At 38.4% G+C, this 72089-nt stretch overlaps 2 protein-coding genes, 1 non-coding gene and 1 pseudogene across 3 annotated transcripts; 2 read left to right on the forward strand and 2 right to left on the reverse strand.

Annotated features, from left to right (window-relative positions):
- Nucleotides 1-21543: 21543 nt before the first annotated feature.
- Nucleotides 21544-23881, reverse strand: LOC143532800 (putative pectinesterase/pectinesterase inhibitor 59). Its single transcript, XM_077027743.1, has 2 exons — nt 22794-23881; nt 21544-22273 (listed from the first exon to the last, which is right to left on the reverse strand). Exons 1-2 carry the CDS (start codon nt 23695-23697, stop codon nt 21579-21581), a joined length of 1599 nt encoding a protein of 532 aa, XP_076883858.1. The 5' UTR covers nt 23698-23881; the 3' UTR covers nt 21544-21578.
- A 10442-nt stretch (nt 23882-34323) lies between these two features.
- Nucleotides 34324-34396, reverse strand: TRNAK-UUU (transfer RNA lysine (anticodon UUU)). Its single transcript has one exon. It is a non-coding gene; the product is annotated as a tRNA-Lys (tRNA).
- Nucleotides 34397-47950: 13554 nt separating this feature from the next.
- LOC143532824 (pectinesterase inhibitor 7 pseudogene) lies at nt 47951-48737 on the forward strand (annotated as a pseudogene).
- An 8822-nt stretch (nt 48738-57559) lies between these two features.
- LOC143532825 (pectinesterase inhibitor 4-like) lies at nt 57560-58258 on the forward strand. Its single transcript, XM_077027762.1, has one exon. The coding sequence runs from the start codon at nt 57646-57648 to the stop codon at nt 58228-58230; it is 585 nt and encodes a 194-aa protein (XP_076883877.1). The 5' UTR covers nt 57560-57645; the 3' UTR covers nt 58231-58258.
- The last annotated feature ends 13831 nt before the right edge of the window (nt 58259-72089 follow it).

The following is a 72089-nucleotide window of genomic DNA, read 5'->3' on the forward strand; positions in this document are numbered from 1 at the left end:
ACTACATTTTGCTCAAATTTGTTACGGGTAAAAAAGGGGTAATCTGAATATTTTTAAAAATTTAATAATGCAAATAGATTTATTGTCAAACTTGTTACGGTTTCAAAGTTTTGACTTGAAAATTGAATGTTAGAATTTTAAATGTGATTGGGTTTAGAATTTTATTTTTAAGGACATTTTTGGAAATAGTCAAAAGATTCGGGATTTTGCACATTGAGTATTTTTCCAAGACTATTAAAATTTAAGAGAAAATAGCAAGCACTTCCGACATACCACATTCAGGTCTATCAATGCTTCTAACTTTTATCAAATTTGAAACATTTGTCTTAGCATTGACTTTTCCTTGAATTGTGATCAGAATGTTTTATGTGAAGCATGCCATACAAAATTATGCTCAAGTGATGCAAAACATTCACAAAATTGAACGGGTTAACATGTTATTTTTCTGCTGTTGTAATTATGGCAAAGTCGAGAAGCCCCCTCAAACTTATCAAATCTTTTTCATGGTTAGTCAAAACTATTATTATATGAGAAGTATTATTCAAAATTGTTTCATAATCAAAATTCTTTCAATTATACATATATGATACTGAGAATGAAATTTACAATTCTTGGATATGATTTTGCGCGTGCATTATTTTTTTGGAAAAAATCATTTTGTTATATAAAGAAAATTAATGATATAAACATAAATGCAATACATTTTCTCATAGATATTATGCATTGTTTTATTTGTAACTTTATTATTTAGATCATCCCGTGTGTTATACGGGCTCTAAAACTAGTCATTCTATATAAATAAATAAGATTTATTTACATAGGTTTTGTAAGACAAATATAAATAAGATTTCCCTTCATTCTTATTTCAACAGGGTGAAAAGTTGGTTAAAGTATAAAATAGGAGATAAAGGTAAACATGTAACTCAACAATTTTGCTGTTAAGAAAAATAAAAAATTAAAAGTAGGATGCCACGTGGAAATTGATGGCCTAAAGGTGGACCTGTAACTCAACCAATAATACTGCGGATGGCTGAATCGTAACTCAACCAATAATATTGCGGCAGCTACAATACTTGTTGGGTCCCATCTTTGTGACGCCGCAATTGCCCCTTCGCACATTCTAAAACCGTTACATTACCAATTTATAAAAGTCAAAACTAAACAATCAATATAATATTCTAAATGTTTATGACTTTATGCTACTTTAATCATAATTTCCAACAACTTTTGATTTACTTACCACGGTATGATTTTTTAACATTAAGCAATAAAAAGAAGTTTAAAACTAATTTATTCAAATAACGCTGAAAATGAAATATTTCCAGTTAATGTCAATATAAACCACCTTAGATGCAAAACGGGACACCTCTAAATGCGGAGCCACAGTCAAGATCGGGTTAGGGGACACCAATAAATTTTGTTTTTCTTTTTCTTTTTCTGAAGAGCTTACGTTACGAATTTTGGTTGCCACCATAATTTTCTAACCAATGACCCCAAAAAACAATTGGTTACAAAAAGATCTCTATTCGAAATCCAAAGGACTGTTTATTTTAATTTTAGTTAAGTGTCATTTTAGTACCTGTGGTTTGTCCAATTACGCAACTTTAGTACCGATTTTGAATTTATTGCATGTGACTACCTCACTTTTTTAAAACTTGCAATTTTAGTACTTTTTTCTAACCCAGTTTATTTTCTAAGTTAAGTCAGGGGCAAATTAGTAATTTCAATTATCCTATTTATTTTCTCTTTTGAGTTAAGTGCTATTTTCATATATGTGGTTAATTCAACTATGCAACTTTAGTACCTTTTTTTTTGAATTTATTACAACTAGATACTTTTATTAGTTTTGGATAGATAAACAAATCAAAAGAGACATTACATATTAAAGGGAATTACTAATTTGCCCCTGACTCAACGGAGAAAATAGATGGGGTTAGAAAAAAAAATACTAAAAATGAAAGTTTTAGAAAAGTGAAGTAGTCATTTGCAATAAATTCAAAACCGGTACTAAAGTTGCGTAATTGGACAAACCACAGGTACTAAAATGGCACTTAACTCTTTTAATTTTCTTAATCTGGCTTAAGAAATATGAAATGCTTAAAGGATCATGACCATCTAGTTTGGAAGGTCTAACCGGTTATGTTAAAGCTAATGATAATATCATAATCAACTCCAAATTAAAATATTTTATTAACATTATCGGCTCATCAAGTGAAGGAACAAAAAAGGCTGATTTTACGTCATTACTTTGGACTCATCAAGTGAAGGAACAAAAAAAAGGCTTATTTTACGCCATTACTTTGGATTAGCCCACTAAAGTAACTTGGGCTTATATACTCAGAAAATTTGAAGCTTAATTATTATAAGTTTATATAACTAATAAGGATGAGAAAAAACCCAATAAACCGAACCAAATCAATTGATAAATGTGTACCAAAATAAGTTAAATAACCAATCTGCCTATATAATAAAAGAGTGGGGATTTTAAGCAACCTATTCCTTTACAATTCACCATATTCTTTCTTTTTGCCACATGGCATTCAAATCACATACTTCGTCCACATAGCACTATCTCATTCTATGAAGGCAGAAAAAAAAACATGCTTTTGAAAAAAAATATTACGCTCTCCTTTTCAGTTTCATTGTAACCCTGAATCTTCTGCCGACGATTAACATTCGCCACCACCAAAATCTTCCACCGTCATTCTTATCATGTAATGATTATCAAGTGCGGGTCGTAAGAAATGATCAATCAAAGAATGCTTTCCTCATGCTTCTTTGGAAGGTTAGTTTTGTTTTGTATCAATTCGTATGGTTGCGTAATCATTTAGGTTTTCCTTTCGGATAATTTATCTTATTTGCGTTTTTATGATATATTGTTGATTAGTTTATTTCCTAATCGATTTAGATTGAAACTTTTAGAATATACGTGTACGATATATATCTAATCGTGCATGTGCATGTTTTGTAAATAATTGCTTGAAATTGAAATCCATACTCCAGCTAATAGCTGCTCAAAATCAACATTCCTTGCAATCTCTCTTTACTGAAGCATGCTTTTCTCTAATTATTTTACAAGCAAGAGATAGTTTGATGGAGATATACAATAGAATTAATGCATCAAGAAAGAGAGATTCCCATGAAGGTATGCATCAATTTTGACGTTATTTACAGTTACTTATGTTCTATATTGACTATGAAATTGGTTAAAGATATAGGAATCAAGGAACCCTTCATCAAGAATTTACCTCTGAAGACGGAAATCAAATCAAAAAGAAAAAAAAGGTAATGTAGCCGGAATGGATTTTTATTGAATTTGTTTAATTAAATACATTTATTTAATCTATGTTGACGGCTTCGGTTGGCCTGTGAAATGGGTCAGTTCAGACCAGGTTAAACAGTTTTCTAAATTATTTCATTTTTAAAATTAGATGGATTTTTGAAAATTTTGGTGGTTATGTTTATCTATTTGATATTCCAATCATATGCGGGTTGAGTCATCCAGGTACGAATCCAGAAAGAGTTATCTTAAATACAGTAGGAGCTATGATTCGGGACGTAACATGTTTTGGTAGGATTGAGTACATGTCAAAATGGGTCATTTTAAAAATATTCTATTTGTTTTGGGTGTTTACTTTTATACTGATTGCTCTGGAATGTCGTTAGACATTCATTAGGTCGGTTGGGTTGTGTAATGTAAAAGCTTTGGGTAGAAACACCTTTTTTTAGTTTTAATTCTTTTTAAAAACTATCAATTCTTTCAATTAGTTGTTTGTATTCTATTAAAGTTAAATGAACAAGCATATACTTACATATTGTAAATTTGTTGTTTTTAGGATCCAATGGTTCCAAATATGATCATAGCATCAATATCAGGTTGGATGTTCTGAAGATGTTATTACGGTGGCTGCTATCCTCTTGATTCAGGTGCTTTATATTGTACCATCATTCTTATTATTTTAGATTTTGATATAATTTTGCAGCCAATATGAATATCCGTTAAGGGGCATATAGGGAACTGGATGAAGCCAAATTGAGATTTGTGGCAACCGAGGTGTCTTATATATTTACTTTCATCTTCATAAAATATAAATTTGAAATAATATGTATATGTTCTATATGGTGTCACAAATGCGCAATCATATTGTACATCCTAATCTAATGATTAATGTTGTTTTATTGGAACCTGTAGATTCACTATTAGTTTAATTTCATGGCAAGCTCTTTTGTTTCTCTACAATCAAAGATAATGATAACTCTAAATTAAATTTGTCTGTATTGTTACAAGGGTCTCCATATTTAAGAGACGATGAACTACATAAACAAGTAAATTCGGTCTTCGCTTTTTTTTGGTTTCGATACATGCAAAACCGAAACCGAAATATATCAGAAAATCGGTTTCATGTGCACCTGCCAAAATCGGCCATTCATCGGAAATTGGATTAAAATTTAAAATAATTGTTTTTCACTCTTTTTTGCAGCATGTTTTACATGGCTTTGCCTTTTAACGAACAAATGACCTTATTAGGTGGTCATAATCAGCAGAGTAACAAGTTCTTTCTAAGTGGTCATAATAAGTAGAGTTGGACATTTGGTAATATTTGACATTTTTTAGTCAAACATGATTTTTTTTAGTATGGTTGACTTTGTGTGGTAAACAACTGGTTCATACGGTGTCTAGGCAGTATAAGTATAATCTTGGGGTTGGATTTGTCTGGAATGGTAATTTTTGATACTCAAAATTTGGAAATTTATATGGTTAGCTTGTAGTCGTTTAGCATATTTCACTTTTGTTTGTAATTAGTTACTTATGTTATTATATTTGTTATTTTTTCTGTTTGTTTTATTACCAATTCATGTATTACACGGGTTCTATAGCAGTTATAGGATCGTTAATAGGATCAATTCTCGGTGTAGGTAATTTATAATTGTCAATGATCATCATTCATCATATCTTTGATTGCATATGTTATCTATTTACCTTGTGTTTCAGTTTCTTATGCGGAGTAATTGAGTAAGAAATTAAAGGACTTAGTCAGGAATTACTACATGTGACGTAAGTTTTGATCTCCAATAATAATAATTGTATTTTGTATGTTTTGATATACAAATATACCATGTAATCAACTATGCAAGGTGTTGAAAATATAAATTAACTAGCATGAGGCCCGTGTATTACATAGGTAATTGATGAATATTATATATTGGGAATATCCCATAGAATAGTAACAAAGTTTCAAAAGTGTTCCAATTAGGTCACTCATGAAATTTTTCCTTAAATCGGGTCACTAAATCTTCAAATCGAGTCTCACCGATTTTTTGTGCGTCAAGAAAGAAATTGAGGATAAGATATGGAGTCGGAATTTGCAATATATGTAGTTAAATTTAAACAATTTAAAAAAACGTTAATTATATTAAAATTAAAAAAAAAATCACGTCGCCACTCAACGTCAACATAAAAAAAAGATAAAAAGATTACTATGTTAAACAAAAATAAAAAAGGCTAAAAAAACATGTTAAAACCTTTAATTTAATAAAATATGAAAATTGAGTGACCTAATTAGAACACTTTTGAAACTTTGTTACTTTTCTATGAAATTACCCCTTATTTATTTTGAATAGTTGAAAGTATAAGGAATGTGAAGGTAGTGATTATAATTAGAAGATTTAAAATTGCATAAAGTGAAGGTCCGCGTAATAATTAATAGATTTAAAACTGCAAAAGTGAAGGTAGTGATTATTATTTATAATAATTGAAAGAATAAGGAATGTTTAAATTTTGAATACTAATAACGTGTTATTAGTTAATATTATTGGAAGTTGTTGAAATATTTATTAATCGATATATATATATATACACACACACATATGGAGAAAGTGAATATGGGGCTGTTAGTCATCTAAGCTTAGATACGAAACCAATCAAAACTATGTCGTTTTGATTAAATCTGCCAAAAAAATTAGTTTTATTAAACCCATTTATTATTTATGGATTCTGATTTCCTTATATATCTCCAATTTACCTTAAAGTAACTTCTACACAATTCACAAAATGTTTCTCCTTCTCAAATTAAACACAAGTTTCATCCATTTACATTTTACTTTGTACAACAAAGAATCATGAAGAGACGTGGATCGACTCACTGGTAGACGATCTACTTTCCTCGGGTGTGATTATACTTTTTCACCGATGGTTTTCTTGGATCTGGGTTCTTCCACCTACAAAATGAACAGCACCGTCAACTTACCCCTCAGAAAGGGACAGAGGGGTCCTCTTTGGGGTAACCCTCCGGTGTGAGAATAAGTATCTGTAGGAGAAGATAATAATGTGTGAGTAAAGAAATCTGGAGAGTATTGCTTAATAGCTGAATACTCTGTAGATTTCTGTGATTGAGAATGTTACTGACTGTAACTGTCTGTGAGTGAATGTAATTGAATATGCTTGAATGTGAATGAATGAGTATGTTACTGGCTGTAACTGTCAGTTGTTGGATGATCTTTCCTTGTGGAGTTGATGCTGTATTTATAGTGCTAGGGTTTCCACTGATTGGGCTCAGCCTTGTTGGCCTCCTCCAATTGCTCGGCGCCACGTGTCCTCTGGGACACCTGGTGCTTTCTCATTGGTTGCAATCACGTGGTAGCACATGTGTCATGCTGAGTTGTCCACCTTTCATTTGGCAGTTGTCAACATCAGTATATTCTTATTCCTTAAAAAGATACCTTCTGGAAGTTTGTCTGACGTGCACAATCAAGGTTGCCCTAATCCTGATTTGGATAAGGACGAGGTCGATTATGTGCATGTGTGATATGCGCCTATCCTGAGGATGCGCGAGGTCTTCTCTTTATTCTCACGCGCAGATGTTTCCTGCGCAGATGTGATATGCACGAGCATGTGATATGCGCCACGCGCGGATGCGCCACGCGCATATGTGATATGCGTGAGCATATGTGATGCGTGAGCATCTGTGGTGCCTGGGCATATGATGCCTGAGCATGTGTGATATGCGTGAGCATATGTGATGCGTGAGCATCTGTGGTGCCTGGGCATATGATGCCTGAGCATATGTGATATGCGCCATGCGCATAGGTTTTGGCTTTGTGCCTTCATAATGTCTTGATTTCAAGACTCTTGTCTATATCTTGTGGGTTGACCCGCCTCGCTCGTTGTTAAGGCGGGTACATACCTCTTCAAGCCCCCCTAGTCTAATGTGTGTCTTGTCTCGCGCGAGCGAGGCAAGATAGATGTTAGACTTAACAATTTGCTCTGTAGCAGGGGTTTTGTCTTTTTCTTCTTATTACTCGTCATTGCGCGAAGATCTATCCTTTTGGTTGAAAACGAAACGTCCCTGAACGTGGTTGGTTGTTGCTGACATGGGTCAGTGATGGAGACGTGTCAGACCTTTCGTGTGCTCGAGGTGCTACAGTTGCCTTTCGTGTCCCCTCACAGTGTCAGGAACACGTGTCGCGCTCGCATTGGTCATTCCTGCGAGTGGTGGCGCGTGAACTCTGGCAACAGCTGTATTTTTCTTTTCGTGTCCCCTCACCCAGTTGTCAGGGACACGTGTCGCGCTCGCGTTGGCTTAGACCTGCGAGTGGGGGCGCGTGAAGTCCGATCAGCACCCAACTTTCTCTCTCCTGGGCCTATAAAAGCCAGCCCTTAGAGTTCTTTTATCCTTCATCTTGTGTATTTTTCAGAGCTTTTTTCTTTCTGTCTTTGTCTTCCGATTATCTTTGTTCTGCTTCCAAATATCTGTGATTCAGAAACAACCCTCGTTCGTTGTCAAAGTTGTATGTCTGATAGCTCAGACAACATAATCTCCCTCATCCATTGCCGTAGAAAATCAATAGTAATGTCTACTTTGAAGAAGACCGGCAAGGGGAAGAAGGCTGCTGAGGTCTCATCGGAGGAGGTAGGGAGGACCAAAGCCGTGAAGAGGTGGAATGAAATCCCCTGCAAATTGAGGCAGGCTGATCTTGACAGCCTTATCGCCTCTCAGGGTTTCCTCCCTGTGTTTGGCTGCATGTTGCCTGCAGCCGGGCAAACGGCGGCGGACCCGCCTGCCGGCTATATATCCCTATATAGCCATTTTTTCACCCACTGCAACCTTCGTCTCTCGATGACAAGGTTTGTGGGTGCACTGCTGAAGTTCTATGGGATTCATATATCCCAAGTCCATCCGTTTGGACTTGTGCGCATGACTCACTTTGAGTTCATGTGCAAATCCCAGCGCGAGGAGCCCACCCCTCGGCGCTTTCAGTATTTTTACAAGCCCAAGATCCAAGATTCTTGGTTCTCCTTCATTCCTCGCAGTCAGAAGGTGAAGTGCTCCACTGTTTCATTCAAGAGCCTTCATGACTGGTCTGAGAGGTTCTTCTATATAAGGGCTGGTGTGATCCCCATCCGCATGACCATGCGCGCGATTTCTTCTGCGCCTGCGGATGTGGGTGTCCTCAAGAACCCAACTGGCGCCTGGGTTAATAAGCTGACCACTGAACCATCCCCCGCCAAGAGCATTTGTGAGGAGGCGCTGGTGGGGGTTGGCATGAGCAAGAGGTGGGCGGACAGCGCGCTTGAGCCCGTTATCCAAGTCGACGGGTTGTGTAAGTTTATCTCATTGCTTTTTTTTTTTTTTTTTTTTTTTTTCTGCGCGAATATAATTCTTTTTGCTGATATCACTTGACTTGTTTTGTGCAGTCACCAAGGAGTATATCCACGCCGCTTATGATGATCAAGTGGAGGGTGGCTCCGTCGCGCTTGGCGCTGGGGAGGTTGGTTTCCCAGATCGCTTTGATGACATGTTCATCCCTGTTGATCTGGGATTTTTGTTTGACAGCGATACGCCTGGTAAGCCTTTGTACTTATGCATTTTCCTTTGTAATACCAAATTTTGCTAACACTTCTGTTGCATGTGTTGTAGATGCGCTCGAAAATTACGAGCTGGAGCTCGCGGAAGAGGAGGAGGAGGAGGAGCCGCCCCAACTAAAGCGTAAAGCTAAGGGGAAAACTGGCGCAGGGGCCAGTAAGAAACAGAAGAAGGATGATGCCCCTGTTATTCAGGATCCTCCTACCCAGGCGGGGGGATTTGGGAAAACCCAGGGGTTTACCACCAAGGTTTCCTTGGCTTCCCTGCCTCAAAAAGTGGGCAGACCTCCTGTCCACTTGAGGTATGGTGGCGCTACCTCCTCCCTTCGCGCTACGGAAAAGGGAAGTGGCATTGCGCCCTCGACATGTATACTTTGCTTGTCCTTTGGTTATCTTTTATGTTTCTATGAGCGCGATTCTTATATAATTACTAATGAATCTTGTCTTGCTCAAATGTCTGTAGAGCCGGCGACAGCGCAACAAGATGCCGAGGCTGCGCCGGAGGTCGCTTCGGAGTCCCCTGTTTTACCCTCAAAGAAGGGTAGAATGGACTTCATGGCGATGTTTGCTTCGCGAACGGAGTTGCGCCAAGGTACGTATTGCGCTCTTATTTTCTGACTTTCTTTTAGATCAAGTCAGTAACCATTTGTTGTTGATTTTTTCATAGAAGCCGTAGCTGGCGTACAAGCTTCTGGCAGCACTCCTGGCGCCGGCGCCGGCGCCGTTGGCTCTGCTCCTGCTCCTGCAAGCGATGAATCTCCCCTCATCGGGATTACTAAGGAGCAGGAGGCCGTTTTGCGCGCCGACCTGGCGGCGCCGAGACCTCCCTCACCTCCTCCTGCGCACAGCCCTCCTCGCGAGACCGATTTTGATTCTAGGTCGCAGGAGAAGAGGCCTATTTCAGAGGAGGATGAGGAGGTTCATGCTGAAGACTCCGATGGCGCCCGCGCCAGCCCTGCAGCGCCACGAGGTTTCGCGGCGGAGCCTTCTCGTGGGGCTGGCGCTGACTTTTCTGCTTCATCCCCGCAGGTATAGGTTCTTTTTTGCTCCGCTGCGCGGACTTCTATCTTAATGTTTTCATGACTTAGACAATTTCTTTGTTTTTGCAGGAAGCCGATCACACTTATCGCCCGAGATGGAATATAACTGAAGACAGCACCTTTCAATCCATGGGTGTGTGTGCGGAATTCTGGGCTCATGCTGTGCCTCCATCTGAAAGGAGGTTCCAGGAGGACCGCGCTCGCGACGACCTACTCAATGATCACATGTTTGCTGGGTCGGCCTTCATTGCTGCCTCCCAAGAGCTTCGCTCTGATTACGTTAAAGTACGTGATGCTCTTGCGGAAGCCAAGCAAGAGGCTAAGGTGTCTGCTTGGCATCTTTCTGATGCTCGCGAGAGAGCTGAAAAGCTCCAAGCCGAGCTCAGTGAGAACAGAGCCAGTGCCAACAGCGCCTTCGTGAAGCGCGGGCATGAGCTTCAGGCGGCGCGGGAGAAGCTGCAGGCGGCGGAGGCGGACGCGGCCAAGTTCGCGCGCAGGGCGCGCGACTTGGAGTTAGAGGCTGAGGCGCGTGACCAAGCTCTTGTCCAGTCTATCACTGAAAAATCATCACTGGAGAGTGAGGTTGCGCGCCTGAAGAGGGAGCAGGCGGCCGCGCAGGCCGATAAATATGAAGCCCAGGCGACGGCAGCGTCTAGCCAGGAAGCACTTGATGCTGCGCGGGCGGAGAAAGAAGAAATCTTGGCGGCAGCAGCGTCTGACAAAGAGGAGCTGAAAAAGACTAAGGAAACTGTTGAGTTATTAAACTCTCAGGTTCCTTCCCTCGAGACGTCTGTTGCTGGCCTCGCGCAGGATCGCCACTGGCTCATCTCACAGGGCATGACTCGTTGCGCTTTCTCGATGAAATATTCAGACGAGTTTCAGGCCCTTGTGATGGACTGCAACGCTGCCGCGCGCTTGGTGGGGCGAGCTGAAGGGTTTACGGATGGCTATGAATATGGCATGCTGAAGAAGAACCCATCCGAGTACCCTTATCAGAGCTCCGTTGCCTGCGCGGACATGGCCGCGATGGGGGAGAAGTACATGAATACTCCCATTCCCATCCTTGCGCAGGTATTTTAACTTTAATGAGATTATCCTGACTTGTTTTCTAAGTCTTTTTGTACTCATATTTTTGCTTATTATTTGCAGATATCCGCGCTTGCTGACCAGCCCGATCTCGTCGCGCTAAAGAAATTACTTGACGAGTGCGAGGGGGCTGGCGGCGGCGATGATGGCGCGGCGAATGCTGGCGCTGCTAGCGGCTCTGGCGTGGCCAAAGGATCCGCTCCTGACACTGTCGTGGTAGAAGACTCCATTCAAGATGAAGAACTTGACTATGGTCAGTTTGGAGACGACGAGGAGCAGGCTGCGCCAGATGCCGAGGGCGATGATGAGGATGATGAAGAGGCTGATGTCAACGTGGAGACTTGAGAAGCCCTTCATGTTTTTTTTTTTTTTGTAGTTCGTATCTCAGCTTGTAAACTTGTAAATTTCAATGGAATGAAGAGACGTGGATCGACTCACTGGTAGACGATCTACTTTCCTCGGGTGTGATTATACTTTTTCACCGATGGTTTTCTTGGATCTGGGTTCTTCCACCTACAAAATGAACAGCACCGTCAACTTACCCCTCAGAAAGGGACAGAGGGGTCCTCTTTGGGGTAACCCTCCGGTGTGAGAATAAGTATCTGTAGGAGAAGATAATAATGTGTGAGTAAAGAAATCTGGAGAGTATTGCTTAATAGCTGAATACTCTGTAGATTTCTGTGATTGAGAGTGTTACCGACTGTAACTGTCTGTGAGTGAATGTAATTGAATATGCTTAAATGTGAATGAATGAGTATTTTACTGGCTGTAACTGTCAGTTGTTGGATGATCTTTCCTTGTGGAGTTGATGCTGTATTTATAGTGCTAGGGTTTCCACTGATTGGGCTCAGCCTTGTTGGCCTCCTCCAATTGCTCGGCGCCACGTGTCCTCTGGGACACCTGGTGCTTTCTCATTGGTTGCAATCACGTGGTAGCACATGTGTCATGCTGAGTTGTCCACCTTTCATTTGGCAGCTGTCAACATCAGCATATTCTTATTCCTTAAAAAGATACCTTCTGGAAGGTTGTCTGACGTGCACAATCAAGGTTGCCCTAATCCTGATTTGGATAAGGACGAGGTCGATTATGTGCATGTGTGATATGCGCCTATCCTGAGGATGCGCGAGGTCTTCTCTTTATTCTCACGCGCAGATGTTTCCTGCGCAGATGTGATATGCACGAGCATGTGATATGCGCCACGCGCGGATGCCCCACGCGCATATGTGATATGCGTGAGCATCTGTGGTGCCTGGGCATATGATGCCTGAGCATGTGTGATATGCGTGAGCATATGTGATGCGTGAGCATCTGTGGTGCCTGGGCATATGATGCCTGAGCATATGTGATATGCGCCATGCGCATAGGTTTTGGCTTTGTGCCTTCATAATGTCTTGATTTCAAGACTCTTGTCTATATCTTGTGGGTTGACCCGCCTCGCTCGTTGTTAAGGCGGGTACATACCTCTTCAAATCACAATCTCATTTTATGTTTATAGAATTTTGAAATTCTCATTTTTCAGGTGGTGGTTATCATTAATAAATAATGGTAGAGAGTACATTTAGAAATAAAATAGACTCTTCTAACAGTTTCTTTGATCACAATTTTTAATATAATACGGAGAATGTTTACGTTTTCTATTCGTATTCAAAGAAAAGAAGTAAAAAATAATTCCAATCGAGACAACTATTTTGGATAAATTAAAGATGATTATTAATTCAGTGTAGCTACAGGACAAGAAAACACATTGTATTTTACATATTACATTGTGTTCATTGGGTTTCTTTAGACTTCTCTTACATGATGAAATTGAAGATGATTTGGAGCAGAGATTAGATAATTATTGCATATATAATGAAGTGAAAAAAGGAAGGGGAGTAATAAAATTAAAATTTTTTTTTGGCAGATTTAATCAAAACGACGTAGTTTTGATTGGTTTCGCATCTAAGCTTATATGCTTAACAGCCCCATATTCACTTTCCCCTACATATATATATATATATATATATACATGTAGGGTATGGTTAAAATAAAAACCCACTTGAGTTATGAAAACCCATGAAAACCCTATGTAACATCGTTTTTTTTGTTACATGTAATATATATTGTAATATTTAATACAAAACATCGAAACATAAAAAAAAGTTTTGCTATTTTTTAACATTTTTTTACTAATTTTTATATATGTTTTCAGGAGAGAGAAAAAATTATATTTATATTTATTTTTTTTATTCACTTTAATTGTGTACCACAAGATTTAAACATTAATTAAAAACATGTGGTTGAGAATGAGTTTCTAAAATTTTCACAACTTAAGTGTGTTTTCATTTTATACTTAGCCTATATATATATATATATATATATATATATAAGGTTTTATTGGATATATGTTATTATCACATCAACACATCTTTTTATTTTCACATTGTATTATTCTGACAAGTCATACCTCTCCTTCAAGTATTTACTTGACAGTTACTTTCTATTTACAGTTACTAGATCGGAACCATCATTGAAAATCAAACCCAAATCCACTTAATCTTCATCCCCGCTCTCCACAACCGTTATTCGACAGCCACAGCACGGACTGCAATCGCCAGAAGTAAAGTAGTGTCTGACAATTTGATAAAATCAACCTCAATGATTAAGAGGTTGTTACAATCTGTTATATAAAGAATAGTTACAAAATTTACTCCTATAATTGAGGAGATAACAAACGTAATTTTAGTTACATATAAATACAATAATGACAAATATTTATTCTCTAATAGTTTCAGGTAACAACAAAAACCTCCTAACAAAACATTCTATAGGTTTACATATATAACATCCCTTACACACAAAAACTGGAGAAGGCAGTCGAGAGAAAGAGAGTTCTGTAAGGGTAGTGTTGGAAACTTTCAATAATTTATCGTCTAAGTTTTGGTGCAAGGGTAGTGTTGGAAACTTTCAATAATTCACACCTCTACTGCAAATTGAAAGTTCAAAGATTTGTGAAAAAATATATTAACTGAAAATCGAACCAAGTTCAGGTAGTTCCAAACTGAATCAGAAATAAGTTTGAATTCGGTTCGGTTAGATTTTCGGTTTAGACCCAATAACTTTTATATATATATATATACATATATATATATATTTACCATTAATTGGTTTTTGATTGGCTTTGTGAAATAAGATTGTGTCGAATGACAAATCTTAAATAATTATTATTGCTATTTGCTTTGTATCAAATTTGGATTTTTAAAACCGAATAACCAGTTTGGTTTTGGTTTAAAATCAAACCAAAAAACAAACATCTAATTTTGGTTTGGTTTTAAAAATGCATTGTCAATGATAGTTTAACAACAAATGTTTTGTTGTTTATTAATGCCAATTTGCAATACTCATACACCTTCACAGTTGTTAGGAACGTGTTACACTTAGATAAACTGTTTAATCGTTTTGTGTATAAGATGCATTATGTTTGTAACATATGAGGTTGTTTACTAATATGTTGATTAAAGTATACTTAGAGTCTCCTATATGTGTTTAAAGGATTACTTGCAGGGTGACAAAGGCCTTTGTAATGTGGTATTGTTAATAACGAGTACGACCCGGACCGACCCGGACCGGAATTGGTTCAAACCTGGAACTGTTTAGAAGGTATTTTCAAACACAAAATCAGACCATTTACATATGGGTCGGTCTAGGTTTTAAACGGGTTCTGGAACGGGTTTTTAAACGGGTTACCCATGAACCCGGTCTGCATGCTTTTTCTGCCCATATCTTGACTTCATGCACCTACACAAGTAAAAAAAACGGTATGTTCTACACAAACATGCGATGTTTTGCTTTAGCAAACAAGTTCTCTAATATCACAATGAATATATGAACTTACGAAATTTGCATATAAAAAATTGAAAACCTCAAACATGTGATGTAAACGTACACCATTCATCCAAACAAAACAGGAGGCTGCAAGTTGAATTTAAACAACTATTATGCCATATGAAGCGGTAGATATTGAACCTAAATATATAATATTATGCCACATAACAAAATGTTAGTCAACATAAACTTTAGGTGGAGAAGTGAGACGAGAAGAACTGAAGTATTACTTCTATCTATTAGGATATAACTGGAGAAGGATTACTTCGTAGGTTCCATCGGTGATCTGCCGGGTATGACCCGGACCGGACTGTTTCCCGTTTAGATGGAATTTTCAAACCTGGAACCTGGACCGTATATGGAACACGGTACGGGTTCACGGGTTTGGCAGGACGGGTTCATGGGTTTGACAGGTGTGACCCGTGAACTGCTCACCCTAGCTCTCATGATGTTTTTAAATTTTAAAGTGTGGGGGGCAAAACTGGAAACCTGTCAAATAGAAATATTCTCGGTCGCATACTTTATTAAATGTTTGAAAACTATGAAATGAAAATTAGAACAATGCGATTTCTATACACATAAAAAGAATGATTTTAGTGAAAACCTAACACTAACTTTTGTTGAATTCTAATCAACTCAGATACTGCAAAGTTCACCATTGTAGAAAGGCATGTTGGTTATTTGCACGGTTTCTTGTAATGAATGTTTGATACACGTTTATGCACAAAATTTATCACGTTTTAAGTATTATTTAACTGAAATAGGGGTAAATATGGGGAATGAGATCTAAAAGGTTTATGAAAATGGTGATACATTTGAAAATGCTGATTTTTAGTTAAATTTAGGATATGGGGATGAATAGCTTGTTGTGAATGTTATATGATATGTAAACCCTATGTTAATATCAAGTTACAGTTTAAGTTCTTTTTCGTTAAATATGTGGCCATTTTTAGTGGTTAAGTAGCGTTAAAATAAAGATAAAATAGTAATCGTATATCATAAATATGCATACATATGACTGTTGCTATCAATTGGCAATGCGACTTTATGAATTGGAATACCTGAGTTTTACATGAACCTTTGGTAGAGATATATGTAATTCAGTTGGTCAAAGTCAAGATGACCCTTCTCTTTTTAACCTTGTAGATGATTGTTGGATTACAACTTGAGAAAAATACGAAGTTCTTTGGAGTAAAATGCTAGCTTATGTGTTTTACAAAAATACTTTTCTCAAAGCCTTAAGGATGTTGCTAAAGCCGACGGAGATACATTTTTGTAGTGGTATAAGTTATGAAAACCAAATTCGAATATTATAAATTTTTGAAGAATTTATTTGAAATCCTAATGAATACCATGCAAGTTTGGTGTATTTAAAATCCTAATGTGACATGGTTCATGTTTTCTATTGCATATTACTTGTATCGTATAATGAATAAATGTAAAATATTCAAATATAATATGTATTTAACTAGCTTTGTTATTTTTGTTTGGTCGCAAATATCATTTTTATATTGTGGTAGTTAGTTACATCAATTTTAGCATAAATGACATTTACAATTATTATAGTTTTGGCACTTAAAACGGTTCAAATTGTATAATAAAATCAACATTTTAGTGGTAATCAAAAGTTAAAAGTATAGGTGTACATTGTGTCGATTTTCATTAATTTAGCTCTTGTCGGTTTTAGAAAATCAAAAAATTGGTTCGGGCCAAACAACTATATAAGTAGAATACGGTCATAACATGCATATTTTAAGCTATGTAGTGTGAATAAATGTAAATTTGAAAATAAGATGGTGTAAAATATTATCTTTAACCAGTTTACGCTATTATTTGAGAGGAACCAAATTAGCAACAAAACTTTTTATGCAAAGGACATGATTGAGCGTTCAAACATAGGGGAGTAATAATGTAATCTGCCAACTGCCGTGTAGTAACCGTTTGGCGGTTGAAGACGGAAAAGGAGAAGACGTGTCCCTATCATCATTTCTAATATTTCTAATATAATAATTATTACTAAATATATGTTTAGAGAAAAATGTTGAAAAATAGGTTTGCAAGAAATTCTAATTGTAGTAGATAGAATTATTATTAAATTTTCTTAACTTTAGAATTTTTTGTATTCAAACCCGTGTAACATACGGGTTTATATATTTTAATATGTTTTATATTAATTGGTTCACTCGTCTCGAAACGTAATATTCTTTTTCACATATAATTTAGTCTGAAAACATCAAATATATAAATTCTCATATATAATAATAAATAAAAGCCTTATAGATGGTCGAACACATTAGATCTCTTTTAAACTTTTATCCATTAAGAGTACTTGATGCTGGAGGGTAATTATCACTTGCACACTGATCATTTATACAACCACAATATCCACAATCTCCGCACCATGGTACACACCTATATTTATCTTTACATGGTCTTCGTAGACCATTTGATTGAAACGCCATTGTTCCTAACCACATACCTTTTTACATAGATTGAATAAAGAAATACTAGATCAAACATGAGCGAAAACCGTAAATAGATAGACTTGCATAGAAATTTAAGAAAAATATATGTGGTTGTAATTACCATATGAAACGAGGACAAACACCATGAGTAAAATCAAAGCTTGTTGTGTATTCTTCATCGTTTTTCTTCTATATCTCTTTCTTATGCATTCATGGTATATGCATATATATATACACACAAAAATATTAAATAAAGCTTATATGATATATATCAGTTATTTTGAATATTTAATGTGCACTTATTTTACGAATTAAATTTTCTAAAGGTTTAGAATGATACTTATTTGCATTCATTAAGAGCATTCTCATCCAACCCCTCATGTGAGGGGTGTTTTTATAATTTAGAGAGTGATTCAGGGTGTTGTGAGTGAAGAGTTTTTATATTTTAGAAAAAGTAGTGATTTTTCTGTATATTTGAAAAGTTACTGTTCATCTCATATAATTTTTTAATATATTTTAAAAGTGGTTGTGTGTGAAGAAATGAGAAAAGGTAATGATAAAAGTTATAAAAAGTATTATTTAATTGAAATGAAGAGAGAAAATAAAGTGAGTTTTAGTGTAATTTTTTGGTTTGAAGATAGAGAGTGGGATAAGAATACTCTTATTCCCTGAAGTGCTTCTTAATATAATTATAAAATGAAATATATGTTACGTGACCAATATTTAATAAATTACTTCTTCACATATTTTCTAGTGGGCTAACATAGATAATTAGTCACCATACTTTTCATTTATACAACTCAATAGCTATTCATAAATTTTTAGTTGTAACTTTTGTTAAATTAAAATGATGAATATGAGCATATGAAATATCCATGCGATTTATAGACATTTAAACTCCAAACTTCATTTTTGTGACGACACTTCATCTCTTAAGTTTTGTATACATCTTTTAATATACATTTTTCTATCAGAATGATAAGTTTTTTAATATGAATAATAATAATAATAAATATGTTTTTTTTATTAAAATGGGTGTAACGACCCAAATTTCGGACAAGTAATAAAATAAGATTTATTATATTATAGAATTAAGTGCTAAGAGTATTCTTATTTAACCCATCACCTAATGTGTGTGAGGTTTTATAATTTAGTGAATGGTTTAGGGTGTTATAAGTGAAGGGGAGAGAAAATGCTATGATTTTTCGGTATATTTGAAAAGCTTATGTAGCACCCTATAATTTTTTTAATATTTATTAAAAGTGGTTGTTAGTGAAAGAGAGAGAAAAAATATTGATAGAGATATAAAAAAATATTATTTATTTGAAAAAAGGAAAGAAAATGCAGCGATCTTTATTGTAATTTTGGATTTGAAGATAGAGGATTGGATGTGAATGCTCTAAAACTGGTTAGTTAAAAGAGTGAACTTTAGATGGATATGGGCTTATCTTACAAAATAATTTTTTTACCATTTTAGAATGAAACTTGTTTAACATACGTTTTTAGAGTTTTGAATATTTAATGCGTACTTATCTTAATAGTTAATTTTTTTTAGAGTTTTAGAATTGTATTTGTTTGCATTCATTGCTCCCCTATTACACGAGATTTGTTAAATAAAAAAAATTAATAAAGTCCATTATTTGAAATAAAAACACAAAATTAAAGGTAAAAAGAAATTATATGTATAATACAATAAATAAGAAGTCTAAAATCTTACATTACATTCATATTGGAAACAAAAAAACTAATTAAATATTGCTATTATTTCAATACTGCTATGAGTTTGAAGAAGCAATAAAATCAAATTCAAACAAATTCAAAACCATAATAAAACCAAAAAATTAGAAGCACATAGAATGATACGGTACATGTTGAAATTGATGTTATTTCTTTTGTTGAAATTTACTATGTGAAAAATGTTAATGAAATCAAAAAAACCGAAATTGATGGTTACCAAAAAACAAAACAACTCGAATTTATAACTTTTCAGGAAAAAAACCATTAATTATAGGATTCCAAATTTTAAAGATATACTAATTGCGAAGTTACGGTTGTCTTGGTACTGTGGATAGGTTTTAATATATTTGTAATACTTGATTGACATCATCTTATTGGTCCAACTCATTCACATGTGCTAGTTACATAGATCATCTCATTTCCTTCTTCCGATTTTGATGAGATAGAGATCGTAACTACATCGTTGCTTTTGCTTCTGCCACCTTTGCACGCGACCGCCGCAGACCCAACATCCACATAAAGCGTGGTCGGAGTTTCAAGATGCCACAATCAACTTCGCGACCGCCATCATCTAAAGGTGGAGGGCCGACATGGTTTCTCAATACACATGTGCAGATTCGTTCTATCTCTTTCAAAACCCCTAATCGAAGTGAATATTTAAGAATTAGGGTTTCATAATCACGATGTTGAATTTCGTCTGAAACAATGGCTTTTGGTGAATATATAATTGCAACAAATTAGATCATTCTAAAGTTTGAGTAGTTTATGTTTGAAAAATTGAGAAACAGGGCAATATTTGCCTTCTGTCATTCTAATGTTGGGATGACGAACTGTAATTGGGAACATTGTCTAACATAACAATTAGGGACGTCTGTTGTCATCCTAGAAAGAGAATATAAGATGTAGGTTCGCAAGGCTCCTTGAGTTCTAAAACTTCCATTGACATTAGTAGTTTGTGACTTATATAGCCCTATACTTTATGTTGGCTACAGAATATTATTTCACCTTATGTTGTTAATGTTTAGGGTCTTCTGAGGATACAATTGTTTCTCTTACACAAGTATGAATCTGCATGTTAAGTTCATTTACTTTTGATTTTCGTTATAATAATATTGTTTTTGAGGAGAAGTCAATGTTTGCACTTCATTTAAATTGCACTTGTTACGTACTGAAATAACCTTTGGTTTGAATGTGCAGGTCATGATGGGTGATGACAGTTTGACTTACACTATGTCGGGTCTATTAATCAGGTTTATGTTACCACAATAATAGTGAATTATTCACAGGTCTTGAAAGAATGTGTTTTTTAGTAGTGTCTAACTTGGTCCTTCCGAGCCATTTTTGAGAGGCCGGGACCATCCTAAACCGTTGGTCCAGTCAATGGAGCTTCCAGGCATGTTAGCTATGTTAATTTTCTTAAAAAGCACATACTCAACTCAAACATCTCATTTATAATACGTGTATATACGTTTTCGTTCGTATTTAGAAGACGGCAAAACCACAGATTTACTTAGAAAGAAAAAAACCAATCAGTTGCAGAGGCGATCTGTTATCAGTTGACTGAATTTGTTTGTGATGCTATCCGTGAACGAGTGTCACTGTTATCTATTGTTGTTTTATGTTATTATTTATATCTATTTAGATGATTGCTGAAATTAGTTTAGGTTTATTGAAGATCGTTGTACTAAATTGTCTGAGATATGCAAAGCGCATAGCATAATATAACATTTATTGGGGGTTCTAGATATCACGTGCCATCAATCTTCCCAATTGGTTTCAATGGAGTTGGATGCTTCCTTTTGTGTGCACTAAATTGCACCTAACGAAATAGTTGCGTTATGTATGTAGAGATTAGAGAAAAGGATGTTGGGAGCATAAGTCGGATGCTGCTTTTGTGTATTAAACTGTAGGAAATGAAATAGGATATTAACTTTTAGCCCGCTGCAACATTCCTTTTTTCTTCTTGCAACTGATCACGTCATCTAAATCTTTCTTTAATGTATTTTCCGTATGTTAACTGAGTCATGCTTCGGCCGCAACGCGTGAACTGCAGGTTGTATTTCATAGGAAAACTTATACAAGTTAAGCGACCCCTGATTCTGTGTTGATAATTTAACCGTTTTCTTAAAAGTGAATTAAATTGTTTACTCTACATTGTAATCTCCCAAAAGCTTTGTGGCCATTTGTGGGGAGCTTCGAGGTTGGATACACAGTATGCACTGTGCAGATTACCAAATAGATGGGCATTCTACCTTCGCCGAGTTCCTCGCGCAAAGCGCGAGGTAGGTCACTGGTTTGAACTAATAAGTAATAACCATAATTAAACCAAAACACACCATTTTTGCATGTCCAAACATTTCAAGCCAAAATGTGAAATCATGACTAGTATTCTAAGTTATACATAAAACTGAAAACCCTGCACGTTCATTGAATAAATATGTGTTGTATCAATTTTCAATATCAAATCAAAAAAAATGTACACAAATAATTAATAAATAAGAACACGTAACAATTAAATATATCTCATAGTCCTGGAGTGAACGGTATGCCGGTGGCCGGCAGCCATGACCTGCTGGCAATAAGCCTTTCCACCGTATACTGAGAGGCTACACTTGCGCTTCGTATAACTTGATATCCTGGCCATTTCACACGGTTTCTTGTAGATGAACCAGGACCAAAATTTGCGTATTCCCCATAAACCAATGTCTTTTGTGCAAAGTTTGTACTATCCCATGGCGACCATCCTTTCGGATTGATATGACTATCAATAAACGATTTCATATAAACCGTCCATGAATATTCTTGCCATGGTCGACCCAGGAATGTCTGGACCGACCCCACCGCTGGCTTAAGGTCTGGTGCAGGCATAACACGGGAATTATGAATTGAAATTCCCGTGTTCTGAAAAGGGTCACCACGACCTTGAGCCGTGATAACATTTGCTTGCCCTTTTAATGGTCTTCGCGCCATGATCATACAATTTTGGAACACCACAGCCGCATTACCAAATATGAAATCGATAGTGCCATAAATGTAGCATGTTCTATAGAATTGTCTTTGAGCTAGTACAAAAAGAGTGTCTTGATAACCTTCGAAGCTACATGCGTAGTACACCGAGAGATCGGATGATGATCGGAAGGCTACCGCTTGACTTTTCGCAGGCCCGGCCGTGTTCCTGAATGTTATACCTCGGGCAATAAATCCAATACCATCAACTCCTATATTTTACGGATTTAGTTAGAAAAATGGTCTCATGAATAACAACACATAATAATTGATAAGTGTAGAATTTTATTATTGTATTTTTTGGAATGTTTAGGTGGCTAAGGAAAATAAGAAATGTTTCTATAAATGGTCTTGGAGATTCTAATGTTTCTGGATCCACTATATACTCAACTAGTAGGTTTTGTTTTTCTATTTTTTAATTTAATATTTTATTAATTATATTATTTGATTTTTTTTCTAATAACTTGTAATATTTATTTTTGTGAAAGAAGTCTAAATATAAAAGTTTGTTAGAGTTTTTCATCCCGATATAGATTTTATTAAAAAAAGTTTTATCAAAAAGGATTCGTAAACTGCATGGTGAAGAAATAACATGCAACTTAACGTAGTTATACCATGCATTTTTTTCTTTTCTTCAAATATTAATCGTCTGCTTTACTTCACTTTAATCATAGTATTACGTACGAATGTAACCAATAATAAATCTATTAACTAAATAATAATTAATCTTACCGACGGTCGCAGAGCTATAAGTTGTGTAGCCTCCGGCGACGCTCCGGGAGCCAGTAATAATTGTGTATCTTGCTCCATCACCAAGGAACATGATATTATTTAGATTGTTTCCAATTTCAAGATTCTCCCTATAAGTTCTTCTTATGTAGATAATATATCTCTTATTCCCACGTTCAAGACCTGCTGCAAAATTAAGAGCTGATTGAATGGTTCGAAACCGACTCCCCCGAGCTTGTGACACAATAATATCTGCCTTCATGTGAATTGAATTCGATTGCAACAGTTTTCGGTCACCCCGTGTTACCCAACTCGGATAATCACCATCAAGATCTTGGTTAATATTCTCTAACTTTTGCTTAACAAAGAACTGATTTATAGCCAAACTATTGCTTATCATCTCGGTAAGGTTATGCGATTTGAGTGGTGAGACTAAGTTTGTCATGTTGAAATCCTGAGAACCCGAAAAGCAAGTTTCAAGATTGGTGAGGGCCGCGCTGAGCCAAGTTTGTGCATCAAAATCGGAGCTACGGTTGTGTTTGAGACCGTTGAGGGTTTGGGTAAGTTGAAGAATGGTGTCGTTGACGAGCTTGTTGCAATCGAGCCATACCCTTTTCTTTCGTTTGCTTCTGCATTTGTTGCGGAGGTTGGTGCTGCAGGTCTGTGCGTCTTGTGCCCTTTCTAAGGCGACCTGCAGTACCAACATCCGGAAGTCTTTCCTATGTCGTGGAGTATGATAACCCCCACGACTCAAGAAATACTTGCACTGTTGTGGGTGAGGAGTCGTATCACACCAATAGTCTAGACCGCCACCGGTCTCTTCTTCTTCTTGTAAAGACAAAGAAACCAAAGAGAAAACAATAAGCACATACAACAATAATGGCAAAAAGAAGTTGAATTTTGCCATTTGATGACTAGGATTTTGTGTTCTTTATGTTGTTTAATAAGTTTGGAGTTTGAAATGAGAAATGGGTATTTGAGGGGGATTCAAAATGACATGTGGTGGGGTTTATATTTATAGTATGATGGTGATAATAAAATATATATAATGTAAAGTGTAATGAAAGTTTAGTGAAAGTTGACATTGAGAAACCCTAGAAATGATGTGCTTAATTAGTAAATGATGAGATCCTTGTTATACGGATCGATCGAGCTGCCATTTTTTCCATTGAGAGAGAATCGTGGGTTTATAATATTGCATGGTGTCTTGGGTATTTATTATGTCATCATTGTAACATGTAAACTCCAATGCGTGGTCGTGGCTAGTCTTCGACTTCGTCGGTGACCATAAAACACTTGATTACCTAGTAATTTTATTTACTATTCTAGATTGAACATAATTAAAGTGTTTGATGATGTTTATTATGAACTTTAGCCAAGATAATTGTACTACTTATAAACCTGATTGCCAGGATATATATATATATATATAAGATGATAAATAGCTAGCTCAAGAGTTAAGCTCTAGCTGGATATATATAATCTATAATCAAACAAGCTAAAAAATGAGACATTAACTAAAAAGTGCATAACGCATGACACAACTAGAGACCTTGTGCAAACAGTTTCATAGACGGTTATCCCAAATGCTAGACCTGAATTTCATCTAGCGCTTCTATTTGATTAATTTATTTTCCCTTCTATATAAAACAATGCCTAAATATTTGATTTTACGTTTATTTAAAAATTCAAATTCATAATTAACGGTCAATTTCTTTTTCTACGATTTAACTCAAGCTAACGTATTTAAATTACCCTATAAAATTCTTATGTAATAAATAGTTTTATTATTATCAACATTATATCACGTTAATGTGAGGCTAGCCAACTTGATTGAGACAAATTACCTTTTAGAGAAGAGGTTCCAGGTTCAAACCTGGGCAATGGTATTATTATATAATGGTGTAATAACAGTGTAAAAGTAATATTTGTCGTTAAAAAAATCAGTACGTGTTATTTAACTTTTTCACTCAGTATCATAACATTAATGATTACTTGAATTATAAGACAAGAAAAACATAGGGTAAGGCTCATTGATGTACATCTGGATGAGCATATAAAGAAGTGGAAATTATCCGGCGGCCGTTGATGTAAAATGAAGCAACAATGGTGGTCGATGCATTGGAGCTTCCGTACAGAAGATGGTTTCTTTTAATTCTGGATAAAAATTCTTTAATTCTGGTTTTCTTAAAACCTTAGGTCATCATTAATTATGTAAACTCGAAGTTACTTAATTAGTTAACTATTTAAACCCCTTTAAGAGTTCAAACACCGTATTCTCAGGAACAAAAACCTCTTCTCACCATGTGAGTTTTTCACCTTTTTCTTTATTAGTTCTTTATAAAAAGGCTTTTTTGTGCTCAAGTTGACATGACATGAATCATATGATAACTATATTAGTAAAAAATATATTGTAAGAAAAATAATAATTTGATACTATATTATATAATACATGTATTTACAAATTTTACAAGATAAACAACTAGAAAAAAAAGTATCACCGACGACGACCCGGCTAACTGGTTCTATTTAAAAATAAAAGAAAAATTGACGGTGCAGAAAAATTACGAGCTAATAACTTTGTTAAACTATTTTTACAACTTACAATAATAAACACAAATAAGTAAAAAGTTAAGGGCTAGAGATGACACAACCGGATTTATAGAGGTTCAAGTAAATATTAACTAATTCACTATGTATCTTCAATAAACGTCTCCCTAAATGGTAGGGGTCACCATACAAAAGTCTCACTCTTCAAAGAAAGTGATCACTTTATTCATCAAGCACACTAAGTGCTTAGTATTGCAATTTCTTCTAATCTCACTATATCAAGATAGTGAGTCCTTACCTAAAAACTAATTAACTCTACATTATGATAGAGTTCCTAACCCAATACAAAACAACTTTATATAGAGATAATGTGGTGCTCTTTCAAATCACCGGCTAATGATGATTCCTCACTTGTCAAAACAATAGATCAACCTCTAGTGTTGACCCCTTAAATTAAAATTAAGATTGATGAATGATAGCTTAGAAAAGCTCTTTCTTTTGCTCTACACTTTTAATCTCCTCTCTATATAATTGAAACTTTAGTAGACTTGAATAATGTAAGAGATTAACCTTAAAGTATGTGGGTAATTGTGGTAAAGCAATGGGGTGAAGAGTTAGCTTAAATAAGTCTTCTATTTATAGCCAAGTATGTAAGAGATCGACAAGGCTAAGGGACTCGTGGCCCGACGACGTCCAGTCCACTTCACATTGGTTTTACCAATATGAACGTTATGTGTGGTCATTATCTTGATATTTTGGCTTCTAATGTTGACCAACACATGTTAGAGCATGTCTCAATCATTTCTCACTTCTTCATACAACACAACCCAAGTATTTCACCAAACTGGTTAAACATACTTTGTAAACTTCAACCAAACCTTCAACCTATTCACATATGAGTTTGATTTGCCCTTTAATAGATTTGATTGTCTAATGAATGAAGGAGATGGAAGACTTACAAAGAGTGGAATAAGTCTTTTATATAATTGAAATTCAAATATTTGATATTTTTAAACATTTGTGTTTAAATATATTATTTTATAAGCTTATCCTAAATTTATAAAAAATAACAACCTATCTTAACTAAGTTATTAATTAGTCTTCAATGAATTAGCCTTGTGATTTTTTTCATCTTCATGTTGGTGTAGAAATCTTAATTTAACCCTTGGTATACATGACTTGATAATCTTGATCATGACTGTGTATAGACTTGATTAAGTTTGACGTTGCTTAATTGTGACTAATGATGTTCAATCAAGTGTTAAGGGACATGTACATGACATATAGTTATCAATGATGAACTAGAACTATTTTATGTCAAATTATTTTAATTAAGTCATTATCAAAAGGTATATTGGTTTTTAATGGTCCCAATTATTGCCTTTTTGTGACATTCGTCAAATTTTGACTTGTATTTGTATTTGTAAACCCGACCCGTTAGGTCATGTTGATGTACTATCACTATTATTATTTTTTTCATTCATTAATAAAGTTTCCCCGAAGTTTATGTTCAACGTTCGTCCATTTAATTCTATTTCAATTATGGAATCCCGAACTTAATCGTTAATCAAGCTTACTGGTTAACGCGTAAATAGGAGTCTTATATTAAGTCAGAAATTATAGCATCCTAAAAGTTCAGGGTAGAAACGAAATTGTTAAATATTATATCAAATATTAAAACCAACTTTGATATTAGTCAATACTCCAGGGACTAAAATGAATATTTTCAATTCAAATTATATATTTTAATTATACCTAGCCCCAACCCCCCTGGATTCCCGTTTTTCCGGCGACGGAGGTCCGGCGGCTCCGACCACCCAATTCAAGCCATAATTCACGCAAATTAACTTAAATAATCATTCTAACGGCCTTAAGGCATCGTTATTATATTATAATTAACTGACTAATTACGTTATAACGTCCTGTAGCCGCAATTTATTCCCCTTGACATTCACCGGAATATATGATAATCAAATTAAAACAATTAAGACTCATACGCTCCACTAATCATTATAAATACGACCCTTGTGTTCATCTAAACTCGCTCATACCATTCTTTTTCTCTCTATCACACTCTGTTGGCCGTAATCAATCTCTTGGTGTTCGTTTTCCGGCGAGACCTACTCCGGCGAATTAGAGATAATTACAGGTAAGTAAAATATGTATATTAACGGCGTTTAACCGCTGATCAAAACCCCTAACATAATTTGATCGATTATTGAACCAGATCAGAGAATCAAAATATAGGGTTTTTTAACCTTGAAGATGAATCTGTAGTAACATATATATGTAATTGTTTTCATAATGTAAACGAATTAAGCTTCTGGTTCACTGGTTAGACTATGTTGGTGCTATACGCGGGACCCGGGTTCGAAACCTGGGTTAGACGGTTTTTAAACATATTTTTTTTGTTATATATAATTAATCAATATATCATGATCTGTTATTATATTTAAGTAATAAAAACCATAACTTTAATGAATATAAGCTCCAGAACATTTGGTTAACACTTGGAACTTGCAACCTAGAGACCCGGGTTTCAGACACTATTTTTTATTAGATACTATAAATCAATAATTTAATATTTATATTTAATCAATTACAAATAATGATAAAACTATAAAATTATTTATAAACTAAATAAAAATTATATAAATTAAATGTAAAATATATCTCACCTTTTTACACTTAAAAACCAAAATTTCCGTCATCGTAAACCGTAATTAAAAATCATTTCTTAATGATAAAAGTAAACTTTAATTCTTTAAAAATTCATTTTGCTTAAACAATAATTTTAATACCAACTTATAATCTGTAGTTTAAGTAATTCGAACATGCAAACCTCGTACTTTTGTCGTTTAAATATATATACCATAATATTAATCAAGTTGTCGTTAAAACATAAACATTAATATAATAATCAAAAGCTATAATATTAATTAATTCTTGATATGAGTTTACACAATAAATAACCCCGTAAGATTAGCGATTAAGTCTTGTATTTCTTTATCATGGTTAGTGCGGATCGCTCATCTCGAAGGTCGTGACGTGTTCGGTTCTTTGGTTGTTATTAATCTTATCAACGTTTTCGGATTTCCGTTTTTACCTCAATTACTAAGGTGAGTTCCTCACCCCCCCCCCCTTTAACGCTTTTACTTCTAGGGGGTAGCATATATATCATAATAAACGCAAATCGATTTTATATTCAGCTATTAAACTGCAATTCATATCGTGGACTTTTGTATTAAATGTGCTTACTTGATTATGTGCTCAGCAAGTGGTTGCCTCAATAAGTATGATCATACGCCCCCCGCCTCCTTTGCACTCAGGACCATTTTGTTACGAGTGGAAAAGGGACCCCCGATCCAATTACGTTGGCTGTTGCCAACTGGAAAGGACATTACATGCGAAGTAGGTTAATTATTACAAGTTTCATGGAATTGCAAGGTTTTCATGTATTTATTCAAACTTGTGGGAAACTCACCAGCTATTAAGTTAGTTACCGTATTTTATATATATGTTACAGGTACTATTGTTAGAGGCTGAAGACGAAAAGACACTTAGAATGTTTAAGTTATTTAATAAACAAAATTATCATTTTGATTGTAATATGGATTTGTATGGTTACTTTTAAACATTGTGTTACATGATTCTTTAAATGAATTAATGTTATTATTGTCACCAAATAGTGTCACGTGTGTTAGAAGAATCTGTACGACACTCGGGCGTTTCCACTTTAAGCCGGGGTATTACAGATTAGTAACAAAGCCGTGGCTATAAGATAGGGCATTAGACTTAATGTTTTAGTTTAGCTATAGCTTAATTGTTTAAATTGTTTAGGTTGCATGATTAGAAAATTATGTGGGCCTGTATTTGATTGTTTGAATGCACTTACTATTGTTGCTGTACCATTTAAATTCGTTTACGCCTCATTAACACAAGCACACACACAAGTCCAAGGCTTAGGCCTAAAAATCTAAATTTTCAAAGGATTTACAAACAAGTTTCGTTTGGGTGTTCCGATAATTCTTCTGTATAAAGATGATTCGTCATGGCAGGTATGTAGTAACTGGAAGGGGGACGTTCTTGTTTCCCGAACTCTTGACACCAAGGTTCATGATACCTAAGGATAAGCAATGCGCATATATCCAATCAGACGCTGGACCTGGTTGCTTACCTGGAGAGTTCGGGAAGGGCATGAAACTTATTAGGCCAAAATGTACTACCCAAACGCCGTACGAGTCACCACTTTATGTCTTCAACCTTGATCATGTCCTCTTTGTGATAAGGATATGGTTGAATCCCTTAGGATGTCACACAAGTCATGGTGGTTCATGCAACGTGTGACTCCGACCCTCCATGTTTTACAATGTATTTTAACCGAAAGTCTGTCAAGTTGTGGTGATACACGAATACCCAGCTTTTGGTTCGATTTATTTTCGAAATTTCAATTTTTGTGTTGGAACATAAGAGTCCACGGTGGTTCATGAAAACTCTAAGTTCCTCACAACACTTATTATATTTATGGTTTTCATATTTTAACAAACTTTACAAAAGATCAATTTTCTTTATATATATCATGCACTATTCCGAGTCTCACAATTTTCGAAATCTTTGTTCGTAGAATGGCCTCCCGCAATCTTAAGCGTCGATCATCTGGAACCTCTAGCCGCAAGATAACTTCCCAGATCACTAAGCACCTGATAGCGGTCCTCCCCAATATCATGACCCAGATGCACCAGAACATCATGGCTAACGTTAACCTTCCTCCTCCCCCTCCTTCAGCTCCCGTTGTAACCTTTAAGAATTTTACCGATGCCAAACCTACCTATTTCGATGGAACTCAAGGTGCCACTACCCTACTCCAGTGGTACGAAAAGGTGGAAAGTGTGTTTTACCAAATTGAATGCCCTGATGATAAGCGAATCCGATTCGCTACAGGTATGTTCGAGAAAGACGCTCTTACATGGTGGGTCAAGGAAAAGTCAACCCGCGGTGCTGAAGCTGCCATGGCCTTGCCATGGAACGAATTGAAAGATCTCATGACCCGACAGTTTTGTCCTCCCAATGAGCTTATGAATTTGGAGTATGAGTTTTGGAACCTTAAGCAAGAGGGTGGTGAGCACTCCGCTTACACCACCCGTTTCAACGAACTAAGTGTGTTGGTGCCGCACCTCGTCACCCCCGATTCGCGTGCCATCGATAAGAATATTCGGGGACTACCAAGACAAATTCAAGATAGTGTCTTTAGTAGTTCTCCCAAGGAACTTGGTGACGCGATCAACCTTGCTGCAACGTTGACCGATAATCAAGTCAAAGCCGGGACTTTGACATTGAAGGGGTCCAAGAAACCCGTTGAAAAACCCTTTCCCTCACCCAAAGAAAACAAAGCCGAACCCTCCAAACCTGATTATTCCTCGAGCCACCGAAACAACAAGCGCAATTAAAAGTTAGGATCATTAGTAGCCAATTCATTAGTTGGGACCAGCAGTGACTAAAATGCAAAGTTGGGATCATTAAAAACCAATATACCTTATCAAAACATTAAGATTGATTAAAGTTTAAACAATTGTTTTCCCAACAGATGGTAATATCTTTATCATGAGCAATGAATCACCAGCAAATACAATATGCTGAGAAATTGAGATTGTCATCATTGGATTACCAACGACCACCGCAAGCCAAAACATTGGCCGTAAAGATGGGACCGAATCTCTTTCAAGCTATCCTTTAACAATCTATCGGTGAAAGTGAAGACGGCATTTCATCTAAGAGTTCCACTCATCTTTTTCACCCATTCTTCAGGTGCGAATTTATTACGGACTATCCTTTGGTAATTTATCGATGATAGTTAAATATAATATCCCAACTAGATATTTCAATTGTTTGTCGTGGGTCCCACTGAGGGAGGTCATCAATTTGGAGAGTTTTTTCTACATGTAAACTAAGATATTCGAGAACTAATATTGGACTGGGAATCAAAGTCTAAGCGCATATGACAGGAAAATGAAATCCAATTTTGGTAAGACTTGATCGGAATTGTAGTTTAGATTCTAGTTAGTTCATTAAGATCAACCAATTCTTGAAATACCCTATCTTATCACTAAAGCGCTATTTGTAGGCATTAATCATTAGTGCTTTAGTCTGATTGCAGCTAGTGTGCCCCTTTTCTTTCCACTTTCTTTTAGAGCATTCTTATCCAACCCCTTATATTATTTGAGAGATGTTTTTATAATTTAGAGAGTAATTCAGGGTGTTGTGAGTGAAGAGTTTTTATATTTTAGAAAAAGTAATGATTTTTCTGTATATTTGAAAAGTTACTGTTCATCCCCTAAAATTTTTTAATATATTTTGAAAGTGGTTGTGATTGAAGGAAAGAGAAAATGTAACAATAAAAGATATAAAAAGTATTATTTAATTGAAATAGAGAAATAAAATAAAGTGAGTTTTAGTGTAATTTTTTGTTTGAAGATAGAGGATGGGATGAGAATGATCTCAGTCAAGCTTTGAAGCCCCTACTAGGATGGACATTTAAAGTATGTTTGGAATCCTATACATAAGGAGTTGGTCTCGATCCCTCTTGGTGGTGCCTTTATGGATTATTGTTGACTCAACATTAATTTTGTGCTTGAGTTAGAGGGATCTACTTCCATTCAGAGTAAAGGAAGGGTTTGCTACAGTGATTCGGGTGGTTGGTGGCCCCTTTGAAAGTTTGCATGTCCTTGTCGCTGCATGAGTGGTAGACTGGTAGCTGATGCTCAAAATTCTTTTGACACAAGTCCTAGTCGTTAATGTGTTTTATATGTAGCTAACCCACCATAAACGGCAACGCAACATAAACAATTTGCAACCTATAAATGGTAACAAAAAAAATGCTCATTTCGTTATCGTTTAATACCTATAATTACAATTGGTTTCCTCTATGCCCAGGCTAAACCTCTCCATTTTCACATGTCTTTATTAATTTTGTGTAATTGGTATGTGTCTTTGAATTAAGTGTGCCTGAAATTGGAGCGTCGATGGATGGATCTATATCACATGGTGTCTGAGGCGGTGTAATAGGATTAACATCTGATAGAATTAATCCAAAAAAATAGTTGAATTAGTACATATAATTGCATCTTCTCTCTCTCTTAGTTTCTTTTCAAAATCAAGATTTAGAAGAGATACAATAGCTTGGGATATGTAAATTATCGCAAACTTGGTATTCATTTGTAAAATCTGGATATGTGATGTAGTACAAAATTATTTTTAAGTCTATCTATAATGTCTTAAATTGACTTCTTATAACCTAACGTGGCCTTATATAATCTAAAGTACCCACTAATACATGCCAAGACCCGTTAAGCTCAAAAGAGTCCAACTATGTATACACATGTATTAATACAACAAGATGACTTGTTATAAACTAATGAGGTTGTGTAACCTAAAGTAAACCAACAACACATGGTAAGGCCGATTAAGGCCAAAAAGTATAAGTAGCCATACACGTGTCTTAATACCTCAAAATGACTTGTTACAATCTAATAAAACTTTTCGTGTGCTAAAATAACTTGCTAACGCATAGGAACACCCATTTAGGCCCGAAAGTGTCCTAGTAATCATACGTATATCTTAACACACCAAAATAACTTGTTATAATATGATGTGACATGTGTAACATAACCAAACTAACACATAACAAGACCCATTAAGGCTATAGATACTTGTATATATAGGCCACACTGATGAACCTCAAAATTTCCTGAGTCAAGTTTCGCAAAAGTATGGCTCCTCAAGTGAAAGTATGGAAGGTTGCATGCGAATGGAAGGTTGTGCCTGTAGAGTCAGATGGAAGTTTGGAACTTTCTTCTTACCAAAGTTTCACATGTTAAATTTTTGTGTGTGCTTGTATTCTACGTTCATTTGTTAATGTTATTAGAAGCTTGTTGAGTATTTTGAGGGTCTTTTGCTTTTAAAACTCCCTATATATGAAATTTTGTGTTTAACTATTAATATTATTATTATGATAATGTTAAAACAAAATCTTAGATATAAACAATTTGATTCATTGATCAGCATGTGCATGAAGTTTATTTAATTCCCATAATCATAAACATGATCGTACCATAAGGTTAGACTATATGTACCTTTTTAATTATTAACCCAAAAATATAACTTTAATGCAATTGCTTTTAAATTCTGATCAGTGTTTATATATTACAACTCTGAGGGGCGAAAAATATATTGTTTAACATGTAAATCGTACGTAATTGAATGTGTCATTGTTTGGTCAAACCAGTTTAATGATGTTAGTGTTCGTATATATTTTAATAAAATTGAAGAAAATTAATGACCCCTTAATTTATTTATAAAATCAGCAGATCAACAATTTGTTATAAAATTATAACATTGATTAATGTCAGCCGCTTACTCGGATTAATTTTTATCATATTCATTGTTAGAAGATTTATTATAACAAATTGTATGAAAGTACAGGTCTATACCAAAGTATGGACGATGTGGGCAACCTAGAATTCTTAAGGATTTTCAGGGATGATCCTAGATATCTCTATTAACATGTGGATGTATCTTCCTTTTGGCAACATCTAGTCGCCTAGCTCTAGACCATAGCGTGTTGGGCTCATCGTGCATTGTCTCAACATAAACCCTAAATTAACTCCGCCTTTTATAAAGAGTTGTAAATTGTCTTCAAAATATATACAATGGCAAACACCTCATGTGCATTGTGCAACACCTTCTCCCTTCTGTCCCACATTGACAAGATTATACACAATGCATACATTACACGTACTTGAGATTCTATACTTTGAAGATTTTAGTGTGTTTATGAGAACAAAGGATATTCAAACACAAATGTATTTAACGTAAATATAACGTAGATGGTATGAAATTTTGGCATTGGACTTGGGACACTGGCCCATTTTGAACTTTTGATATATAAGAAGCACTCTTTATAAATTAAAAATATTCTATGCTAAAACGCCATCCGTGGGACTCGAACCCACGACCACGTGGTTAAAAGCCACGCGCTCTACCAACTGAGCTAGAACGGCTGGACTAGTCTAGTATTTTCATAAATCTTATATAAAGTTTCAATAAACATAAAGATAACACTCTTTCCGTCCTCCACTCTTCCATGTAGAAAAGTGTACTGGGTCACTCTAGATCCAAATGTTGGACCGGATTGGATAGAAGCCCAAATTTCATACCCAAAACTAGGTTACCTCATTAAGTACACTCAGACTCACAAAATTTGAAAATGTGACCACAATTGTGGCAACTTGCATAGTTGCATGCGATGGTCCACGATTTTGGGGAAGTGACATGTTCACATGTACGTTTTAAGTGTGAACTAAGAACTTAAAATTGAAGATTTCATGTATAAAATGGGGTGGGACTTTTGCTCCCCTTCGTTTTCTTTTTACTTTTTCTTTTTCTTTTAAAAAAAAACGCCCCACACCACTAAAGGGTGAGGTGTTTTGGTCTAATATGAGCTCAATGGGGAAATGGCGTTGGGTTATTTGTTTGTTTATTTGAGCCACTAAAATCATGTCAAATCATCTAAGTTATGTTTTAATTATTTCTCTTTTAATTTTATTTTCAAGTAAAACCATTAAACATCATATTGGAAAAGGCTCCCATGCTTAGACTATGTGTTATGAGTCACTTCCTATCATTCTCTATCATTTATTACGTCAGTGTCATGTCAACTTTTTCTTCATCAGTCAACACCAACACTTAACTCATTCTATACTTCATTCTTTATCATTTCATTTATTATATTATTTAAAAACAAAAAAGAAATAAAAAAGAACTACAAGAAATAAAATAAACCTGATTGGAGGGTTTGGAGATACCATAGTCATTTGCACCCCATCACCAATGACCAAGGAGGAGGGCAGCACAGTGTTTCAGTGGTGCCACGCACGCCACCTCAACGCTCAAAGTGACTTTTTGTGAGCCACACTCCATGGCCTTTGTGACAATGACTTGATAAAATATTTTTTACTTTCACTGCAAATGTGCTCATTTGGAAATATGGTTGCCAGCCTGGCATCCATAAAGTTCCATAGGTGAAGAGGTAGGTCCCAGCAGGGCTCAGTTGGTCCCGCATGACTCACCTTGAACAGGGATGTCTGCGCAAAGACCATCTACTCCCGCAGGACCCACCATGCTCAGAGAAGCCTACGCGCAGTATGCAGGCTGCATACGCAGGGAAAAGCCTCCCAATGGTAAAGTAACCCGCCTGTTCCCGCAGTTGCGGATACAAGCCATCAGGGAAGGCTACCCGCACAGCATAGCTACACGCATAAGGCTTAACACTTACAAATATTCAGTGTCACCTGAAAGAATGAGCAAAGGCGGGAGGGGGAAAACTCCCGCCAAAATGGGCCAGTCCGTATGATGGAGGATCTTTTGCGTGATACCTGACGAGGTAAAGACAAAAGATCTGACCAAGAATGCGACAGCTCACTGACTAATAGCTACACGCTACTGACAGCAGCGTGGCAGACAGCACGCCACAGCACTGTGACCAATAGCCGCCGCCTGCCCACCAACTCCTGCCAGACCACGTGCCTAGCCTGCAGTTGGTAGAAGACGAAGAGTGCACGGCACGCCTGCTCTGTGTCAGCCGCTACCTATCCACCACTCACAGGTAGGGCACGTGCATAGGTTACAGTTGGTAGCGTGTTGGGCCGGCTAAACCCCTTGGAAACCCACCTTCGGCTATAAAAGACAGCAAATGGTATTATCATTTCATCATCTACTATCTCGTATAACTTACTTGATAACTGCTCTAATAGTATTCATATACTTTTATATTCAAAGAGCAATATAGACTGATTCTCACGCCGGAGGGTGGTCACAAGGAGGAACCCCCCCCTTCTCAGTGACGAGCTTACGGTGTCTGTTTTGCAGGTTCCCTGAAGTACAACTTACTCTGCTGGACCTAACCTTCGTGGGAAACATTACTTAGCCCCCAGATTACCTATAATCTGCCCGGGGTCACTTAGTGTTTCTTCATTGGCGCCATCCGTGCATAAAGCTAGAACTACATCTTTCTCCAGTTTTTCAAAACTTCCAAGATGACTAGAGAAATTCCGGTAACCACAACCCCAGCCACTGGGGTAAACACCGGCAACACAATGTTTACAAACACTACCCCAGCCACCCAAGCTGGGGCAAGTGAAGTACATTTTACGAACACTACCCCAGTCACTCATGTAGGGGCAAGTGGAGTAAATATTCCACTGGGATTCACTGATGCCCAGCTGGAAAAACGAACTCGAGCCCCTCGCCAAACACTTGATCAAGTGAAGGCATGGGCCGAGGCACGTCAAAGAGAATTTCAGGCTGAATTGGACGAACGCTTGCGTTCAGTCCAACAAGCTGAGGAATTCGGTAGTACTCGCCAGCACCTCAACATGAGTAGTGAGTACGAGTACTCAGACGCCGAGATGGAAGATTCCGACACCGACGCGAACCCTCGCCATAGGGCGAAAGGGAAGCGTAAGGAAACGGATCCCCAGCCAAAAAGGAATTTTGGGGAAGCATTCCAACCAGTCACGGAAAAAAGCTCGCGTGACTTCTCCAAGGCCTTTAGACCTACTGCCACAAACGCAGGAAGGTCAAAATTTGCAAGGGACATTGCAGAAGCAATCGCCCCGAGGAGTGCCAAACAAATGTCCAATATTGGCACATACGATGGTATATCCGACCCAGATGACCATCTGAACAGGTTCATTGCGGGGGCAACCGTCAGTAACTGGACGGAACCCACGTGGTGCTACATGTTCCAGATGACTCTGGTAGGAGCAGCCAGAGCATGGTTCGACCGTTTACCGGTCCACCACATCTATGACTGGGCAGACTTCCAGAACAAGTTCAGTCAACAGTTTAGTCAACAGAGGAAGCACACTGAGGAGCAGTGGACGATCCTCAACTGTGTGAGAGAAGAGGATGAATCCTTACTGGACTTCATCACCCGCTTCAACTCCAAGAAGCTGAGTCTGGGCAACATCAGCGAAGACCTCGTTCGCGCCGCTTTCATTCAGGGCGCTGAGTACCCAGAACTTATCCGCACCCTGACGGGTAAAGACGGCATGCCATCCACATGGGATGCCATAATGACGGCAGCCAAGCGCTTCGCCGAAACGGAGAAACAGCTGGGAAGAGATCTCCCCCAGAATACAAACCTCTACACACAGAGGACAAGGGAGAACAATGTGAGAACCGCCCGGCTAAACAAAAAGAGGCGGCAAGGTATTTGGCAGTCAAGGATAAACTTTGACACCCCCTCAAGCTCTCGCCCTCTGGTTGGCGGAAGGGACAACACGCACCCTTTGAACCGGAAAAAACCGTTGGACGCCACTCACCAAGAGCGTCACGGAGATATTCGCCACGGAAAAACTGCCATGGCCAAAAGCCCCAGCGATCCGACAGAAACCCAATGCGGATCAAAGCAAGTCTTGTGACTTCCATGGGACAAAGGGCCATAGCACTGAGGAGTGCACATCCTTGAGGGACATCGTCGAGACATTTGTCAAGGATGGGAGGCTCGCACACCTCGTGGCATCTATCAAGAAGGGGGGAAGGAACGACAACAGGTACAGGGGTAACGGACGAAAGCCCGTCGACATTAGCATCAACATGGTCCAGGGTAAGGTCAGAGGAAGAAAGAGACCGATAACCGAACCATGCGCATGGAAGGAAGCAGAAGTGCGCTTCCCGCGAGTGCCGGGAGGCCCAAACAAAGAAGGCCCCATTGTCATTAAAAGCCAGCTGGGGCACTACATCACCTCCCGCACCCTCGTTGACAATGGTGCATCGTCGACAGTGATGTACAGGCAGTTCTTCGACAAGCTCGACGATGAAGACAAGGAACGCCTGGAGACGGTCTACGCTTCAATGGAAGGGTTTGACGGCAGCATGAACACACCCTTGGGCATCCTATCTTTCCCCGTCACTCTCACCGATGGGAATTATTCACGAACGGAGGATGTGGATTTTGTTGTAATGAAAAAACCACATCATACGTATGACATCCTATTCGGGAGAGACGGAATGGCAAGATTCAACGCCGTGGTATCCTCAGTCCACGGCATGATGGGATGGCCAACAACTGAAGGCGTAGCGATGATCACGGGCATTCCCCAGGTATGCATCGCATCTGTCTCCTCTAAACCCAAACCGAAGATGGCCAAACAAACCATCACTGAACCTGAACAGTGGGCATTCAATGGGAAATATCCCGATCAGGCCGTTACCATTGGCCCGACAATTGTCGATCCAACACGCACCTTACTCAAGCGCTTACTGCAGCGAAACGCAGACATCTTCGCGTGGACACCAGCCGATATGACTGGTGTACCCCGGAGTAAGGCAGAGCATAAGCTCAAATGCGATCCGGCCGTTACGCCGATCGTACAAAAGCGCAGAGTAATGGGGCCCGAGCAAACCAACGCGTGCAGAACCCAAGTCAAGGAACTCCTTGATGCGGGCATCGTGCGCGTTAGCAAATATCAAACATGGGTTGCAAATCCCGTAATGGTACCGAAGAATAACAAACAATGGCGCATGTGCATAGATTTCAAAGATTTGAATAAAGCATGCCCCAAAGATTGTTATCCGTTGCCAGAAATTGATCTCAAGGTGGATTCGGTGGCACCATTTCGCCTTAAATGCTTCTTGGATGCGTATAAGGGGTACCATCAAATCCACATGGCTGTAGATGACCAGGACAAAACCGCCTTTCGGACGCCCGATGGCACATTTTGTTATAAAATGATGCCGTTCGGACTTAAGAACGCGGGGTCCACGTACCAACGACTAATGGACAAAGAGTTTCACGCCCAAATTGGGAGAAACTTGGAAGTCTATATGGATGATTTGGTCATCAAAAGCCCCGAGCCGGAGGCGATGTTGAAAGACATTGAGGAAACTTTCAACACACTTAGAAAGATAAACATGAAGCTCAACCCGAGCAAGTGTTCATTTGGGGTGGAAGAAGGGAAGTTCTTGGGAGTCATTATTACCAAAGATGGCTTCAGAGCGAACCCTGAAAAGGTCGAAGCCATTGTCAAAATGGAATCACCTACCACCATAAAACAGGCTCAAACACTGAATGGACGACTAGTCGCGCTTAACCGCTTTTTGGCAAACCATGCGGATAGATCGTTCCCATTTGTGTCAACGCTAAGAAATTGTTTAAAGAAAACGCACTTCCGCTGGACACCAGAAGCGGAAGCAGCTTTTCAGGAGATTCGATCACGCCTGATCGAACTCCCAACACTCACAGCACCACAAGCGGGGGAGGAGTTAATCCTATACCTCTCCGCAACAGATAGAGCAACCGGGGCAGTCCTGCTTGTAGAACGAAAAGGCATCCAGATGCCAATCTATTATGTTAGCCGCGTGCTGGCAGACGCGGAAACCCGGTACTCTACCCTGGAAAAACTGGTCTTGGCACTTATTCACGCTTCACGCAGGTTGAGACGATATTTCCAGGGTCACCCAATCACTATTCTCACCAACTTCAAACTCTCAAATGTTCTAGGCAAACCCGAGTTATCGGGACGTCTAGCCAAATGGGCAATTGAATTGGGAGAATATGCGATCCAATACAAGCCGAGACCAGCCATTAAAGGTCAGGTCCTGGCTGATTTTATTGCAGAAGTCCCCGCTTCACGGGAGAAAGAGTGCCAGGAGGAGGTTCAACCCTCCCCAGCACACGAAATCGATGAAGTCTGGCGACTCTACACTGATGGAGCAGCTAGTAACGAGGGTTCAGGCGCAGGGTTAAAATTAACAAATCCAGCAGGCCAGGAATATACTTATGCTATTCGGCTGGATTTTCCAAGTACGAATAACGAAGCTGAATATGAAGCATTCCTGGCCGGATTGAGGATTGCGCGGAAGATGGGTGTAAAAAATTTGGAAGCCCACGTAGATTCCATGCTAGTGGCAAACCAAATAAACGGGACGTACACGGCTGTGAACGACACAATGGCCCTGTACCTTGCCCAAGCCAAAGCCATCATGCGCGATTTTAATGATTGTAAAGTGATACACGTCAAGCGCAGCGAAAACAAATCTGCGGATGCGTTAAGCAAGCTTGCATCACTGGCCTTCACCCACTTGGGAAAGGACATCCGCGTGGAACTCCTCGAAACACCATCAGTCCCGCACAAGGAAATTTGTGTCATCCAAACCAGTACAGAAACATGGATGACCCCAATAATAAAATACCTTGAAGCAGGAACGTTACCAGAGTCGAAGTCACAGGCAAGAAAACTACGCTGTAAAGCACTGAATTATCAGCTGGTCAATGACACCCTTTACAGACGTAACTTTCTTGGCCCATTGTTAAGATGCGTGGACAACCAAGATGCTGACTACCTCCTAAGGGAGGTTCACGAAGGCATCTGTGGAGTACACGCAGGCCCCCGCGCTGTGGTAGCCAAGCTAAACAACGCGGGATACTTCTGGCCGGGGATGCATATGGACGCGTTGGCATACATCAGAAAATGCAAATCTTGCCAGCTTTACGCACCCAACACGCATCGCCCGAAAAATGAACTTGTTCCTGTCACTTCCTCGTGGCCATTTCAGAAGTGGGCCATTGACGTGACAGGCCCATTTCCAACAGCAGCTGGGAATGTTCAGTTCCTAGTGGTAGCCATTGACTACTTCACCAAATGGATAGAAGCGAAACCTTTAGCCCAAACAACCGCAAAGCATATCAAAAAATTTATTTGGGAATTTATTATTTGTCGTTTTGGACTTCCACAGAATTTGGTAAGCGACAATGGCACCAACTTTGCTGACAAGAAGCTACAGCAGTGGCTGAAAGAACTTCAAATCACCCACACCTTTACCTCAGTGGCACACCCGCAAGGTAACGGTGAGGTGGAAAGAGCAAATAAGAGCATCGTCGAAGGCATAAAGAGAAGACTCTTGGAACATAGATCCGGTTGGGTGGACGAGCTTCCACACGTCCTTTGGGCAAACAGAACGCTGAAGAAGACCAGTACGGGAGAAACCCCGTTCAGTCTCACTTATGGCACTGAAGCCATGATCCCAGTAGAAATCGGTTTACCCTCACCAAGGGTCTTAATCCAACCAGAAGACAATGATGCGGAAAGACGGTTAGACCTTATGCTAACCGAAGAGCGCAGAGACTTAGCCGCCGTGCGTGAAGAAAACTACAAACGACAAATGCAAAAATACTACAACACGCGGGTAAAACTCTGCAACTTCAAGGAAGGAGACTACATACTGCGTAACAACGAGGCTTCGAACCAACAACGCCCAGGAAAGTTGGCCCCGATTTGGGAAGGGCCATACATTATCAAAGAAGTTCTGGGAAAGGGCGCGTACCGGCTCGAAAGGCTCGATGGCACTCCCATCCCTAGAACATGGAATGGAGCTCAATTACGCAAATGTTATATGTAGATCAATTCCAACTTGTAAAGAAAAGGCCTAGAGCCACTTCTAATGGAAATGATTCTCCTTTCATGATGTATTAATAGCTTGTAACCTATGAACTTCCCTTACGGGAAGAAGTAGTTGCGTGTGGAAGGCGGCAATACCCGCATAAACACAACGCCAAAATGTTAAAAAGTTCTAAGGAAAACCTACACGCAGGTCAGATGTAGGTAAAGTTTAGCCATCCTTGTAAGTGCAAGTGACGGTCTTACCCGCACAATCACGAACAAGGAAGCCAAACTTAACTTACCGTCTACCACGTTAAAAGGTTAACTTATGAACACTTAAAAGGATAAGAAAAACCTACACGCAGGTCAGATATAGGTCTAAAGTTAAAGCCATCCTACTAAGTGCAAGTGACGGTTACACCCGCACAATCACGAAAGAGGAAGCGAAAACTTTAGTCCATTATCAACCACGTTCAAAGGTTTAACTTAATGCCTTAGAAATTTCGAAAAGGAAAACCTACACGCAGGTCAGATAGAGGGTAAAAATTAGCCATCCTACCAAGTGCAAGTGACGGTTTTACCCGCACAATCACGAAGGAGGAGGCGAAACTTTAACCCATCATCAACCACGTTCAAAGGTTCTTATTCTAAACACTTGGGAAATTGCTAATTTAAACTAAGTATACAAGTCATAAGTTTATAAAGCAAAGAACCCAAGGAAATAACAATCTTATACGCAAAGAGATTAATATTTCACAATCAATTACAAGAATGGCTGGGTAACTACCCGCCTAAAAGAAATCTATACAAGGCTATCCTAGCAGGGGGAAGGGATCTTCAAGATCAGGCTTCAGGGCCACCTCCGCTTGGACCAGCACCGTCAGAGCGCGGCTGCCCAAGGAAAGCCTTAAGGATGCTTAGCCCATCATCAGCAGCAGCAGCTTCATTCACCTTCTCCACCACTGGATGCGGGAAGGCAGCGTACTGATTCACAGCTTGGTCATAAGCAGCTTCAGTATTAACATTGAATAAAGGGAAGTTGGAGGGCGGAAAGCCTCTCTCAGCAAACCCTAGACCAAGCAGGAAGCCAGTCTTCTGCCCATCCTCATGAGAAGCGTTGAGGGCTGCGCTCATTGCATCGTCGTAAGAGGTCTCTGAAAGGACCCGACGCACAACCTACAAAAGAATTACAAGTTAGAACATTTTCTAATTACGAGCGGAAAGCGTGAAGAAAAAGATGAAGATACCTCAGGCAACGCTTCTCGAAGCAGCCATTGGAGGGTAGCTTGACTTTCTTTGTAAGCACGTTCGGCTCCGCTTTTATCAAGGTTGGCAAGTTGAACTTCCTTGGCGGCAGCTTCTTCGACGCTTTTGAGTTTCCTTTCAGTACGGTCAAGCATCCCCCTCTGGTCAAGGATCTCCTGCAGCTTCTTGGCATCTTCCATTGCCAAGGCGTCATGAGCATGCTGAAGAGCCTTTAATTTGCATTTAAGCTGCTCATTCTCTTCGCGAAGTGGCTCAGCAACAGCTTCAGCCTTGGCAGCCCTCTCAGTTGAGTTTCGCGCAGTCTCCTTGGCCAGCCGAAGCTGTTCATTCACAGCTTGGGCAGCCTTGGAGCGGGCCTCGAGTCGCGCCTGGACTTCAACCTCGAGGGCCTTGAATGCCTTCTCCTTCTCGGCTGCGGCAGCGGCCAACTGCCGGTTCTCCTCCCGAAGAGCCCGCGCTTCAGATACATCTTTGGCGCGAGCTGCTTTTAACTTGTCGTTTTCACGACAAAGCAGCTCGACGCGGGGCTGCGTTCGGGCCTGGAGAACCCGAAGCTCATTGGTTAGCCTACCCTCTTGGTTGCTAGCCATGGCTTCCCCCAACGCACCATGAGGAGCAGCGTGGCGAGCCCAATCCACGCACTCCACAGGGGTGCGAAGGGTTGTTCCTCGGCGTATGTTCCATCTTGGAACATACACTTCATTGGAATCCGACACTGCAAAAGAAACAAAGGCAGTTAGGAAAAGATGACAAAAATATACAAAGAAAAAAGAACCCTACGTACCTGTAGGGTCAATAACAGGCCGATAGCCGCCAAACCCATCACCTGAACCTAAAGGAAATCCATCCAACAGGTCAGGCAGACGGGAAGGTGGCGTAGATCGGCGGGAAGCCCGGCGCGTACCTGATGGTCCGGCCGCCGGTGCCGGTGGCGCAGGTATAGTGGCAGCCGCCGTGGTAGCCATTGTTGGCGCCGTCTCCTCAGCAACAGTAACCGCCGGCTCCGTGAAAGATGCTGTAAAAATTGCACTCACGGCCGGCGGAGACACCTTCTCAGCTGGAACAGCCTCAGGAAGGCTGGAACCAGCGGAAGCAAGCGTAGACGCCTGGGTCGACGCCTCGGGAAGGCTGACCGAGCCTACCGTCATTGGCGGGGGAATACTTACTCCAACTCCACCCTGGAATGCGTCAACATCCACACCTGCACAAGCAAAAGTGTTAGAAAAATTTATTTGAAACAACAAATCTAGACAAGAATTATGGGGGTACTTACGGGGTTTCTTGAGCTTGAACGCACGGACGAGCGGGGGCGAACCCGATGGAGCCGGCCTCTTGACACCGGTAACCGTCGTCGTCGCTGCCTCCCCGGAGGTAACACCTGCAGCCTCCGGAGCGGTGGTCTCCTCACCACCGGGCTTCCCCGCCACCTCTGCATTATCTGACTCCGAGTCAGATAGGACTACCGGGTCGGCCGTAGAGGCCACCTTCTCCTTGCCTCTCCCGACGGCAGCCTTTTTCTTCCGCACCAGTGGAGGACCTTCTGCGGATTCCTCAGAAGAAGAAATGTCATGAACTCCAGCAGCAGGCACAGCATTGAGAGGTTCAGGGTAGAAGATAGGCTTACCTGGCCGTCGGTGGCTCAGGATCTCTTGGCCTGGCGGGTAAACCTCCACGAACCGACCCGCAGTCTGCTCTAAGATGGGCAACTCGTTCTCGTCCAGAGCACGAGTACCCATCCGCGCAGGACCATCTTCCTCCCGCGGATTCAGGAGCGACTGAAGATCGTTACCCTCTGAAATCAACAAGAAAGTTAGAAAAAATCGTAGTCAGCAAAAAAGAAACAAGACATACCATAAGGGGTAGAGTTCGAACCATATTCAAGGACGATCGGAACCTTATCCGCATTCGCCGCCTTCCACACCCGGCTCATCCCCAGCATCACCATCGCCGACTCCGGAAAACGGAAAACCGGGGACTGGACCCGGGATATCTTCGCGAACCATTCCGCCTCCTCGTAGTTGATGGCGGGAAGGTTCGGAAGCGGCTGGCCATTCTTGAACTTCATGGCAATGGGGATGGCTCGAGCGGATATAAAGAAGAACTCTCTTCTCCATGAGCGAAGACTCCGCTCGGTGGTACAAATCTTTAAACCCTTGATACGGGTTGTAAGAGTGTACCACCCTTGGATGCACCTCCAAGTATAGAAGGTCATCAGGCGGTCAACAAGGGGCTCAAGGCCCAGTATCCGGCACACCCACTCAAAGTGCCGGACCTTGGCAATGGCCATGGGGTGCACCTCTGTCAGGTGCACACCGTGCCTCTCTAGGACACGGTACACAAACTTTGTCAACGGAAACCTAAGGTTCCCGTAGACAAAGAATGCAGCATAAACCCCGATTTTGCCACTAGGGGCATCGTACACAGTATGGTGGGGCTCAGGAAACTCAGGCTCGAGAGACTCGAGCATGAACTTCCTGACGATATACTGGTACAGCTCGACAGGAAGATAACACTGGCATTCGCCAGCAGTCTTCTGATCATCAGCATCGTGAGAAGACATGGTGGAAGAAAGAAGAGATTTCAGAGCAATGCTTTACTGAAAAAGAGAAATTCGCCGGGAATTACTGGAGAAGAAGAGATGAAAGTGGAAAGTGTGAATTGCAAATAACCTTCTCCCCCTTTATATAGCAATCGCAATTAATGCGATGAATTTAATACGGAAGAGAGAGAAATCAAAGGTGCAATGAAACTATGACGCGTGGCAAAAGCGAACTGGCAACAGCTGTCAAAAAGGACGTGTGTCAGAGATTTCGCGGCTACGCGCCCGAAATCCCGTGCCCACGCGCCTGAAAAAGCAACTGGAATGACCACATAATGTCATGTCGCCATAACTTCTGGCACGTCCTGACACAGTCAGAAGAAACCGTCGCACGACGTTTGAGGTATTGGGTTGTTATCCATCCAACTCTTCAAATTTCAAAATTTAAAAATTTGAAGACCAAGGTTCAAAAAAGTAAGCGGGAAAATATCCCTTACCTTGGCAAACAAGTAACCATAAGCCGGGTGTGGGTACAGTGTAAAGGCAAAACCCTTCACATACCTAACACCCGCAGGGAATTGAAGCCAAAATATTTGGCAACCAAGTAACCATAAGACGGGTGCGGGTACAGTGTAAAGGCAAAACCTTTCACATACCTAGCACCCGCAGGGAATGGACGCCAGGAATACCTTGGAAGTAAAGTAACCGTAAGACGGACGCAGGTACAGTGTAAAGGCAAAACCCTTCACATACCTAGCACCCGCTGAGAATTGAAACCAGGAAGGATCTTCTGGGCAATGCTTGTGAAAACGGAAGTAATATCCCCGCATTGCGGGAACATCGAGTACTACGTTGTTTGAGGCTCCAAGATGGAATTGGTGGTTTAGACATAATTGATCACTATGTTCAAAAACTACCAGAACCACAGGGAGAATCCGCACAACTAAGACTCAATGCTCCTGACTTGCGAGGAGGTTACAGACCTACCCGCATCATACCCAAAGACCAAGCAGGAAACTCGGGAATTTCTGCAAGTGACAAGGACTTCCGCGGGAAGAACCCCCATGGAAAACCTTACAAAAACCCCTTTTCAAAACCCTTTGCTTAAGTCCAAAAATTCACCTCACTTTATTAGACATTCGTGAGAAGAACATTGGACTGGGGGGACTTGAAGAGGTAGGTCCCAGCAGGGCTCAGTTGGTCCCGCATGACTCACCTTGAACAGGGATGTCTGCGCAAAGACCATCTACTCCCGCAGGACCCACCATGCTCAGAGAAGCCTACGCGCAGTATGCAGGCTGCATACGCAGGGAAAAGCCTCCCAATGGTAAAGTAACCCGCCTGTTCCCGCAGTTGCGGATACAAGCCATCAGGGAAGGCTACCCGCACAGCATAGCTACACGCATAAGGCTTAACACTTACAAATATTCAGTGTCACCTGAAAGAATGAGCAAAGGCGGGAGGGGGAAAACTCCCGCCAAAATGGGCCAGTCCGTATGATGGAGGATCTTTTGCGTGATACCTGACGAGGTAAAGACAAAAGATCTGACCAAGAATGCGACAGCTCACTGACAGCAGCGTGGCAGACAGCACGCCACAGCACTGTGACCAATAGCCGCCGCCTGCCCACCAACTCCTGCCAGACCACGTGCCTAGCCTGCAGTTGGTAGAAGACGAAGAGTGCACGGCACGCCTGCTCTGTGTCAGCCGCTACCTATCCACCACTCACAGGTAGGGCACGTGCATAGGTTACAGTTGGTAGCGTGTTGGGCCGGCTAAACCTCTTGGAAACCCACCTTCGGCTATAAAAGACAGCAAATGGTATTATCATTTCATCATTTACTATCTCGTATAACTTACTTGATAACTGCTCTAATAGTATTCATATACTTTTATATTCAAAGAGCAATATAGACTGATTCTCACGCCGGAGGGTGGTCACAAGGAGGAACCCCCCCCTTCTCAGTGACGAGCTTACGGTGTCTGTTTTGCAGGTTCCCTGAAGTACAACTTACTCTGCTGGACCTAACCTTCGTGGGAAACATTACTTAGCCCCCAGATTACCTATAATCTGCCCGGGGTCACTTAGTGTTTCTTCAATAGGCTTATTGATACACAAAGTCTTTATTAAAATTACACGGAATATGAGTAAAATAGTCTTTTAGAAGTTATTTATGCCTTCCAATTTGTTTGTTTTACCAACTTTTATTCAGTGAATTAAAAAAACAAAATATAAAAATATAAAATATAAACATAGAGATGGATGAACCACAGAATGAGAGGAAAGGAATCACATGATAACCTATTTTATCATCTCTGTTGTCTTTACCAATGATTATTGCCAACTAATTCACGTGTCGGACAGTAGCACACTTTTTAACTTTATACATATAGTTACACAAACCACACCACTCCCACATTGCAACCCGGCCAAAATGCAATCTTTCACTTGTTCCATGCTATCTCTTCTAGCCATCATCCCCTTTTTTCTTTCACATAACTTCACTTTCATCTATGCAACTTCAAGGTTGCATTCACAAACCAATACCAAACCCGACACCACGTACACAGACTTCATTAAGGCCTCGTGTCAAGCCACAATGTACGCTGACTTGTGTTATCAAACACTTTCACCTTACGCGGCCACCATCCATGTAAACCCTATGGAGCTAGCCAATGCGGCCTTGACCGTTAGCTTAAAAAGTGCGAAATCAACCTCGAAAGTTGTGCGCGAGCTCTCCAAGGGGCCGAACTTGAGTATGAGAGACGGGCAGGCAGTGGCGGATTGTTTGGAGAGTATGAGTGATTCTGTGGACGAGATTAAGAAATCAATGGTTGAGATGAAAGGTCTGGACGGTCCGGAATTTAATGAGAAAATGGGGAATGTGAGGACTTGGGTCAGTGCGGCTTTAACCGATGAAGACACGTGTATGGACGGATTTGAAGAGAATGTTGGGACGATGAAGGACACCATTAGAGGGTATATAGTGAATGTTGCTGAGTTAACAAGCATTGCATTAGCTCTCATTACCAATATTTCTTCCACTTAATTGATATTTAATTGCTTTATTGTATGTATGCATTATATTATATGAGTGTGGATTACAAAATATTGTTATTTAGGCTAGCTACTAGTGTGCCCGTGGTATGTTCACATGTGTTATAGAATGGAAGATATATGTAATTGGTTGAAGATTAATTATATATTTTACTTTATCAGTTTGATTATGAACTTGGATATAACAGTGAAAATGACGAAAAATATTTAAAAATACAAAATAAAAAAAACAAAAAGTTGTATATTGATGCAATGCGCAGATGTGTGCATTAATTTTCAATTTATTGTAGACACCAACCAGATTTTGACGAAAGGACCGTGTCCTAAGCAGTGGCGGATCCAGGAATTTTTTTTAGGTGGTTCCCTCTTAATTTATAAGGTGGTTCCTACGCGTCTTCTATATATCCGTACACTATTATTTCGAAACTCGGGTGGTTCCGGGGAACCACCCGTTTGTATGCTGGATCCGCCCCTGGTCCTAAGGAAGGACTAGTCCATCATGTGCAGGTTCTTTTATCCGATCTTGTTAGATTTCCTCTATATGTTTATTTTTTTCCTAAAAGTATCATCAATGCGGGAGGTCTTGAACATTTACATGTTAGTCTGCCCGAAGCGCAAGGCTTGGTGTTAAAGTCAATAAAAAAAGCATACACCCAGGTTAAAGTGTCTTATTGGTTGGGGTAAGGTTTGACAAAAGTTTGTTGGAAAAGTTGTGAAAAAGAATTGAGTTTGTTGGGTAAGAATTAAAATGTATTTTTTGCATTTTGGCATAGTTAAAATATATGTAACTGCGGTTAATATATTTTGTTGACTTCTATGCTGTGAGAGATCTACAACAAACCAAGCTAAATTTAAAATGAAGCTATGTTGAATGAAATATCGATACTCGAAGTAGGGTGTTTGGAAGATAAGTTGTCAAATACTTTAACAAAACAAAGTGGAAGAAGTGGAAATTTATCTTATATTGATGGAGAAACAAAACCTTAAAAGGTTTTAATAGAGGGGCATTCCTCACTTGTTTCTTCGAGAAGTGTGACTTTTTGGAACAGCTGCAGGATGTAGAATGTAGGGATGAACAAAAATCGGTATAGTACCGATTGGTACCGGTACCGGTACCGGTACCGGTACCGGTACCGTCGGTATCGAATCAGTACCAAGGTTTTGAGTTTTCAGCACCGGTACGGTACCAGTATTTCCTGAATTTTAACTTAAATACCGGTACCGTCCCGGTACTGTACCGGTACCGGTCGGTACCGTCCCGACCGTCCCGGTACCGGTACGGTACCAAGCTCATCCCTTGCAGGATGACTCGTCTTTGCATTTGATTTTGAGATGACTATCATTGCAGACTGAGCCTTAAAGGAGTCACCCTCAAGTGAATCCTTGTTTCCCGCATGTGAGCCACTTTAAAGGCCGCTCTAGAAAATTTTTAACTCGTCATATGAACCTCTGGCCAATACCAGATATAATCCTCTACCAACGAAAAGAACCTCTGTTTGACACTAGGGTAGTAGAGGATGATCATCTGACTAGTGCCAATGTGACGCATCACCTGTGAGGTCCTAGAGGATCATTCGATCAGGTCGCTTTAAAGGAGTCACACGCAAGTGAAACCTTAACTCACACACTTGACCGCTTCAAATGCCGCCTTAATGTTTTTTAAACTTGTTGTATGACTAGAGGAAAGAACCTCTATGTGACATTTGAGGATAATCCTCTACAAGGGAAAGATCCTTTGTTCAACACTAGAGGATGATCATATTACTAGAGGAAAGATCCATGGTTGTGTGACACATCATCTGCGAGTAGGGGTGTTCAAAAAAATCTGAATCCAAATCCTTATCCGAAATATTCGAATTATCCAAAAATTCGGATATTCAAATCTTGGATATCCGAAAGTCTGAATATTCGAATTTGAACAGCCCTACCTACGAGATCCTGGAGGATCATTCAATCAGGGAAAAGATCATCAGGTTGATATTAGAGGATCATCTGGCTAGAGGAAAGATCCTCGGTCAACTTGAACTACGTTGCTGTAGTGGATCCCCTTATCGAGTTGTAGTAGCTTTGAGACCCCATTTTCATCTTGAATTGGACAAAATATGAATACGTGAAAGATTTTTCATTCCTTAGCCAAATCGAACTGCTGGTCTCATCCACTTAATGAATGACACCATTCTTTTTCGACGAGTGAATCCATTATCATTTAAAAAAAACATTGGAACCCATGATTATGAAAAGTTTAGTTAAAATTTTTTTTGTAAATAATTATTTTTATATAAAATCTTTAAAGAAGCTATATAAATAACAAAACCTAATTGAATTCGTCAATAAACTATATTTAAGAGAAGTCCAAAATACTATAAATTACTAAACCCAATTGAAGTGACACAATAACAAATTAACGTTATAAAACAATTAAAAGAAATTGATAAGTTGCTTAGTGGCCTCACCTCCGACTATCAATTGGTTATTGTGTCACTTCAATTGGGTTTAGTAATTTATAGTATTTTGGACACAATACTATAATTTATTGTGTCCAAAATACTATAAATTACTAAACCCAATTGAAGTGACACAATAACCAATTAACGTTATAAAACAATTAAAAGAAATTGATAAGTTGCTTAGTGGCCTCACCTCCGACTATCAATGACTACGCTCCTATGTCCGATCATCTCTGTTCGAGTTCGAGTTGTTTGTTCGTCAAATCTAGGCCGTATGAGTCAAGCTTCCAATCAGGTTATCAAGCAATCAATAATCATTCATCATTGATTTCGATTTTCAAATTCAATCATCCATCCAATATAACTAAAAAAAACGTTAGTTTTTGTTTGATTGTTTATGCAATTGTGTTTTGGAACTATGTGTTGATAGTATTGAATTTGTGTATTTAGGGGTTATTAGCGATTTTTTTAAATAGAAAGACGACCAATTTCGCACTTTTTTATGTAATCAACCCGACCCGATCTGAAAACTTTGATGTCAAATCGTAATAAATCCAAGCACTGAAAAATACTGAAAACTCATACGAAGAGATTTATGGCTCTATCACTGAATAATATGAGAAATTGAAAGTTAAATAATATCATTTCAGTACGTGGCACTGATGTAAAGTTAAAAAATGTTTTTTTAAAGTTATATTCTAAATTGGAAAAAGTAATAAGTCAAATTTAGTCTAGTAATTGTAAAGTTTTGAATGGTTATGACATCTCATGTGACGAAAGGTTCTAAGTGCAAGTCACGTATGTATGATCATAATAAGTCAAATTTAAGATAAGTAAGATGTCAAGCCCAATATTTCTCATGTGACAGTTTAAAAACAAGTTCGAGGTAGTTTAATCTTTTTCTTAATGTTGATAATATTCGTTTTTTATCATCATTAACAAGTTTAATATTTTAAACATATCTGATTACACCATTTTTATGAGATAAAAACAAATTAAGTAAAACAGATAAAATATAGACTCAATTACAAATTTTGTCCTTTAAAAAAAGCCAAATTACGGTTCGTGTTCTTTTTTTAGTTTCTTTGCAGGCGGTGTACTTTAAACATTTTTTTCCTGCACGTTATGTCCTTTACGCTAACTGGGTTAGAAAAACTCAGTTAAGTATGACATGTGCCAGACATGTGATAGGCATAATTGTAATTCTAATGCATCTTTAAATTAAATAAAAAAGAAAAAAAGATATATATAATATAATTAACTTAAAACAAAAACAAAAAAAAAAAAACATTTTTAGTTTCTTTCTGTCTGCACCTTCACCCACACCCCTCACTTTCTTCTTTTTAGTTCTAAACCACCACCACCACACCATTACCATCGCACCACTGACGCAGCACCACACCACCACAAAAAAAACCCCTTTAATTACTAACCCGAGGATGGTTGGAGGAGCTCTGTGGCGAGGATGGTGGTGTTGGCGGAGTGTGGTGGCGACGGCTACGGGCTACGGTAGTGGTGGTGTATTTGGGTGGATTTAATGTGGTGGGTGGCTGGAGGGGGTTATGATGCGGCGACTAGGGTTACGAATTTGGGTGGGCGATGGTTACGGCCAGTTACGCTAGGGTTACGGCTAGGGTTTTGATGGAAGTCTTAAACGGTAGGGTTACGGAGGTGGTGGTTCAGGTGGCCGGAATTTCGGAGGTGGTGGTTCAGGTGGCCGAAATTTCGGAGGTGATGGTTCAGATGGCCAAAAAGGAGGTGGTGGTTCAGGTGGCCGGAATTTCGGAGGTGATGGTTCAGGTGGCCGGAAACGGAGGTGGTGGTTCAGGTGCCGGAAACCGGAGGTATGGGAGTGGTGATAAACTTTTTGCAAGTGTAGACGAAAAGACAAATATGCCCTCACATGCGCTTCACGTGATGGTATTTAACTGAGTTTTTCTAACCCAGTTAGCGTAAAGGACATAACGTGCAGGAAAAAAATGTTTAAAGTACACCGCCTGCAAAGAAACTAAAAAAAGGACACGAACCTTAATTTGGCTTTTTTTAAAGGACAAAATTTGTAATTGGGTCTAAAATATATTCAGTCAAAATTTTGGCCGGTGTCCTTAATATGGTTTTAGCTTGTTCATTTAGGAGAATTCTCTTAGCCATATTGCACTTTTGATTGAAATGTGTTCGCATATCTAGCGAGTAGGGCTACTTAACGATCAAGAGGAGCCAGTCTCAACGTACTCGAGCATGAGTTGAAACATAAAAAGAGTCACCTTGGCTTGGCTCGCTTTGTAACTTGTATCTGAGCCTAGCTCGTAAAATGATCAAATCAACTCGTTTATTTCTTTCAAGTAGTAAAATAATTTTGTTTATGTACAAGTAGAATTGATCATAAGTAGATTAAATGCGGGCCAAAACAGTGAGCCAATGGTTTTAGATCATGTAAAATTTTTCTAAGAAAGATTTAGGTTGGACTGCAATCTAGGTTCTAATTTGTAAGCATAACTACTTGCGCTTAGTTTAAATCAATCAAACAACGAGCTTACCTTGGATCGAGCTCAAATCATTTATAAACAAGCCAATTTCGAGCAAGATTTATAAAAATTTATTTCATATCACGGGCATTTTTAATAGCACTTAGTAAATAGTAATCATATATTCATATGTATATAAAACCAAGTTTGGTTCTAAGTTCTAACAAGCCAAGGGGCTTAAAAAGTGACAAAGACACACTTAAGTTTTAACTCATAATCATCAGGCCCAAAGTAGCCCAATAACAAACAAGGCCTAATGTAACTAATGTAAGTCCGGCCCATGTTAACAAATTTGATCAATGATCATAAATCATAATTTGGGAAGTATGAAAGGAATGATGAAATTCAGAAAATGAAATATAGCATGAGATGCGGCATATGTGAAGCAGCAATTGACGTGAGTTCACGTGTGGATGAGATGTGGTTTGACTTTGGAACCTAGATCACGTCCATCCACGTTACTCGCTTCATAGGGTTCCCATGCACATGCACCCTATCATTCCCATGTTCTCTCTAGAATCACAACTCATGTATACAATCCTTAACTACATTAGATTGCATCTTTATTTCTGACGCCAAAATCAATCTCCTTGTTCTAATAATAAATAATTATTGTATAATACTTTATTTTTAAAAAAATTAAAATACAAAGGAAGACAAAAATGAGAAGGGTGAGAAGGATTTGTGGCCACATAAAAAATCACTCAAACAAATTCTAAAAAATTAATAAAAAAATCATAACTCAAAATATAAATAAAAATTAAAAAAATTAGAAAAACAAAAATGTTTCCCTCATCATTCTCGTTCCAAAAAAAAACCCGAAAAGACATGATGTAGAGACAAAGACACAATGACGAAAATAAACAAAAGACACAATTTTAACTAAAAAAGACACAATAAATCGAAAAATATAACAAAATGACGAACAAAATTTAACACAATGTTGACTAATATAGTAAAGGAAAAAAGATACAATCAATAACGAAAATAAACACAAAACACAATGATAAACAAAAAGACACAATGGTCTTTTTCACTCAACATTGTGTTTTTTTAAGAACGAGAAACAAGGTGGAAACATTTTTTGTGTTTTTACTTTTTTTATTTTTTTATTAAATTTTGAGTTAAGATTTTTTATTTATTTTTTTTTATTTTTTTTTGAATGGTTTTTTTATGTGGTTATAAATCATTCTCATTTTTGTCTTTGTAGAATAACTTGACCCTTATTTTAAAGGTTATAAAAGATAAAGACAGTATAAATTCAATTTTTGAAAGTAAAAAAAATATGAATTTTTTCTTTTTGTACTAAAGTTATGTGGCAATTGTTTCCAGGGAAGACAACAGGAATGTAGAAGAGGAGGCGATCGAATGATGAAGGGTAGGGTATGTGTTTGGTTTAGAAGTTTATTAAAATGTTAACTTTTTCGTCTATGAGGTTTGGTCATAATGGGTGAAAAGACATAAATGCCTCTTACTTAACCAATGATAAAGTTTGGATGAAAAAGTGTGAGATGAGAGGGGAGCTCAAAATTTTTCGTCTAAAAAACGGGTAAATTTAAATTACGTATAAAAATTTTCGAATAAAAACAAGTGAATTAACACTATTAAGCAAAGAAGGGAGCGGGCGGGCCACCAAGAAGCTATGCCCTTGAACATAACATTAGAAAACAGACATGGCTAGCTATTTGGATAAACTTTTTCTTACTCTCGCTCTTTTTTAATAGATTTTCATAGAGTGATAATTAATTGTCGCATACAAAACAAATTCTCACTTATACGTACCCATAAAAATATGATATTTTGTACTAAAGTTATGTCTATCCAAGAAGGTCGATTTTAAAGACATGTATGAGGGATTTGGGGTTGATGGCTAGCTAGGTTGTCCACACATTTATCATAACATGTGGGTAGTCCCTCACTATTCATTGATACGTGACGAGTCTGCTAACTCTAAAAATTATTAATAAAACTATGATGACTTTCAAAACGTTGGATGCAGTGGCGAAGTTTGGATTAAGACACCGGGGGCGGACTCAAAATGTATAAAAAATTCATAAACGATGGGGGTTCGGACTCAAATTTTCGCCCGAAAACGCCTAAATTTACACTACACATAAAAAATTTCGGACGAAAACGGATAAATTTACACTACTACGTGAAAAAACTAGGGGGGGCGGGGCCTCCCCCAGCCTTAAGTAAGCTTCGTCATTGGTTGGATGATCATCCTTAACTTTTTTTCATGCGCGCTTTCACTAATAACATAATAATAAGGTATCAGAGACTAATAATGATGATTAATAAGTAATAGGTAAGGATTCTAAGAGAACCATTGACAAATTGAGAACTTTGATAACTATTTTGGACCACTAAAAAAACCCTCTAAAAAAATATTAAAAAAATTATAAAACAAACAAAACCGAAAATTTAAAAAAAGTGAAAAAACCAAAATTCTTATATTTCATTCCGGTTTCATTAAAAAAACCGATTTTTTTTCTTTTTAATTCGTATTATACCTATACACATATGTATACTTTCATTTAATCTCTAGTTACGTAATATACACATATGTACATTATCATTTACCTTAAATTATACATATGTGTATAGGAAAAAACATGTGTGTACATATTATACATATATGTATAATAAAAAAACCAATTTTTTTTTTCTTTTTAATTCGTATTATACCTATACACATATGTATAATTTCATTTAATCTCTAGTTATGTAATGTACACATATATACATTATCATTTACCTTAAATTATACATATGTGTATAGGATAAAAACATGTGTGTACATATATGTATATGTATAATTTAGCTAAACCAAGAATTTTTTTTTTACGTTTTTTTTAGAAACCGGGATAATAAATAAGAACTTTGGTTTTTTAACTTTTCTTATTTTTGTGTTTTTTTTATGATTTTTTTTTATTTTTTAGTTTTTTTATGGTTCAAAATGATTCTCATAATTCTCAAAAAGTGATTCAATAAATAATAACATATAATGGCTTAAGATAATTTAACAAATTTTCTTCTCATTCTCAGTGGTTAATTTGGTCAACAATTAATGCAAATATATTTTATGATATAAAACAGTGAATTTGTCTGTTATCTGTTATAATTTAATTAAGAACAAATAAATCAATGTCAATCTAGATTCAAGATTCTTTTATATACTGCTTTATACATAAGGTAGCACTTTATACATCACATATTTTAAAACTTTTCTTGATTAAATATTTTATATTTATAGTGAGGCAAAATTTTAGCTGTGGATTTATGACCAACACATCGGTTTCAAAAAGGTCTTTAACAGTTCTGTTGCAAAAACGATTGCAAAAGAAGGCGGTTGCTAATTCAGAAATGCTTTTGGATAATGATAAATGATGTCGACCTTTGATACTCCTTGGTAAATTTGTTGGTACTCTGTCGCAAATGAAATTACACACATATTTCGGTAGGTCACTATCGACGAATTTCAGTGGTAACCGCAATTATCAAGGGATTACTGATGGATTTAGCTTTTGATACTATTCTGTTGTTCGTAGCGTACACTACTACAAAGTCGTCTAGTTTAAATCCAACATGCGTAATCTGTATCTAAAGACGACAGTACCCTAAAGATATAGACAGTCTTCTTAAACAAAAATACATATTACCACCGTTTTGTTTGTATCTTGCGGGCATTTTGACTATGTAGAAATGGTCGTCAAGTCTTATCATCTGACAACCGTCTTATTATACCCGTTGATGATGCTAACCCTTATATGTTCAGACAATCAACCAAGTTTTTATTGATCGGCCATCTGCATAAGTGTAGGATCATATCGTAAACGGTGTGGGTATTAATGGTCCCACTTTCTTATTTATCTTAAAAGGTACACAATTTAACTAATGGTTTCATAAAATAAACTAACAAAACCCCCCTTATATGAGTATATCTCATTGAACAATTGCCTCCTATAAATTCAAAAGCACCTTCTTGGTTCCTTCCCACATACCAAAATCAAACACTTGTCATCCCCATCATGGAACCCAAACTCTTGATAATATTATTTCTCACAACATTTCTATCATCCCATGTTTCATCTTCCACTCCCAATGCCCAACAAAACAAATACTCCACATTCGTCAAAACCTCATGCAGCTCCGCCACTTACCCCGCCGCCTGCGTAAAAGCCCTCCTCCCATACGCTGCCACCGTCAAATCAAACCCCATTAGACTCGTCACAGTCGCCCTCTCCACCACCATCAAATCCGCCAACGCCACACTCTCCACCATCACAAGATTATCCAAAACTAAACAAATAACCAAATGGGAGGCTGCAGTGCTTAAAGATTGCGTTGGGGATATTAAAGACTCAATGGATGAAATTAAAAGCTCCATCAAAGAAATTTCGGGTATTCCTAAGTCTGCCGATAAGCATTTTGCCATCTCCAACGCTCAGACGTGGACCAGTGCGGCCATCACCGACGAGAATTCGTGCCTTGACGGGTTTTCGGATAGGAAAACTATGAATCCGGTCATTAAGCAGAAGATAAGGAACAGCATTGTGAATCTTGCAAGGGTTAGCAGTAATGCTTTGTATCTTATTAATCATCTCCCTGTTTAAAATATTTATTTCAGTAACTTTTTATTTCTTTTTTGCATCAATGAGATTTCTAGTTTGGTTGCTTTAATTTCATGATAAGTTGATGTTTTGTAAATTATCTGCTTTTATATTATCCAGTTAATTACCGAGTTTATTATAACATGTTATAGTTATTGTTGTTACTTTTATTTATCATTTTTCTTAAAGGTGTGTTTGCTATTTTATTATACCATCTTTGCTCTATAACGTTAAGATATATGGTTATTGACGTTTTAAAATATCATTTCTATTGTAATTGTTTTATTTAAAGAGATCTTATTTTCAGTTATTTAATACATAATGTATTATTCACTGTGGTTGTTTAGTTATGTCAATTAACCACAAGTAGATTTGCCTTCGCATATTTGAAATTATTCTTGGATCTCGTGTTTAATATATATAATATTGGTTTGTGATGAATGTATAGATTTGGATTACTGAATTTAAATTATTCCAGATGAGGTCGGTTTGTTTAGAGATTTATATTATAACTAGTTTTTAATCTGGCGCGTTGCACGGACAGGTTGGTAAATCCGAACGTTGGTAAGACACAAGTATTACCGGTCCTAAGTGTTGAGGCAGTAAGTTGATGTGAATTCAATCAGTTTTTGTTACATGTGTTATTGTACGGAAACTAAAACAAACAAAAGTTATAAAAATTGAGATGGAACATTGAGATAGCGTTGGTCGGTGAAAGTTGAGCGTTAGTAAAACCCGAGCGTTGTTGGTCCCTGGCAGTGAGTCTATGCAAATTTGGTTGGGTTTTTCACGTTCGTTATAAAACCGGACTAAAAAAAAGAATTGTCATTCGGTCAGTTCGTTATGGTACTATAACTAAAACAAAATGCGCTAAGTCTACGCAAATTATGTCTGTTTTTATCACATCCGTTACGGTATATTGGTATTGGAACTAAACTAATAAAAAACAAACATAACAAAGATAATTATAAATATAATTATCAAAGTTTAAAACAAAAAACAAACCAAAAAACAAACAAAACAAAACTTGGTCCAATGGAATCTTGTCAAATGGACCAATCATAGTCCAGCGTCGCCAAACTTCTCTTTTATATATACTAGTAATAGTAATAGTAATTTAAAAATATTTTAATAATTACCGATCTACTTGAAAATGTCTCCAAAACAACTGAAGTTAACAAAGTACACCCATCTATATATGGTACAAAAATAGTCTGTTTGATGTGAGACAGGTCACAGAAAACAAGTATACAAAGTCTCGTTATAAGTGTTAGGCCTCGTCAGCAAACTCCGGTCATGAGAGTGAGAGAATGTCTAGAGGGGGAACAAGAGAGTAGTTCAAATGTTCAATACCAAATTTTGGGCATTGAAAGCTTACCTATACTTTGGAGGAAGTATAAATATATATGTAGGCACTTACTCTAATGTGATTATATATGTTTTGACCATCACCGTAGTATAATAGTTGTTTGGATAATGTATGCGTATGGTACATTTTCTCGTACGGATATGTTTGATTAATAACATTCTGATATTTGAGAAAACATGTGAAGTTTGTTATCATTGCTTTCTGGAATTTAGAGCTCCGGTTCATATGATTTTCTAAATTTTGTGTGCCTCTTAAAAGTTTGAAACTGCATGCATGCAAAGAGACATGGTGTGGTGTTAAGGTGTTTCCTCTTGGTTCAACAGGTTGAGGATTCGAATCTTGCAATGTGTTGGTATGGGTGATTTATAGAAAGTAGATTAGTTTGCCATTAAAAAATATGTATGGTAAGTTAATTTGACTAATATGCAAGCTCTTTACGTAACTAATTCTAAAGTATTTAGATTTGTTTAAACAAGTAAATGTACGTGTTTGTTTATTCTGATTGAGTGATTGTTACTTCACTAATAACATTTAGAATATAACTTTCTTTTATTGGATTACATATAGCATTTATATAATGTCACTTTTTATGGGGTACTTTGATTGTAAGTATAGGAAATGTTATTCCACACCAACTGAAAAAGGAAAAGGTATAGAAGCGTATCTGTAATCTATATTATATATAATTGAAAACCCTAAAATCCTACGTGTCGTGATGTGGTCGCTCCCCTCTTTTATGGAAGCCACCATTTTGATTTTTAAATGAAGGTCTCTTATTGATTTTACCCAAATTCATGGATATGGGTCTTACTAAACCAAATAACTCTTAAACGGGTTATAAAATCTCATTAAATTAAAAATTAATTTTACCAATTATTTGATAAAAAAATCCTATAAAACAGGGATATACTAAAATTTAATATCCAATTTAAAAAGAAAAAAATATTTTTTATAATTAATAAACAATTTTATAGTAAAAAACATAAGCAGGTCATGGGTCACCAACTCCAGATAGCTTTTAAACGGATTATAACATATCATTTTTTTGTGAAACCCTTTTATCATCAAACCCTAAGTATATTATTAACTTATTTATAATAAAGAAACTTAAAATCCAAAATGTAAATATTAAAAAAACGAAAAATATAAAACAACCATTCTCTCAAGCCATCAAATTGTTTTTTTTTTTGTAAATGAAGGATTCTCATGCATTTGACTGAATTCACAGGTAAAGGTCTCACCAAACTCATATAGCTCTTACACGGGTTATTACATCTCATAATATTAAAAATTAATCTCATCAAATATTTGATATGAAAATCCTATAAAATAGGGATATACTAAAAATTAATATCTTATTTTATTTAAAAAAAATATATTATTTATAATTAAGAAACAATTTTATAATAAAGAAAATAAATGGGTAATGGGTATCACCAAACCCACCCAGATAGATTTTAAACCGGATTATAGCATATCATTTATTTGTGAAACCATTTCATCATCAAACATCAAGTATATTAATTATTAACTTTTTTACAATAAATGAAATTAAAATCCAAATATACATATATAAATATTGAAAACGAATAATGTAAAATAACCCCCGTAATACATAAAAGGGAAAGGTTTTGTAAGTAACAAAAACATCGTATTTAAATTACATCTGATTTACAACTTCGAGTAATCAATGCACTTGATTGTAAATTCAAAACTTGTGTTCCAATGTAATGTATGTTAGCTTATACAAATCATTAAAAGAACTGTATCAGGAACCGAATTTTTATACCCGATTATTCTATACCCCAAACCGAAATCGGCCGTACCCATAGGGTATTCATTTTGATCTTGATACGCAGAATCGAAACTGCGCCTGATTTGTGCATGTTTATATACGGAACGGGTCATACCCTATACTTGTAGTTTAGTTGTATAATGCTATACCATGTACCTGATACCGGGGTTTTTGATGCCCAATAAAATATAAAAATTTAAAGTATACCTTAGGTTTACTTTACTACTTTTATATTCAAGTCTTTTTAAAAGACATATTATAAAGTAAATAGTTTATATTTGAATATTTTACGGTTGCGGTAATATATTTTAACTATTTTTACAAATTACAAAGCAAGTTTATTTTGTAAACAACTTTATTTTGTGTAAAATAGTTACATATTCAAATGGGGTATTCATTTACAGACCCATAATTCCAATGCTCGATTATACTCCAACCCGAACATGTCTTATCAGGTACATAGGGTTGAGGACCTGAGGTATCTCCTCAATACTTGTATCTGAGCCCTACCCAGTTTCTCTCGATAATTGATTTTTCAATATCCAATCATACCGAAACCAGATATTATAAAAACCCAATTTATGCACCTCAACACTGGAATACTGGACTGGATCTTTATTGAAGAGGCTTTGCACTCCATAATCAGAATAAGGCTGACAGAAATCAAAAAAATTGAGCTTGGGCTTAAGATTGGGCTTGTAAGGTAACTAGAGTTCGTTTGAAGTTTGAACAACCCATTGGCATACATTGGGCGCATAAGGTTACCAACTTACCATGCACATTCCTATCCTATTAGCCTTGGGGCTTTAAAAAACTTACGTTATTAATTAGAAAAATAAACACCAGTAAAAATTTAAAATCATAATGTATAGTGCAAATTTTATCGCTTTCTCGAATACCATATTGTGAGATTGGCTTTATATTTATTAGTAAAAATTTTTATTTTTTCAATGACTAAATTTTTTACATTCTATAGGGTTTGAACCAATAACCTCAACCTTCTATTTCACACCTTAACATCTGATGTTTGGTTTATTTGTACATATTTATTTGTGTTAACGTATTTGTTTTACTCGTTTATTTTAGGAACTTTGGTACTTCATACATGTTTATTGTGTTTCAGGTCATAGGTACTTAACGCGCTTAATTTGGACCTGTATGAGCGTGGAATGAAGACCCGGGATGTCCAGCACGCTTACCGAGGCAGTTAAACGAAGTTGTTGAGAAAAGAGGCCCATCGCGTAGCGCGATAGGTGTTGAAGGTGGGGCATCGCGCTACGCGATGCCCTGTAAGTTCCTGCGTTGACTTTGGTCCATCGCGTAGCGCGATGGACCAGGAGAGGAGGCCATCGCGCTATGCGATGGTCCCCAGAATCGTGAAAGTTAGGGTTTGTTTTATATTACGTTCTTGACGACCCTAAAGGCCATTCTGGACCTTCCAGGCGATTTCCAGAGCAGAAGAACAAGTCCCGATCATCCCCAATCATCTCTAAGTGTCCTACATGGCCTACCAGATCATAACCGAGGCCCGAGAGATGCCGATGCGCGGCTAGTTTCTTCGAGTCATACCCGGGATGTAGAGTATTGTATCTTTCAGTTTTTCTCATTTATTTAGAATGAATTGAGTGTAATGATCTTTGATTAATCTATGAGTATTGATGTTTAGTATTGCTGTGCATTCAGTCGGTTTAGGTTTTTGTCGATCAGAACGATTAGTTTGCCGGTTGCTATAATAATTGCTCGTAGGGTTGTTTTGACTAGTTGAATGTGATGAAGCATACGCTTTCCCTTAGTTGAGTCACACTGGCAGGGACTGCTTGATAACCAGTGCCGCGTGTTAGTAAGCGTTGATGCCTAAGGTTTGTCTAGTTAGTCAATCGGTGTTAATTAGTGATTGTTAATCTGTTAAGTTGCATGAGTTTGCTGTTAGGTTAATTACTTGGATTCCCGTGTGTGATTTGTCTTTGTTAATTGACTGAACACGTGATTACTTGCTTGCTTGTTACAACATATAAACCATTTGCTAGTGTGATCAGCACTTTAATTGAATTACTTCATAAGTTTAGAAATTGATTTCACTTCACACTGACCACATACTCCTGGTGGATACGATACCTGACTTACCCTAGCTGCTTAGGTTAATTAGGTTTTTGCATGACTCAAACGACGGTCATCAAAATGGCGCTGTTGCCGGGGAGTTAGTGCGTTTAGTGTTTTTGTGATTAATTGATTTCTTTGTTTAGTTTAGTTTAATTTAGTTTTTGTTTTTATTTTTAATTTAGTTTTATTTTCTCATTTTACGCGGGGTGTGTTATTTATGCAAGTAACAGGTTTATGCACACCCGCTATTCAGAAAGAAATTCTCCATTGATTTACGAGCCAGAAATTGAACGGTTAGCTCGGCAGAACCGGGCTCAGATCAGACAGCCAGATATGGAAGGTCAGAACCAAAACCAAGAACCACCACCTGAAATTAATGTTTTCCAACCCGAACCAAACCCACCGAATAATCAAAACCCACCAAATAATGACCTACCACCACCAATAAACACTAATCAACAACCCCAAAATTCATCCTGACACTCCAGAAACCGAAACCGAAATCATGAAAGACCCGGGCCATCAGCCCCGAACAATACCCCTCGTCACCGACAGACGATTATTCAAGAGTTTGACCATGTCAGTATTCACACTGAGGATGAAGAAGAGGGCGATGAGGAGGAATTTGGCCCGAGAAATGAAAATGCGGGTTTGCGTGTTGAAGAGGTTGATGAGATTGAGGAACCAGTTAGGGTGAGAGGTAACAGGTGGAGAAACAGAAATCTTGATCGAGGTGGTATAGGCAGGTATCGGGAGGAATAGAGACAGCCGATGCAGGTTAATCGGGGAGGTTTTGAGGAACCGAGGGCTAGACAAAGGAATTACAGGCCTCCGGTTCAGGGTGTTAACAGTCGGTTCAGACCGGCTATTTTAGATAGTGCATCACCAATTGTCCCTCAGGTGCATGTTCAGGGACAGCCGACATTTAAATCCCGTTCGTCCTACATCAACATAGTTCCCCATTTTCACGGACTAGGATCAGAAGACCTGTATTCACACTTATCAGATTTTTCAGCTATTTGCGGGTCTATTGGTGATGGTACTTATGACCAAGATGAGGTTCGGTTGCGGTTGTTCCAGTTTTTATTAAAAGACAAAGCAAAACACTAGTTCAACTCGCTATCGATGCACAGTATTGAGAGTTGGGCCGAGATGCAGCAGGTTTTCCTTAACGAGTATTATTCGCAGTCGAAGACTAACGAAGCCGGATGGAGATTAGACATTTTGCACAGTCACCGGGTGAGTTATTTCATGAGGCATTTATTCGTTATAAGGAGATGATCAGGAAATGCCCGCATCACCAGATTGAGTTGTGGGAGTTAGTGAAGTGTTTTGTTGACGGATTAACTTACGAGGACAGAAAGTATTTGAAATCGTCATGTAATGGGATGTTGTTGAACCAACCAGAAGAGGATGATTGGGATTTCCTTGAGTTTATGTGTGAGGATTCCAAGTCAGAAGCAGCAGCTGAACGAAGACGAAAAGTCGGGGTCACCCGAACAGTTAAATCAGCCTCGAGCGAGTCAGACAGAATTGCAGAGTTGGAACGGGAACTCGCGGGTTATCGGAAAGAGAAAAAGAAGGAGGTTGGTAAGTCGGGGTGAAATTCCCGGTTTGTTCATATTGAGGTGGATTGGGGCATAAGGTTGAAGATTGCCCCGGGTTCGACGATGACGAGTATACCGATAAGGAGGAAGTCAGTTACGCGTACGGGGAGTCCAAGGGCCAAGGGTTTAATTTGAACACTTATCACTCGGGCCTAAGGAATCACCTGAATTTCAAATACGGGAACGCGTCAAACCAGTCGAACCTGAACTTTCAGGGGTCCAGTCAGAACCGACAGCAGAGCAGCTACCGACATGGTGGTTCAAACAGTCAGCATAACAGTAGGGGATATAATAGAGATGGTTACCGGGGTAACAGTTCGTCGGGTAATTAGAATCAGGACCAACAGAAGGGCAGTTCAGGAAATTCAAACGAGTCAATTCATTCAAAACTCGATGCGTTGTTGAAGCTCGTGACTGATAATCAGAAGAAAACGCAGAGATAGTTCGAGTTGAGAGACAAGTCAGCAGCAGCGATGTCAAAACAGATTGGTCAGCTTGCAGCAGATATGGCAAAGTTGCAGAAACCGCGGGTCAGTTACCGAGTGATACCACAGTGAACCCGCAGCACCTCAGTTCGAGTTCGAATTCGAAGAAGCACGTCAGTCAGGTAAGTATTTTAAGAAATGGGAAAAAGTATGATAATAAGGTTGGGGGTCCACCATCTCGGGTTGATGGGGTAGTGGAAGATATTGATGAGACAGTCGTCAGTGATGACGAGCCAGAACCGGTTATAATTGAAAATAATAAAGCAAATTTAAAATAAACGAACCGGTTCTGAAGGATGGTAACAACAAGTCTAAGGACACGGGGAAGGCCAAAACCGTCCCCAATCCCGATGCCTTGTTGTCGCCATCAAAGGAGAAGATGGCATCTAAACGGGGCCCACAACAGGAGGAAATGTGGGAAACGTTTAGACGGGTTAAAATAAATATTCCTCTTTTAGATGCCATAAAACAAATTCCCGCCTATGCAAAGTACTTGAAAGATTTTGTCACACAGAAACGGAACCGAAAGATCCCTAAACAGATTGATTTAACAGATAATGTGAGTGCAATTCTTTCGGGTGCTCTTCCACCTAAGCTACAAGATCAGGGAACGCCCATTATATCCATTCAGGTGGGTGATTTCAATATGACACGGGCACTCCTAGATCTTAGGGCTAGCATTAGCATCCTCCCGAGAAGTCTATACGATCAGTATGACTTCGGTCCGCTTCGGGCAGCCGCAACTACGGTTGTTCTTGCGGACCAGACACCGAAACTTCCCCGGGGAATGTTACATGACGTGATTGTTAAGGTGGAAGATTTTTAATATCCAGTTGACTTTTTGGTTCTCGATTATGTTTCGGGTGAGAGAACCAAACAGCCCACGGTTATCCTCGGTAGGCCATTTTTGGCTACTGCAAATGCCAAAATCGATTATCGAACCGGTACTGTAGACGTGGCATTTGGTAACCATAAGCTTAGACTTAATGTTTTCACACATGTAAATAATTCTCCGGTCGATGATGAATGCTTTATGGCGAACATTATTGACGAGTGCGTTCCGTTATACGACTCTATCGTGGATCCAGACAGCACAACGGAGACGTGCTTTATGTTTGACAGGTTACAGGTGGAGACTGATAAGCAGCTGGAAGAGGAGGAGAAGAAGCTGGAGGTTGCAGCTTTATGGGGAGATCGACCCCAGTGGTCGGTTCAGGTGGAACCGCTTCCCGAGAAGATTGATACTGGGTTGAAACCATCGTTACTGGAGGCACCGAAAGTCGAGCTGAAGGAGCTACCGAAGCATTTGAAATACGCGTTTTTGGGTAAGAATGATACATTGCATGTTATTATAGCTTCTAACTTGTCTTTGGAACACGAATCTGCTTTGTTGAAAGTGCTGGTGGCGAACAAGGAGGCGATCGGGTGGACCATCGCGGATCTGAAAGGGATTAGTCCCTCGATAGTGATGCACAAAATTTTGACAGATCCGGATGTTAAACCCGCGCATGATGCTCAGAGACGGTTGAACCCGAACATGCGGGAAGTTGTGAAGAAGAAGGTGGTGAAGTGGCTCGATGCTGGAATTATTTTTTCCATTTCAGACAGCACATGGGTGAGCCCGACTCAGACAGTCCCAAAGAAGGCGGGCATCCAAGTCGTCAAGGACGACTCAGGTAATGAGGTTGCCACTCGGCCGGTAACCGGGTGGCGTATTTGTATTGATTATCGAAAACTAAATGCGGCAACATCGAAAGATCACTTTCCTCTTCCCTTTATCGATCAAATTGTAGAAAAGCTATCGGGTCAAAAATTCTATTGTTTTTTAGATGGTTATTCGGGTTATAACCAGATAGCGATTCATCCTGAAGATCAGGAGAAGACTACGTTCATATGATCGTATGGCACCTTCGCATTCAGGTGAATGCCATTCGGACTGTGCAACGCCCCCGCCACCTTTCAAAGGTGCATGATGAGTATTTTTTCCGATATGGTGGGGGAGTCTTTAGAAATTTTTCATGGATTATTTCTCAATTTTTGGCACATCTTTCGAGTCTTGTTTGCATCAACTTGAGAGAGTTCTAGAAAGATGTGTCTAAACAAATTTGGTTCTTAGCTGGGAAAAGAGCCATTTCATGGTCCATGAAGGGATTGTATTGGGCCATGTTGTGTCGAGTCGTGGGATCGAGGTGGACCGGGCTAAGGTCCAAGTTATTTCCACTCTACCTCATCCCAAAAATGTCAAAGGCATTAGATCTTTCCTCGGGCACGCTGGGTTTTATAGAAGGTTTATTAAAGGTTTTAGTGACATCACCAAATCCTTATGTAACCTATTGTTAAAAGATGTCCCATTCGATTTTATTGAGGAATGTGCTAAGGCCTTCGACATTCTGAAACAGAAGTTAGTGGAAGCCCCGATTTTGCAATCACCCGACTGGCATTTGCCTTTTGAAATCATGTGTGATGCGAGTGATTATGTAGTCGGGGCTGTTTTGGGTCAACGGGTTGAGAAGAAACTCGTTGCCATATACTATGCAAGCAAAACCCTCTCGGACGCTCAGTTGAAATTATACTACAACCGAGAAGGAGTTGCTTGCGGTAGTGTATGCTTTGGATAAATTCCGTTCTTATATATGGGGTAGCAAAGTAATTGTTTATTCGGATCATTCTGCAGTTAGGTACCTCATGGACAAGAAAGACGCGAAACCCCGGTTAATAAGATGGGTTTTGTTGTTGCAGGAATTTGACTTGGAAATTCGGGACAAAAAGGGAACAGAGAACATCGTTGCAGATCATTTGTCCTGGATTGTGATTGAAGATGGAGACCGGGATGGACCCATAAACGAGTCTTTCCCCGACGAACAGATTTTGGCGGTTTTCCAAATCCCTTAGTTTGCTCATATTGTCAATTTTAAAGTTGCAGGTGATTTACCCGAACACTGGCCAAGGAGGAAGAAGAAACATTTGATGTCACAGGCGAAACAGTATATTTGGGACGACCCCGATCTATTCAAGATTGGAGCTGATCAGATGATTAGAAGATGCATATCTGAAGAGGATGTTCGATCAGTATTGGAGCACACGCATTCATCTGCGTGTGGTGGTCATTTTAGCGGACAGAAAACCGCTAGAAAAGTGTTGACTAGTGGTTTTTATTGGCCAACACTATTTCGGGACGCTCACGAGTTTGCGACACGTTGTTTAAAGTGTCAACAACTCGGGAGTATCTCCAAGAGGGATGAGATGCCCTTGAAACCGATCCTAGTAATTGATATTTTTGACGTGTGGGGGATCGATTTCATGGGCCCATTCCCGAACTCGTACGGTAATTTATACATCCTAGTGGCTGTCGATTATGTTTCTAAATGGGTCAAAGCGATAGCCACCAGGAAAAATGATCACTCTGTAATTTGTAATTTCGTACAAAGCAACATTTTTTCGAGGTTTGGAATTCCCCGAGCTATTATTAGTGACGAGGGTTCCCATTTTAAAAACTTTAAATTTGGAAAGTTGCTTAAAAGATATGGAGTGGATCATAGAATTGCAACACCTTACCATCCACAAACGAGTGGACAGGTTGAGGTTTCAAACCGGCAGATTAAACAGATTTTACAGAAAACTGTTCGGACGGACCGGAAGGATTGGTCAACGAAGTTGACCGATGCCTTATGGGCCTACCGAACCGCTTTTAAAACGCTGATTGGAACCACACCATATAGACTTGTGTATGGAAAGGAATACCATTTACTGGTTGAGATTGCACAACGTGCTTATTGGGCTACTTAGGAAGTTAATACTAGCTATGATGATGCAGGTAAAGCTAGGAAATTAGCATTGTGCGAGATCGAGGAGTTGTAGGATGAAGCGTATGAGTGTGCATCCGCTTACAAGGCAAAAATGAAAAAAGTACATGACGCGAAGATCCGGTTGAAGAACTTTGAAGTTGGTCAGAAAGTTTAGTTATACAACACGAGGATGAAGCTCTTCCCGGGTTAGCTAAAAAGTAAGTGGACGGGCCCGTTTGTGATAGTTGGAGTTGGAAACCATGGTCAATACGAGATTCAAGACTTTGACGACTATGTGAGGCAAGTGGTAAATGGCTATAGGTTGAAGCCATATTTGGAGATGGATGATATTCATAAGATGGACAAGGAATCGGTGAGCTTCATTGTGACCTCACCGGTTTATGAGGATAATTGAGGCATTCGAGGCATTGTTAAGCTGTAGACACGCAATTCAGCGCTGACCGGGAGGCTACCCGGGGTGTGTAAGTGTGTTCCAATTTATTTTCTGTTTGTTGAGTCGTTATTTGACTTTTGTCTCGAGTTTTGTGTAGCAATTCCCAAGTGTGGGGAGGCTTTTGGTGAGATGAACATCATGGAGGTTCGGTAAGTTCTTGGTCAATTTCACGCCAATCCAGGTACGCATTGCAAATTTTGACTTCGAAAATGTGTTCAGGGTGATGTCGGGATGTCGAAAAGTGACCGGGCCGTAAAATGCCCGACGCAAAATTTGAAAAAACTTTCTGTTCCCAAGGGACCATCACTTAGCGCGATGGCCTTGGAAGGTTAACCATCGCGCTACGCGATTGTTACCTTGGCATTCCAGACATCTGACATCATCGCGTAGCGCGATGACGCCAGATCAGAGACCATCACGCTACGCGATGGTCCCAAAACCCTAATCTGATTTGTTTTGGGTCGCGTAGCGCGATTGCTATGTCCATGACCCATCGCGCTACGCGATGGGCCATGGATAATTCGGAAAAAAAAATATTTAAAATAAATAAGTAATAATAATATAATAATAATTATATATAACAACCCTCCCACTTTGTCTGCTGTATGTGATTTGTATATTTGTATATCTTTGTATATTTGTCTGTGTTGCCTTGGAACTTTGTGGGTGTGTTCACTATAAACATTCACAAGACCTCACTCGTCCACCGGGCTATCGGGGGGTTTAAAGGGCTTGTTGCATACGCTAAATGTAACCGTGATTCTTACGAAAGTGAGTTAGGTCTTTTATTATTTTTAATTAATTAACAAATTTTTTTATGAGATTGACTAACTTGGCTCGGTAATGATTTTATAATATAATAATAATTTTAACTCTCGAAAGACCTAAGTCTTATACTCGTGAGTGGTTGCTTATACATGTCTCGAGAGTTGTGCAGATTTGGTTAGACAGAATTGGTCAGTGATGGAGACATGTGTCACGAGTGTGTTGAGAGTTGTGGGCCGAGTTTCGCATTGAATTGTCTTTATTATCTGGTGATTTCGGTTTCATAAACTATTTTGTTATTTTTATTTTAGTTTTTAGAATTGTAATTGTATATTTGCACTAGTGCATCACATTTGTTCCCCGGGTTTTTAAGTAGTAAAACTGTCAGTTCAATCCCGTCCCCCAAATGATTATTAATTGTTTTATTATTATTTTAACATTGAGGACAATGACCTCAAGTGTGGGGATGGGGGAAAATTGAAAATTTTTAGCCCAATAGTACCTCGAAGAGTATTCAGAAACTTAAGTTGTTAACTGCCACTTATTGCTATTAATGCCAAGTTAGAGGTTTTTGGTCATGGATGGTTTTTCAGCTTCTAGATAATTTTCCCGACAAATGTTTTTAAAATGAGAAGCTGGAAAATGGAATCGTTTAGGCCGGGATAACGAGTCATGGGGACGGGTATACATGTTTCATATCGGCAGCCCATATTTCCAGACATATTGTGAGATTGGCCCCTATACTTAATACACATATTATATAATAGATACAAAACATGTCTTACCATTTATTGAGGGAAACCGGTATGTTTTACAGAATTAGAACTTGCTTGTCACATGCTTTTCGAGATCTTAATACCACCACCTGTATGGAGATTAGGACTTTAGAAAACCCATTCCGTACATATTTGCCTCACTAAATAAATTCCTTACCCGACATTATCCCCTAGGAGCCCGTTTGGACCTTATTCCTTTTCGTTTGTTAAGCTGAACATTACACACCATTTCAGCCTTGGCCTTTATTTTATTTTTACCCGTGTGATGAAATCTAGTTCGTTATCGAGTTGTATATATATCGAGTTGTACTTAGTCAGACGAGTTGTAAAGTTGTTAAATTCTGAGTTGTAATTATCAGTCATTTCAGTTAGTATTGATGTTTAAAAAAAAATAAAATAAATAAATTGAAAAATCAGGATAAAGACAAAAAGAAGTTATCAGTTAGAATTTCAGTTGTAAATAGCAGTTGATTATGTAATTAGTTCGTGTGTATTCGTGAGTCTGTATATTGGTTTGTTTAACTGGGTTTCATCCACCTGAGTCACTAAATAAGCCTAATCCGCACCCAAACCTAAGCCTCAGCAAAACCCTAGTCCGAGTCTTTATGCAACCGGTGGTTAATGGGTGGAGATAAGACTGACTTGCAAGCATATTAAGTTGTAGCTCATATCAGCTATTTAAGGGCAGAGACATATACTGGCACATCTTTTATCAGTCCAGATATT

The sequence above is a fragment of the Bidens hawaiensis genome, unplaced genomic scaffold (assembly GCF_021521415.1).
Source record: "Bidens hawaiensis isolate Kalapana, Puna unplaced genomic scaffold, B.hawaiensis_p1.1 tig00009543_1, whole genome shotgun sequence".
Classification (NCBI taxonomy): domain Eukaryota; kingdom Viridiplantae; phylum Streptophyta; class Magnoliopsida; order Asterales; family Asteraceae; genus Bidens; species Bidens hawaiensis.

Coding starts and splice junctions, on each gene's coding strand:
- LOC143532800 (XM_077027743.1), bottom strand. CDS start 23,697: ATGGCAAAATTCAACTTCTTTTTGCCATTATTGTTGTATGTGCTTATT. Junction 22,274..22,793: donor TTATAGCTCTGCGACCGTCG/GTAAGATTAATT, acceptor CGTAAAATATAG/GAGTTGATGGTATTGGATTT.
- LOC143532825 (XM_077027762.1), top strand. CDS start 57,646: ATGGAACCCAAACTCTTGATAATATTATTTCTCACAACATTTCTATCA.